Raw genomic sequence first — 60,488 nt, 5'->3', positions numbered from 1 at the left:
TCCCACCTCCCATGATCAAAATGGGGGAGAAAGGGGAGTCCCTCCACTTTACAGAAACATTGTTTTCCATTCTCCAGTCGTACTTTCGGATGAGAGGTTTCCCTGCAAAGTTTGCAAGGGAAGGAAAGGGGGAGGGGGAGGAACAGAGGAGGGGAAGGGGAAAGGGTGGAGTTGCACAGACAGACAGACAGACACTTGCAGAAATGCTCCATTTTCCATAGATGCGTGAATTTAGATGAAAGAGTTGCACTAAAGGGCTCCATAAGAGTTGAAGGGAGCTCCCTGAGGTTGGTGGTTGGTTGCTGCCTTGATGATGTTACCCAGTTGGGACAATGAGATGTCTCTGGAGAAACACCGAAGCTCAGAGGCCACCAAGGACCCCCCCATTCCCACCCTCAGTTCTTTTCTTGGACTGATTTTGGGGCTCCTGGAGTTTCTGCAGGAGGAGGAGGAGGAGGAGGGGGAGGAGGGGGGGGAGGAGGGGATCCTGATCCAAAGGAAGAGCAGCTCTGTCCTTGGAGGGGGCATTTAGATGCCAGAAGCCTCCCTGAAGTAGCCAATAGGAGTTGGGCAGATCCCAGCTTCTGAGCACATCAGCAACTATGACATAAAGGACATTTCTAGTGAAAACTTCCAACCTAAACCAGCTAGGTAAACATGCTGCATTGGTCTGGGGAGGGCATGCCAGTTTATAGAGGGCAGAGAAAATAATTAACCTAGCAAGGAGTTAAGGTACGTCTCCTTTAGTGCGGTCAATGAACCCCACCCAAGAATAGGATAGAATAAAATAGAAGAGAACAGAATAGAATAGCAGAGTTGGAAGGTACCTTGGAGGTCTTCTAGTCCAACCCCCTGCCTAGGCAGGAAACCCTACACCACTTCAGACAAATGGTTATCCAACATCTTCTTAAAAACTTCCAGTGCTGAAGCACTCACAACTTCTAGAGGCAGGTTGTTCCTCTGATTAATTGTCAGGAAATTTCGCCTCAATTCTAAGTTGCTTCTTTCCTTGATTAGTTTCCACCCATTGCTCCTTGTTCTAGTCTCAGGTCCTTTGTAGAATAGTTTGACTCCCTCTTCTTTGTGGCAGCCCCTGATATATTGGAACACTGCTATCATGTCTCCCCTAGTCCTTTCTAATAAAGTAGACATACCCAGTTCCTGCAACTGTTCTTCATGTTTTAGTCTCCAGTCCCCTAATCATCTTTGTTGCTCTTCTCTGCACTCTTTCTAGAGTCTCCACATCTTTTCTACATCGTGGTGACCAAAACTGAATGCAGTATTCCAAGTGTGGCCTTACCAAGGCATTATGAAGTGGTATTAACACTTCAGGTGATCTTGATTCTATCCCTCTGTTTATGCAGCCTAGAACTGTGTTGGCTTTTTTGGCAGCTGCTGCACACGGCTGGCTCATATTTCAATGGTTGTCCACTAGGACTCCAAGATCCCTTTCACAGTTACTACTGTTGAGCAAGGTACCACCTAGACTGTACCTGTGTATTTTGTTTTTCTTGCCTCAATGTAGAACCTTGCTCTTTTTACCATTTCATTTTATTAGATAGTGCCCAATATTCAAGTTGTCAAGATCTTTCTGTATCTTGAGCCTATCTTCTGGAGTGTTGGCTATTCCTGCCAGCTTTGTGTCATCTGCAAATTTGATGAGTTCCCCATTTATCCCTTCATCCAAATCATTGATGAAGATGTTGAAAAGTCCAAAACAGAGCCTTGGGATACTTCCTCCTACTTCCCTCAAGAATTGAGGGAATAAGAATTGTATTAACAAGAATTGTATTAAGTTTATATTATTTGAAGTGATAATCTATATGGAAAATAGGTTAATTGGGTTGGGAAAACGGCAAGAAAAATATTTGTAATATAACAAGATAATATGAACAGTAATTAAACCTCACTGTAACAAACAAGACTATACTTGAAAGAATTTAAATTTATGGTTAAAACCACAACTACACACACAGTGGCCTTTATTGCACACACAACAGCCTCAACCTGAACTGAATTTTGTGTCACACGAAACCCAGCCTGGTATCAATTTACACATTGAATATTGAACAATATTGTCTTCGCGTAGAGAGCTGAGTCTACTGAAAACGCCAAAGAGGCGAGAGAGATTGCGCTTCTTCAGTTGTCCAAGAAATCCGCTTGCTTTCTGGCTGGATTTTACAGAGGATGCTTGAAAAAGGAGATTAAATTGGGCACTTGCATTGTTCTTGTCGTGGGGAAAAAACCCAATGAAAGAAACAAAAGACAGCAACACAAATAATAATTCTTACTTTAAGATTCAGAGGTTTAGTTCATTAGGAATTTGGAACCTGAAGAGTCATCATAGTATCATTGCATCGTAACATCCCTTACATCAATAACCCTTTGCAATGAGGTACAACAAGGACAATTGATCTCGAGCTCCATCTTTTATACCTTTCTTCTAACGGACGCACACAGGTGGACACTTCCTTGCTACATTTCACAACCCACTTCCTTGTTCTTTCTTGCTGCCCGTCGGTTTCCACATGCACCCATGTGCATCTCTGGAACCTCCATCCGTCCGTTACTTCCAGTTCTTTATTTCGCACAGTTTCATTCTTCTAGTTCCAAATATACTCTCGAAACTATTCGCTTTGCAAAATTACACAAATGGCAACTGCTCAGCACATTACAAATAGTTTGTTGTCATTGTGAAGCCCTTCTAGCTGTAGGCCTTAGGTTCAGGTCTCTTTCCTGGGGTCTGCTACCACCCACTTAGGCCTCATTAAAGCTAATAGATCAATCGTGGCATGACAAAACCGCGCTCCACTAAAGCGCGCCCGATTAAACCGCGTCGCTGACGTCATCAGCAGGGCGACAACAGCAACCGCGGAGAAAAAAGGGCACTTTAAATAGCGCTTTGAAAGCAAGACGATTCAAGTTAAGGTAAGGGTTAGGTTTAGGGTTAGGGTTAGGTTAAGGGTTAGGTTTAGGTTTAGGGTTAGGTTAAGGGTTAGGGTTAGATTTAGCGTTAGGTTTAGGGTTAGGTTAAGGGTTAGGGTTAGGATTAGGTTTAGGGGTTAATTTTAGCTTTAGCATTTACAGCGTGCTTTTTTCTCCGTGCTGTTGTCACGCTGTGATGACGTCAGCTACGCGGTTTTGTCGAGCGCGCTTTAGTCGAGCACGGTTTTGTGCTGGAACCAGATCCATAGGCCGTATTTGCGTTTCCCACGTTCTCAATGGGGATCAAGCCAAAGGGGCAAGACAAGGATCTAGGATTGAAGAGACCTCAGCTCCAGAATAGAATACAGTATCTTTCAGAGTGTAAGACGCACCAAGATTTTGAAGAGGCAATTAAAAAAAAAAGAAAATATTTTTCACTTTGCAGACGTCCCAAAACAGCCTGTTTTTTGTAAAAACGGACCCGATTTCCCCCCCCCCAAAAAGGCCATAAACTCTAGGAGGTTTGTAGAGTGCTCCTGGAGGGGAAACAAGCAAAAACTGGCCCGTTTTTTGTGAAAATGGGCCCGCTTGTTGCTTTAAAAAAGGGCATGCATAGCCTTTAGAAGTGCTCCTGGGAGCTGGGGGGAGAACTGTGCAAAAAACGCCCTGTTTTTCGCTCATTTCCGCTCTCCCTAGCCCCCAGGAGCACTCTGTAAACCTCCTGAAGGCTACGCACAGCCATTTTGGTGAAGGGGGAGGGGTTTCGGGAGGCAAAAAATGCTGTATTCAGTGTATAAGACGCACCCAGATTTTCAGCCTCTTTTTTTTGAGGGAAAAGGGTGCATCTTATACTCTGAAAAATACGGTATTTGAAGCCTAAGGTTGAACTGGGAGGTCTTCAGTGCTTTCTTGAGCTTGATTGCTTTCTTGCAGATGTTTCATTACATTACTGGGGAACCTGTCACTGTTAATGATGTTACCCAGCACTGATGATGTTACGTACTTGGGTAATGAAACATCTAAGAGAGGAGAACCAAGTTCAGAGAACACCAAGGACCCCCACACCTGCTCTGGCCAAAGAGCCCCTGTTGTCTCAGTCCACTGGGTTTCCCATCCCACCATCAGTTGAGAGGGAACCTCACCCGTTCCTGGGCTGGTTGGTCAAAGCAGAGATCTCCTAGGAGCATTAAGCCTTTGGCTTTCTACAGCCTTCACCCACGACCTCCGTATCTAACCCCCAGGAGGGAGGGAGGTGGGAAAGGCCTTTGACTGTCTCTTAATAAAGGCAGCTTCTCCGGTGGACATCCTGCCTGTGTTTCATTTCTTACACAGTTGGAACCAACCTCTAAGCTGCACTTCAAAGTGCCGGTTGAGTCCCAGCGATCTACAGCTGGCTTTTTTGGCAACTGCTAGAAGACTTTGTTGGTGTTCTCTATTAAGTGGATAGTAAACATTTTATTTTAACAATTGGGATTTTTTTAAAATTCAGGTATCTTCAGATCTTAGACTGGTCTATAACAGCCACTAGTATGGGCCTTGTGTGACCCTCCATTATGAGCACCTGAAATTAACACACTAGCGTATCATTCACTGAATTTTGGGGTGCCTGAAATGCAACCTGTTATCAATGAACTATTCACACCAAACCGATTACATAATTCAAAGTCGTACTTCCGGTGACCTATATGTTCTAAGTAAGATGTGGTGCAAAATATGAGTGTGTCAGGCACATGTAGGTAGCCACCAGTGATCTGCCTTTAGGAGCAGGAGTCCATCCAAATCTCTGGGACATTTTCCCTAAAGTTCATTTGAAATCAACCTCTTTTAATTCAATCCTGGAAGTCAGCAGTGTCCATCTAGAGAAGATGGAGTCAAAAGAATCAAGATGGCGGCTGTTTTAAAGGGCATCACCTATAAAGCTAAAAAAGCAGCAGGACTTTGACTGCAAAGCATGGCACAATCTATCGGCCGTCTTGACTTTCTTTGAACTCCCAGCCTGTATCCTGAAAACAGTTCTCTTGATTATTTTGAACAATAATTTTATTAAGGATTGTATACAGAGATCAAACAAAGAAACTCATTAAAAACGTGTGTGTGAATATACGAATAAGACAGTATGAAAAAAGAATAAATCCCTCCTGAAAAGATAGGAAACTCCCTCTTCATTCTAAGCCAGCATATTCAGCATCAACACTTTCATCTCTAAATTAAAACAACCAGGTGCATCTTCATTCCATCCCTCACCCCATTTTCTCCTCTCTAAAGCTTCCGTTCTCCTTTTTGATCAACAAAGGGCTAGTAAGAATTAACAAAAAATACCCGGGTGCCTTGACTTAATGACTGTAACGATGTCCATTGGCAGTTATGGACATATAAAACCTGCAGCCTGAAAAACACATCTACTCCCCATATCTACTCTTTTGTATAATCATTCTCGTGAGTTACTAATGTGGCTGTGTGAGCAAAAGATCCTCACACTCCTTGTGCCCTTTTGCCTCATTGTGTACTCTCTGATGGGGTTTGAGGTAGTTTGGCTAGGAAAAGTGCATTCTTCGCACCAAAGAATTGTAGGATTTCCCTTCTGTGACTATCTGATGTTCCTGGTGAAAGATAAGGACTTTCTGAGGCATTTTTAGCTGTGATTTACAATGAAAATGTCCCTCATGCTCTGCACATTTGTAAGGCCACTCTCTGGTGTGATTTGGGGAGTGCATGCAAAGTTCTGGAGGTTGGGCAAAACATTTCCCACACTCCAGTCATGTGTTTTTTTTCCTGGTGTGGATTCGCTGATGCTTCGAAAGATTACTTTTCTGAGAAAAACATTTATTGCACTCTGAGCATTTATGGGGCTTCTCTCCTGTATGGATTCGGCTGTGTATTCTAAGGGAAGATGAATTAGCAAATGCTTTCCCACAGTCCAAACATTTGTTTTCCTCCATGTGAATTTTCACATGACTTCTAAGGTCTGATGAAGTACGATAAAATCTTCCACATTCACTGCACTGATATGGCTTCTCCCCTGTGTGGGTTTTACGGTGTCTCCAAAGTACTTGCTTATAAGCAAAAGATTTTCCACATTCTAGGCATCTGTAGGGCTTCTCTCCTGTGTGGACCCTCTGATGGGTTCCAAGGTGTTGTTTTTGGGAAAAGCATTTCCCACACTCCCCACATTTGAAGGGTTTCTCCCCAGTGTGGCTTCTCTGATGAATCTGAACTTCGGCTAGGTAAATGAAACTTTTCCCACACTCCCCACATTTGAAGAGCTTCTCCCGTGTGTGGTTTCTCTCATGCCTCTCAACATCACTTTGTGCAAGAAAGCCTTTCCCACACTTTCTACACTTATAGGGTTTTTCTCCTTTGTGTCTCGTCTGATGTTTCCGAACAACAGAAGAACGCACAAATCTTTTCCCACATTCTGGACATTCGTAGGGTTTCTCTCCAGTGTGAATTCTCTGATGTCGGATCAGGCACGACTTACTGCTAAAATATTTCCCGCATTCGAGGCATTTTTCATTTTTCTCCCCTGTGTGTGTTTTCCAATGACGCCGAAGACCTGAACTCTGGGTGAAACATTTTCCACACTCAAAGCACTTGTATGATTTTATTCCTGCATGGATCTTCTCATGGGAACAAAGACCTGAACTCTGGGTGAAACATTTTCCACACTCAAAGCACTTGTAAGATTTTATTCCTGCATGGATCTTCTCATGGGCCCAAAGATTTGAGCTCTGAGAAAAGCTCTTCCCACATTCCCAACACTTGTAAGGTTTCTCCCCTGTGTGGATTGTCTCGTGGTTTCTGAGATGGGCTTTTATACGGAAAAACTTCCCACATTCCAGACACTGATAAGGTTTCTCTCTGGTATGGATTTTCTGATGTGTAAGAAGGCTTGACTTTAGTCCAAAGCATAAGTCACATTCCTCACATTTATAGGGTTTTAGTGTTGGGGGGTTCCTGAGATCTTTGGAGTTTTTCCCAGAGAAGGATTTCTCACCCTCCAAACCTTGACTGGATCCACTTCCCACATGGACCTTCCTGTGGGTCAAAAGGAGGGACCTGCGAGCAAAGGATTTCCCACACTCGGAGCATTTGTGGGTTTTTTGGTGGTTTTTCGGAGTGCTTCTTGTGTCTGATGGGGGATGCAAGAGTTTCCCACGCTCCATGCCTTCTGGCAGGTTCTGCTTTGCGCTGAGCTTCTGTTGTCTGTTGACTCGGAGGTAAATCTTTGGTCACAATCTTCTATCCACTGTTAGAACGGAAAAGAAGTGGAGATTAATATTTATTTTTGCAAAAGGAAGAGAATCACAAAATCTTGCCTTGGGACGGGAGGTAAAGGTCTTCCAGTCTGACCCTCTTCCTTGCCCAGGGGTCTGCAGTGCACCCTAGACAAATATCTGGCCTGAGGAAGCCCCCACATCTCCTAAGAGGCAAACCCTTCTGTTATTTACTTAGTCCAGCCTTTCCTCCTTGGTTCTTATCCTACGGCAAGAACCATTTCTGGGTTGCAGTCATTAAGTGATCTCGAGGGATCTTAAGTGGATGGGCGCCAGACAAGGGCCGCTGGGTGGCCCCAGGGGTGGCTAAGGACCCAGGGACCTCCTGCCACAGGATTCTCATGGGTTGGGAAAATGCTCAAGTGGGATCCAAAGCTGGAAGCCTGAACTGAACCAGCCCAGCCGTACAAAGCAGCCTTGATTGACAGCAATGTTGGGGCCGGCCTTAAGTGGAGGCCTGGGGCTTCAGCGCTCTCAGCCAGCTGCCACTGACCTAGCCTGGCCTTCAGCCCAGTGTCACTGCTGCCATGGAGAAATGTGGCCTTAAACTCCAGATCGGTGGTTCTGCACCATTCTCCAAGCCGCATGTTCCACACCGTTTCCAAGCAACGTGTCCCAAAAGCCCCTGTAAGCTTCTCCAGGACCCCCTTAAGTCAAACGCGGCCTGTGCCAGAACTCACACGGCCTCCTCTGTAAGGAGATCCATGCGTCTTACCTGGCACTTCCTCCCCCCTAATGACCCCTGAGATCACTTAAGCACCACGCCAGAGAGAGCAGAATTGCAAGTCTTGAGGAAAGTGGTGAGGGCACGTCTCACGTAATGACCAGGCCGCTCAACAAGCGAGGTACCAATCCCAATGGCGGTCGTAAGTCGAGGACTACCTACAGGCAACGCAAAAGGTTACGGCATCACACAAGCCAAAGAGGAGGAAAGAGAGTTGAGGTTAATGCAAACAAACTCATTTCTTCTCCCCTTTTCTTGCTTTTTTCTGCACTTAGGAACTCTACCCCACCATGGCCTCCTTGATCCTGGCTTCCTCGTGACCCATTGCTTCTCCTTGCATGGACCCACAGCTGACTTTTGAACACCATTTGTCGGCTGTGAACAGGGGGGCATTTGCCCAGGTTCGCCTGGTGCACCCTACCTGAACCGGGAGGCACTCACAACAGTCACTCGTGCCCTTGTGACCTCTAGGCTGGAATACTGCAATGTGCTCTACATGGGGCTGCCCTTGAAGAGTATTTGGCGACTTCAGCTGGTCCAGAATGCGGCCACGCGAGCGATCGTGGTGCACCCCGTTTCACCCACGTAACACCTATCCTCCACAAGCTGCACTGGCTGCCTGTTGATCTCCGAGTGCGCTTCAAGGTGCTACTTGTCACCTACAAAGCCCTGCATGGTATTGGATCTGGGTACTTGAGAGACCGCCTACTGCCAATTACCTCCACTAGGCCGATACGATCCCATAGATTAGGCCTCCTCCGAATTCCATCAGCCGGCCAATGTCGGCTGGCAACTACCCGGAGGAGAGCCTTCTCGGTGGCTGCTCCGACCCTCTGGAATGAACTCCCCGTGGAGATTCGTACCCTCACCACCCTCCAGACCTTCCGCGTAGCCCTTAAGTCCTGGCTGTCCCAACAGGCCTGGGGCTAAAGATTTCAACCCCACTTGAATTGTATGACTCTTGTGTTTTTAATGATGTATCGTTTTTGTGTCTGTGACTTGTTTGTCCTCCCTCCCCTTGAGTTGTGAGCCGCCCTGAGTCCCCCCAGGGAAAAGGGCGGCATACAAATAAAGCATCTCAATCTCAATCTGTTTCACAGCTGAGCCTCTTGATAGGATTATACTTTCCTTTGGTCTGTTTATTTATTGGATGAATTTGCCACCCATTTTGGCAAGTGGATGCTTTACGTGGCTCCCTCTCCCCCCCGTGCGTTCTCTATCCGGATGGGGGAGAGGGAGGCCAACCAATTCCCTGGGCCACCTCAGGCCACTTAGGTGTGTGTGTTTGTGTGTTAAAAAGGAGAGCTTAGTCAGGCCATCCTGGAAAAGACTCAGGCCCTAACAAGGAGATGAACAATTTTACAAGGTTTGGGACTTGTTCGATCAATGGTTAGATAAAAAAATCTTGGTAATGGAAAATATTGGAGAACTTTTTATATTTTAAGAATAATAGAACGATATATGCGGTAACTTAAGGGTTTAGCACTGTTAAACAGATTAGAACGATGTAAAGGAATGATGTTGTATGATTTCAATATATAGAATATTCTGTTTAAAATGCAGAAATAATAATTGGAGTTGAACTATTGATGCAAAATGAGGTTGTATGTATGAATTCAATGCTTAGACCAGTAGACATGGGTTCTAAATTTGTTTCACAATTTAACAACTACTTTTAATCATACGTTTTGATTTGCATTCCACACAGTGCTTTTTTCCCTCCTCTTTTCCCTTTTATTACAAACACCAAAAACAATGCTGCATTAGGTGCCAATTTTTATTAAGTGTCACCATCAAAACAAAATTCCTTTTCCTGCCCTTCTTCTTCTTTACCTTTCTTATAGTATTTCACTATATCAAGGATCTCTTTTTCCCTTTTTTATTTTCTCCTTATTCTTCCTTTACTTATTTCTTCCTTTTATAAGATAAGAAAACTTAATTTATGAGCCAGACTAAACACTGCTTACTCGCCTCCTTTATTTTATCCCCTTTTCTCTATTTTTCTTCCCTTTTTTTTGTTAATTTTTTTTTATCTTTTCCTTTTTATCTCCTTTTTTTTACCTTCCTTAGGGCAATGTACAAAAGTAAGGCTGAGCTAGTTAGCCCACTTATTATTATTAGCCAATAACAATTCTCTCCTGCCTATAACTTTTCTTTCTCCTATTTTGCAACTGCTCTGCTCCGCTTTATTTTATAAGATAACAAAACTTATCTGCCTGTCCCTGCTATCAGTTTCCACTCCCCCCCCCTTCCTCTTCCCACGTGTTTGCTTGTTTGCGTGCCCACGCATGTTGGTTTATTGATGTGCACGCTTGCCCACTCACTCAAAAGGACCTCCAAAGTTCCTACTGCCCACCTGGAATCCCAAAACGCGGTAGGGACCAGGTTGACGACCCATGGCTTAGATTAACTTGTTTAAAATTAAGGCCTTGTGGGCACCAGCTTCTCCCAGCCAGTAGCTGCTTTCCAAGACCAGCCTCGAAACTCCCTTTGGGAAACCCCCACCAAGAAGCGGCTGCACCACCACGCCCCCTCCTGGCCAAATGGGGAAAATAATGAACTTAAACAAATTCTGCCTGGCTTTTAAAAACAGAAGCAAACATTAGCAGAAAAACAAAAGATTTCGTTGTTCGCCTTTTAAGCGGATCCCGAAGAAAAAAGGATCTTTCTTTGCAAGCAAGCCGAAGAGCGGGATCTGCAGCTCCCTTCCTCCTGGCGGGGATTGGGGGGGGGGGGGAAATCTTCTGGCTGGAAGCCGGAGGGAGAGCAGGCTCACCTGCACCGACTGTGATCCAGGAGCCTCTCCCGAGGGATCCAGCGCCGATCCTCCAAGGAAGAAGCGGGACACGCGGAGGGAAGCAGAGTTCCAGCAAAGATTGGATGGGGAGGGGGCGTGGCTCGTCCTCTCCTGTCGAGCTCCGCCCCCGCCCTGAAGCCCCGCCCCTTAACCGCCTCCTCTCCTTGCCTTTCACCCCCAATCTCCCCACCCAACCAGGACCACGTGCTCCGAAGCTTCCTCTGATCCTCGCGTGGGTGTCCGTGTCCAGCGTTCCTCTGACCATGGGCAGAGTGTCCCGTTCTGCACGCTGGAAGCGGGGCTGCCTCTCCTCCTTCGGTGTGTTTGTGTGTTGTTTTAATGAGCCCAAACACTTCCCTCCCCGCCCATTTTTTTCCCTTCGGGAACTCCGTTCAAAGTTCCAGTAACTTCTAGCAGCAACACAGAGTTGCCTTTTCCTGCCTGCCGAAAGACTTTATGGCTGTTTCCTCCTAAGTGGATAAGAAATCTTTCATTTTCCTCCCAGGAGCTTTTCGTTCAGTGACCGTCACACCTTACAGTCATCTGCAACAGCCGCTGGGGCAGAGGTTACGGGATGACCCTCCCTCCTGAGAACTTAAATGGGAGGAGGGGTCTTTGAGTGAGGGGGGGGTTTCTATAGAGACTCACATTCTTGGGTGGGTCAGCTGCCAATCACCAGAGCCCTGGGGGGGGGGCAGGAAAGAGGAGAGTTTGGGGGAGCAGCCAAGGTCTCAAGCTTCTTCCCAAGAAGGCAACACAACAGGGAAAGAAGCCTGAAAATATGCTCAGCCCCTGCAAAATGGGAATGGTTTTATTTATTTTTATTTATATCCGCCTTTTATTATTTTTACAAATAACTTGCTCAACTTTTGCAAGAAGCCACTGAAGAAAGGGAGACAAACCACTCTAAAAGTTATAATTAACCCAGATTGTGATGGTTACAATCTGCCAGGAAGTGGGACCCCGGAAGTGGGACTTGTCTGGAGCAGGCCCTGCCCTGCCCTGGGAAGACCCTTTCCCGCGTGGCACGACAAAACCGCGCTAGTCAAAAGAGCGCCAACAAATACGCGTCGACAAGTACGCGTCGTCATTAGCACGTCCACATTACCGCGTCGATATCAGCATGACAGCAGCGCGAAAAACTGAATGCTTTGAATTAACGTTTGTTTTAAGCGCAGTAAAAATTAACGTTTGTTTTAAATGTAAAATGCAGCTTTTGAATGTTTTGAAACAGTGAAATTTAAATAAAAGTTTATTTTGTTGCATCAAATCAGTTTTGTTGACTAGTTTTATTATTATTTATTTATTATTTATTATTAAGTTTATTATGTCACTAAATAAGTTAGGTTTAGGGGTTTTGTTTAGGGTTTAGGACTAGTTTTATTATTTATTTATTTATTTATTATTATTTATTATTAAGTTTATTATGTCACTAAATAAGTTAGGTTTAGGGGTTAGGTTTAGGGTTAGGATTAGGTTTAGGATTATGGTTAGGGTTAGATTTAGGGTTAGATTTAGTATTAGGTTTAGGGTTAGGTTTAGGATTAGTTGCAATGTGCGCGCGATTCTTTGACAGTTGACAGCTGCAAAATGTTAGCGCGATTGCGTCTGTGTGATGACGCCGCGCTAGCGTCGCATTTTGTTGATACATAGCTTGGAAAGGCGCAGATTTGCCCTCCGCCCTTATGTCAGCGCGGTAAGGTCGATTTCCTCCAGCGATTCGGATGGCGCTGATTAGCCCTTCGCGCTTATGTCTCCGCGGAGAAGGGCTTTGCGATATTGTGGTGGAACCCTTTCCCGGGGGATCCTGCAGGCCCCCTCCCTTCTGGCCTTCCGGGAAAGATGCAGGACAGTGATGGCTAACTTTTTTTGGCTCGGGTATCGAAAGGGTTCAATGCCCCCTGTGCCCCTCACGCATGGCAACCCCCGTGAATGCGTGCATGACATACTGCTCAGCCCTGCAAAATGGGAATGGTTATATATATATATGTTGTATTTGTGCTGATAAATAAATAAAGGGAGACTAGTATAGATCTATTTCAAGCTATTTAGCTCTCATCAGCTAGCCATACCCTTACTGGGAATCGAACCTGTGCTGTATTCCATCTTAGGCAGATGTGTTAACCACTGAGCCACAGAGCTCGACTCCTTATCAGCCAAGCCAGGGTGAAAGGTATCTGTTTTAGATTTACAACCCCCGGTATGCCCAAATATGGGAGGAAGATCACTACTTCCATTCTCTGTCCTTCGGCTCGTCACAAGAGACCATCCAGACAGAAACCCAATATTTTTATTATATCCGCCTTTCTTATTTTTACAAATAACTCAAAGAAGGGAACATATCTCACACGTCTTCTCTTCCTCTTGTTTTCCTCGCAACCACCCTGTGAGGTGGGCTAGGCTGAGAGAGCAACTGGCCCAAAGTGGCCCAAGCTGGCTTTCATGGCTAATGCAGGGCCCTAACCATTAGGCAATACTGGTTGGGAATGGTGATTTTTAAAGATGGGGGGACTTCAGTTCCCAGAATTCATATTGACTGGGGGATTCTGGAAGTGGAAATCCACACCTCTTAAAAAGTTGTCAAGATTGAGAAACACAGATATTGACGTAGACATGCATGTACCAGTATCCGTGTAGACACACATGCATTTTTAAGGATAATGAATCTTTATGAAAATTATCCAACTGATGGTTTTATTTTTGTTGTGAGCCCCCCCCCCCCCCCCCGGGCTGTGTTTCACAAGAGAGGCGGCCATAGAATGAAATGACTGTCTTCCCACCAAGGCAAATCATTCACTCTGCTGGGTGATATTGGTGGTTCCTAAATTCGATAATAAAAATCAATATGTACAGGTGATCCTCAACTTATGGTTGTCTGCCCATTATGGACCTCCGTCATAAAGGACCTTTTGTGGATGGGCTCTCTTGTACCTTTCAAAGGGTTGCAGCTGGATGGCTGCCTCTGCCCTCCAGCTGTGCCTGATGGGCTCTGGGCTGAAAGGGGGGACGACCCAAACTCAGCTTCTCCCACTTGAGCTCAGAAGGGAAGAAAGGACAGAGAATCCCACACAGGAGGGGCCACAAATAATGAAACCCCCTTTTTGGCAGGAGGAGCTGAAGGCTCGTAAATGCACGAGGGGTCTATGCGAAGGAATTAGCAGCATAAAATGGCAGAAGGACCCCATTTTCCTACGTTCAGTTGGCCTTCTTCCTAGAGAACCTGAAATCCATAAGGAGAAAGAGCCTCCATCAGATGTGAGGAGCATCCGGGTACCAGGCGCTTGTGGGGAACCAGGTGTCCGGATCAAGGGGCTCACAGGGGCCTCGTCATGTGCTTGGAGGGAGCGGGAAGATGCCAGAAGCCCCACTGAAGTAGCCAATAGGAGTCTGGCAGATCCAACATTCGGAGGACATCAACAACTACAGTGCATGGACTGCACAGCACGGCACCATCTGACGGCCATCTTGACTCAGTCCATGCTCTAAAAAGACTCTTCTTCATTATTTTGAACAATACTTTTTATTAAGGGTTACCATGTTTTTCGGACTATAAGACGCAACAGAGTATAAGATGCATCAAGGTTTTGAAGAAGTAAATTAAAAAAAAATGTTTTTGCCCTCCCCGGCCCCCAGGAGAAACATGCAGGCCTTCCAAACCCTGTGCATGCCCCATTTTTTAATGAAAAACAGGGAACGCAGAGTTTGAGAGTCCTGCAAACTGCCCCTGGGCGCTCAGGAGGGCAAAAAGGCCCGTTTTTGTGAAAACAGGCCCGTTTTCACTTGTTTTTGCCCTAGATGAGTTCTCGGATGCCATGTGGAGAGTTGAGTAATATCCCTTTCCCCATTGGGGCCATGCAGGGGCAACTTTCTAGGCTGTTTTGAGTCCAGGTTTGGTTGAGCACTGCTTCTTTCCAGGGGCCCTGTGGTGAGATGGATAAAGGACAGATACTCTCATGCCTTAATCCCATCACCCTGGTGCTGAAAGGGGAAGATCTTTGTTATGTTGAATAGACTGGCCCAGTCATTTTAATAGCCCATTAAAAGGTGCGGGCTATTAAGAGTGAGTCAGCTTCCTGCATAAAAACGTTTTTCCCCATTTCTGATTTAGGGAAATATAATATTCTGCCATTTCAATATTTCCCAGGATATTTCATTTTTCAGGGTTTTTTTCCCCAAAACTTCCTACATTTCCCTCTTGCATTGCGTTTCCTCTATGGAAACAAGCGCGAGATCTGAGCTGCTCTCTCAAGCTCTTCTTTCCTGTCTCGGGATCTTGTGATTAGCAAACCAAAGAATGTGAGAAGACCCACCTACGCTCAGAGGACCCCCTCCCAATTTTAATTCTGGTGATGGAGGGTCATCATGTAACCCTTGCACCAGTGACTATTAAGAGATCAATTTAAGACCTGATTGCACCTGAATTAAAAATAAACAACAATAAATATTATTCTGTTAGGAAGGAACACCCAAAAAGTAAAAGTACCAACAAAAAGTACCTGAAGATCACTGCTGAATACTGGCACTTTAAAAAAAAATTTTTTTATTGATGTTCTATTTATTACATTTCTTAGTGCTTAATAAACATCGTGTTCTTTGGATACTTAAGTTGCAAAGCAATACAAAGTCTGCACCCCTTTTCCCCAACCTTTGGTAAGATAAGTTCCACCTTTGATAATATCCTGTGTCTTCTTTATGTTTGATTTTCAGTGTAAGTCTATCCATTTCTGCACAATCTAATATCTTCTTAAATATCTCTCCCTCTTGTGGTATTTCTTCATTTTTCCAATATTGTGCGAAAATAATCCTCGCTGCTGTTAAGGTCTCTGTAATATTAAATGCACGCTTTTCCTATAATTTTTTTCTGATCTCTCATCCCTAATAAAAACATTTCAGGTTTAAAATCTACCTGTTCCCCTATTATCTTTTCTATCCGTCTTTATATCTTGGCCCAAACTTTTTTAGCTTCAACTCAAGTCCACACATAGGATAAAATGTGCCCGTTTTTCAAATTACATTCCCAACATTTCTAGACAAATTTTTATGCCCTTTGAACGGAGTTCCTGAAGGGAAAAACCTAAAAGGGGCTTCTGTGTCTGGCCTCATACAAGCACAAACACACAAACTGGAGCAGGGGAGGAAGCCCCGCTTGCAGCCTGCAGGGAGGGACACTCTTCCCATGGGCAGAGGAAGCCTCGACACCCACGCCCACCGGAGGCACAGAAGAACTTTCCCAGCAGGTGAGGCTGGCTGGGAGTGGGAGGGGCTGAGGCTGCAACGGGGGGCGGGGCTTCTGCTCTCAATTACCACCCTCCCACCCTCCTCCTCGCTGCATCTCAGTTTCCCTCCGCCTCTTCCGCTTCTTCCTCGGAGGGTCGGCGCTGAATCCCCCGGGAGAGGCTCTTGGATCCCGCTCGATACAGGTGAGGCTGCTCCCCCTTCGGCTTCCAGGCCTCCCCTCCTCCCAGGACATCTCCCCCCACCCCGACAGGAGGGATGGGGGGGGGCGGATCCCGCTGTTCGGCTCGCAGGGTTTCCCTCGTGGAGATCCGGCACTGGCGTTGCCTGCAGAGAGCGGATCATTCCCTTCCCTCCAGGGGGCCAAAGGGGTCCCCGTCCCTCGGCTGGATCTGTCCCCTCCTCGCCCGGCCAAGGCTCTCCGGGTGGATCCGGGAAGGAGTTTTGGGGTAAGTTGCTTCAGAAGGTCCCTGTGTGGTCCGTCAGAGCACGAGATCTCTGAGCCTGGATGTCCCGCACGTGCAATTGCAAAAATGAAGCTTTAAAACCTTTGTTGAGGTTTGTAATATGCTCTTAACACAGATTGGCCTCATTGCAATGGGGAGGGGGAGAGTTGGGGGGAAAGAAAAAAGGCTTTAAATGAATTGAATGGAGTTCATGTTGTCCTAACCCACAAAAGATCCTTTTTCTTTGAGCTCCACCTTGTAGGAAATTATCACCCAGCCCTCTCCCAGAAAAATGAAATATCCTAGGAAATATTGAAAAGGCAGAATATTTCTCTGGATGTGAAAAGGGAAGAAACATGTTTTAAAAGACAGAATAGCCCCCTGTAGCTTCCTGCCCATCCCCACTTTATCAACCAGCCATTAAGAAGGCCAAGCTAGTCCCTTTACATAATAAAGACTTCTCCATTGCAACCCCAGGGGGATGAGATTAAAAGCATGATAATATTGGCCCTTTACTCAACTGATCACATGGCATCTGAGAACTCAACCAAACCTGGATTCAAAACGCAGCCTAGAGAGTTGCCCCTGCATGGCCCCATGGGAGTCTGACAACCAATCAGAATACATTTCTGACACAGGAACAGGAAACCGAGAGGTGGGACTGAACAGGTTATAAGAAGCCTAGCAAGCCCCTCCCTCAGCCCTTCTCTTCTCCACCAACATTGAAACATGTGATCACCTTTTCTGTTCACGGCTCAAGCCTTGTGGCCCTGTCCACCAAAAAACCATCTTTCCAAGCAGCCTCCGTGTCTTCAGTGTCTTTCCCCCCACTTGGAGCCGAACATTTCTTTCATCAACCTAAAAGGCCAACAATTAAATCCTTTGTTTTAATTTCTAAGCTTTGTATTTTCCTTCTTTTGCCCAGAAGAGGCTGGGATGGGGCAGCTCCTCCTGGGTGGATATTTTGGAACCCACCAATACTATGGAAGTTTTGAGGCTGGTCTTGTGAGCAGCTCCTAGGAGAAGCTGATGGCCAGAAGGCTCACTTCAATAACTCTTTTGAACCGCCTACCCGGAATCCTTCAACTTCCAAAGAGAGCAGCCCTTTTCACACATGCTCTTTTGCCCATCTGATCTCTCTCTTCTTCCCGTGAGTCTTCCTACTCACAACTATGCAATGGACCCGGCTGGACTCCATCTTAGTAGTTTCTCTCCATTTTGGCTCATCAAGATCTTCTTGAATCACGATTCTCTCTCCATTATTACTACCATTAACACATAATTCCACCTTTTGCTTCCTCTTCCAGGTCATTTAGAGAGTAAGTGGAGGATTACTGTCGGCATCTGAGCCTTTTTCCTTTCTCCTTGCAGGGGACCAGTGAGGATCTGGCCGTGAACCCCACAGAGGAGAAAGGGGAGTTCTTGGATCAGGATCCACAGGGCGACTTCCAGGAGGTTCTGAAGGCCTGGCAAGGTTGTCTCGGGTTCTTAATGACTGAACTGAGCTGGTTCTCCCAACCCAAAAAAGGATAAGAGAGACCGCCTCCTGCCAATTACCTCCTTGCGACCTATTAGATCACACAGATTAGGCCTCCTCCGAGTTCCATCTGCCAGTCAGTGTCGACTGGCAACTACGCGGAGGAGAGCCTTTTCAGTAGTAGCTCCGACCCTTTGGAACGAGCTCCCCGTGGAGATTCGTACACTCACCACCCTCCAGACCTTCCGCACAGCCCTCAAGATCTGGCTATCCCACCAGGCCTGTGGTTAAAGATTATAATCCGTCCCCTCCCGAATGATGAATGTTGCTTTCACTTTTAATTACGTACTGTTTTTATATGTCATTGTGTGTACTCCCTTCCCTATACGTTGTAAGCCGCCCTGAGTCCCCTCAGGGAAAAGGGCGGCCTATAAATAAATTTATCTAAATCTATCTAAATAAGAGAATAACAAAATAATAGAGTTGGAAGGGACCTTGGAGGACTTCCAGCCCAACTCTGTGCTCAGGCAGGAAAACCCCTAACATTTCAGGCAAGCCCTTCTCCAATTTCTTCTTCTTCACTATTCTAAACCTCCAGTGATGAAGCACCCAGATCTTCTGGAGGCAACCTCTTCCCCTGGTTAATTGTTTTCGCTTTCAGGCAATTTCTCCCTAATTTCCATTCACGGCTTCTTGTCCTGCCTTCAGCTGCTTTGAAGAATAAGTTGAGTCCCTCTTTTCTTTGTGGCAGCCCCTCCAATATTGGAACAGCGATATCACGTCAGATCCTTTTTCCTTCCCATTAATCCGAAAATGATAGGCCTGAATAATCTTTTTTCTTATGCTAGTGTTTAGTTTGGTTCTTCTTGAAAAGTTGGGCAGAATCTTTAAAAATCCATATTTTCCTCGTTTTCCCTGATGGGATTGTGATGTGGCAGTCCTTTGTTGTTGGATGTTTTACAATGGACAGGTTTTATGGATGTTTTGAGGCTGGTCTTGTTATCAGGTATCAGAAAAAGCTGATGGCCAGGAGGCCGCCTTCCATAAATGCCTAAACCAGACGGCCCTTCCAAAGCTAAGATAACCCTCCATCAATCTGAATCTCTCTTCTTTTCTCTTCCACCAGCAGGAAAGCAACTGTCTCCAAAGATTTATCTGCAAACCAACTATCAACAGAGAGTAGAAAATCAGCCCAAGGCAGCAGCTGCCAGAAGTGATGGATCCCCCATCAGACACAATCAGCACTCCGAAAAACCACAAAAAACCTCATGAATGTTCAGAGTGTGGGAAATCTTTTGGTCGCAGGTCCCTCCTTCTGACCCACAGGAAGGTCCATGTGGGAAGTGGATCCAGTCAAGGTTTGGAGGGTGAGAAATCTTTCTCTGGAACCGAGGTCAAAGACATCAGAAGCCCCCCAACACCAAAACCCCATAAATGTGAGGAATGTGACTTATGCTTTGGTCAAAAGTCATACCTCCTTAGACATCAGAAAATCCACACTGGAGAGAAACCTTATCAATGTCTGGAATGTGGGAAATGTTTCCGTGAAAAATCCTCTCTCAGAATCCACGAGAGAATCCACACAGGGGAGAAGCCTTACAAGTGTTGGGAATGTGGGAAGAGCTATTCTCATAAGCAAAATCTTTTGATCCATGAGAAGATCCATGCAGGAGTAAAGCCTTACAAATGCTTTGAGTGTGGAAAATGTTTCACCCAGAGTTCAGGTCTTCGGAATCATTGGAAAAAACACACAGGGGAGAAAAATGAAAAGTGCCTCGAATGTGGGAAATGTTTTACCTTGAAAGGAAGCCTGGTGCAACATCAAAGACGTCACAGGGGAGAGAAACCCTATGAATGCCCAGAATGTGAGAAACGATTTGTGCATTCTTACAATCTTCAGAAACACCAGGAATGGCACAAAGAAAAGTTACCTTACACATGTGGGGAGTGTGGGAAAGGCTTTCGTGCACAACGTGAGGTTCAAATTCATCAGAGAAACCACACAGGGGAGAAACCCTACAAATGTGCAGAATGTGGGCAATGCTTCTCCCGAAAACACCACCTTGGAAAGCATCAGAGGGTCCACACAGGAGAGACGCCATACAGCTGTGTAGAATGTGGAAAATGCTTTGCTCATAAGGAAGGACTTTGGATACATCATAAAATCCACACAGGGGAGAAACCGCATCAATGCAATGAATGTGGACAATCCTATCGTACCGCATCAATCCTTAGTCGTCATGTGAAAACTCACACGGGGGAAAAAAACTACAAATGTTTAGACTGTGGGAAAGTATATGCTCACTCATCTTCCCTTAGAAGTCACAGCCGAATCCATACAGGAGAGAAGCCGTATAAATGCTTACAGTGTGGTCGGTGTTTTGCTCGGAGAGATACTCTTGTGAAGCATCAGCGACTCCATACTGGTGAAAAACCATTTAAATGTTTGGAGTGTGGGAAATGTTTTACCCAACTTTCATTACTTCGCATGCACACCAGACATCACACAGGAGTGTGGCCTTACAAGTGTGCCGAGTGTGAGAAACCATTCCATTGCAAATCAAAGTTAAGCCTCCATCAGAAAATCCATAGCCGAGATAAACCTACTGTATTTTTTGGAGTATAAGACGCTCCAAAGTATAAGCTTTTCGGAAGGAAAACGGGGGGCGGGGGATCTGCCTCTCCTTCCCAGCAATTTTCCTCCTTGCACCAAACTTAAACAGTACAGAAGATATACACTCTTTGTGATGTTACATTTCAGACTATACTTGTTCACAAAGCAGCATTAGTGACTTATCCGATTTATTACTCAAAAGATGTGTGTGTGTGGGATTATATATAATATTTTGCAGATACAGGAAGTCTTTGATTTATGACCACAAGTGGGAATGGATTTCTGGTCATAAGTTCTTACAGTCAAGGCACCCTGTTATTTGGGGTATTTTGGTTCATCCTTACAGGGCCTTTGTTAATCTGAAGATTAATCTGAAGAACTGAAGATTTAAAGAGCAGAAAATGCGGTGAGGGATGGAATGAAGATGTTTCTTTCTTTTACTATCTTTTTGGGATGGATTTTTTTTTGCTTTTCTCACATTGTCTTTTTCATACGTTCAAACACACATATGCATACACATACATACAGTATATTCACAGACATTAGGTACTTGTATTGAGTTTCTTTGTTTGTTCTGCGAATATACTCTATTTTTCAGAGTAAAAGACGCATCTTTTTCCCTTAAAAAAAGTGGGGTGAACACCTGGGTGCATGTTATACATTGAATACAGCACTTTTGGCCTCCTGAAACCCCACCCTGTGGATCCCGTTTTTAGCAAAACTGGACGCGCAGAGTGTTTGGGAGAACTGCAAAATACTGGGGGGCTGGGGCAACTCTTTGAATGTCCTAGAATGGCCCAAGCAGAGCCCTGACTTGACCCCTATTGAGCACATCTGGAAGGACATCAAAATGCCTCTCCACCAATGGTTGCCATCTGTCCTGACTGAGCTGGAGAGGATTTGCAAGGAAGAAGGGCAGAAAATCCCCCGACCCAGATGTGCAAAGCTTGTTGCGACATACACCAAAAGATTCGAGGCTGTAACTGCCACCAAAGTTCCTTCAACAAAGAAACTGACTGAACGGTATGGTCTGGATACTTATGCCAATGTCTTATTTCAGTTTTTTATACATTTGAGGACATTTCTAAAATTCTGTTTTCGTTTCTCATTACACAGGTCTGCAACTAAAAAGCTGTTTGATTATTTTCATCTAATTTCCATGTATTTTGGTGTGCTGAAAACAAATAAAATATTGAAAAAACTCCTAGATGTCATGATTTGCCACAACATGTAAAATTGTCTTCAAATTTATCTTTTTTTTTTAATTGTTGGGCTTTTTTATATTATGGGTTTTTAACCAAATTTAAAGTCCAAATTACTATTAATTAATTCACATAAGTGCATTTAAGATATACAATGCCAAAAAAATCCTTAAAGGGTTTGTCCGAGTTCTGTAAAAAAAACAAACAGCACTATAAATCTGATGGTCAGCAATATATAAGTTTTAAGTCTGTGCTTCTAATGGTAGAAGGGATTAATCTTTCCTGAAGAATCCAGTGGGAGGGAGACACAGGGCAGATAGCAGCATCTCCGGTCAGTGCAGGGGGGGGTGTACAGACACAGCTGCTCTCTCCTGCATGCCACACTTGTGCACGAATCATCATCAGGTACTTGGTTCTAGGCTGTTCACACTTTTTCATCGCAATTCATGTTAGCTCGTCATTCTTCAACCGTTATGTTATGGCTCCGCGAAAGTGTATTAATTCACCAGACAGTTTCTGTTTCATCTGTGGTGAATATACAGTGTTGAAGCAACAGCAGAATATTACAGACTTTGTGAAAAAAGTATACTTTGCATTCTTTGGACTAAAAATTGGAGACCAAGATAAAGTTTGGGCGCCTCATAAAGTGTGCAAACGGTGTGTTGAGAACCTCCAAAACTGGTTCAAGGGTAAGAAAAAATCTTTCCGTTATGGCAAGAGCAAAAGAACCATAGTGATGACTGTTACTTTTGTTCATGCGATGTGAAAGGGTTTAATTCCAAATGGAAGCATTCCATTTCATACCACAATCTTCACTCAGCAATTTGTCCCATCCCCCATGGCACAGATACACCAGTACCCAAGCCCCCTGCTACCTTGGAAGAGATACCTAGCTCCGATGAAGGTGAAGTCATACCTGAACCAGATGACGAATCAAGTTCTGACTTTGAAGATGATACAAGACCAAAATTGTTTTCTCAGGAGGAGATGAATGATTTGGTAAGAGACTTGAATCTTCCCAAAGATGCCACTGAGTTACTCGGATCAAGGCTGAAAAGCAGGAATTTATTGTTGCCAGGAGTATCATCTTCATGGTTCAGACATCGTGAAAAGGAGTTAGTTCCTTACTTCGCCCCGGAAGACAAGTTCGTTTATTGCATCGATGTCGAAGGTCTGATGGGTCAATTTAAAATCCAATATGATTCAGAGCAATGGTGTCTTTTTATAGATTCTTCAAAAAGAAGTCTCAAAGCAGTTTTACTCCACAACGGTTTTTACGCTTCCATACCTGTAGGTCATTCCATACACTTGAAGGAAACCTACGAGAACTTGGAATTGGTTCTTTGTAAACTTAAATATGAAGACCATGGTTGGCAAGTGTGTGGGGACTTGAAGGTCTTGTGCATGCTGCTCGGGCAACAAGCTGGGTATACCAAATACCCTTGTTTTCTGTGTCTATGGGACAGTTGAGACCAACAAAATCACTGGACCAAGAAGAGTTGGCAGCTAACAGTCAAGTGAAAAAAATGTCCTCCGAGAAACTTTGGTACCTTCCCATAAAGTTCTTCTACCACCTCTCCACATAAAATTGGGATTGATGAAGCAATTCGTAAAATCACTTCCAAGAGATGGAGAATGCTTCAAATACTTGGTCACCAAGTTTCCATGCCTGTCGGAGGCAAAATTGAAGGAAGGTGTGTTCGTCGGACCAGACATTAGAAGGCTTATAGTTGATCAAGAGTTTGTCAATACCATGACGGATCCTCAAAAAGAAGGGTGGATTGCATTTAAAGAAGTCGTGCAGAAATGTTTAGGCAATAACAAAGATCCTCACGACAAAAAGATCGTCGGAAAAATGCTGAAAGCATTTCAAGCTCTAGGTTGCCTGATGAGTTTGAAAGTGCATTTCCTCCAGTCCCACCTTGACTACTTTCCTGAAAATTTGGTACCTGTGAGTGAGGAACAAGGTGAACGATTCCACCAAGACATAAAAGAGATGGAAAGGAGATACCAGGGAAAATGAAGCATTACAATGATGGCAGACTACTGTTGGATGCTTCAGAGAGACATTCCAGATGCTACTCGCAAGCGTAAATGCACCAAGGGGAGCCTCACAAGGAAGAAGAATCGAGTTTAGTGTGTTTAGGTGAGCTCATTTCAGTTCAAAAAAGGATTTTCATGAAAATATTGTAATAAAACTTTAATTTTATAAGTCTATTTCCATTTATTTTGAGGTATTGCCCTATTTAACATAGTTACCTAAATTGTCAGGAAACGTGATGTCCTATGACAAAATGGAGGTCATTTTCGGATTCAGCACACCAAAAAACATAAAGATTATGTGGTATAACCAAAACAGCTCTCGAAAAAATTTCTTTTTGCAGACCTGTGTTATGAGTTTAGATTAATGAGGAAAAATGAATTTCATTTTTATTAAGGATTTACCTTTATTGAGCATTATATTCATAGATCAAACAAAGAAACTCAATACAATACAATAGCAGAGTTGGAAGGGACCTTGGAGGTCTTCTAATCCAACCCCCTGCCTAGGCAGGAAACCCTACACCGCTTCAGACAAATGGCTATCCAGCATCTTAAAGACTTCCAGTGTTGTGGCATTCACAACTTCTGGAGGCAAGCTGTTCCACTGATTAATTGTTCTGCCAGGAAATTTCTCCTCAGTTCTAAGTTGCTTTTCTCCTTGATTAGTTTCCACCCATTGCTTCTTGTTCTACCCTCAGGTGCCTTGAAGAATAGCTTGATTCCCTCTTCTTTGTGGCAACCCCTGAGATATTGGAACACTGCTATCATGTCTCCCCTACTCCTTCTTTTCATTAAACTAGAGATACCCAGTTCCTGCAACTTTTCATATGTTTTAGCCTCCAGTCCCCTAATCATCTTTGTTGCTCTTCTCTGCATTCTTTCTAGAGTCTCCACATCTTTTCTACATCGTGGTGACCAAAACTGAATGCAGTATTCCAAGTGTGGCCTTACCAAGGCATTATAAACTGGTATTAACACTTCACTTGATCTTGATTCTATCCCTCTGTTTATGCAGCCTAGAACTGTGTTGGCTTTTTTGGCAGCTGCTGCACACTGCTGGCTCATATTTAAATGATTGTCCACTAGGACTCCAAGATCCCTCTCTCAGTTACTATAGTACTATTGAGCAAGGTACTACCAGTACCTGTGCATTCCGTTTTTCTTGCCTAAAGGTAGAACCTTACTCTTTTCATCATTGAATTTCATTTTTCACCATTGAATTTCATTTTCAACCTATGTTTCAGCCTATGGAGGACAATGTGAAAAAAGCAAAAAACATCATTCCAAAAAAGATAGTAAGAAAAATAAACTTTCCCTCTTCACCCTCAGCTACATCAACACTTTATCTCTAAATAACCTACCAGATGCATCTTCATTCCATCCCTCACCACCTTTTATCCTTTCTAAATCTTTAGTTCTCTTCTTAATTCTGGTCATAAGTCAAAAATTTGAGTTTCCTTCAGTAGAAAAAAAGATTTTCCCCACATCAAAACTTTTTAGGATTTGCCTTCTGTCATTGTGTGAGGCTTCTGGTGAATTAAAAAAACAAACAAGTTTTCACATTTTCCACAACTAAATACCATATTTTTCAGAGTATAAGACGTACCCCCTCCCCCCTAAAAGAGGGTGAAAAATTGTGTGCTTCTTATACACCAAATGTAGCCCCCCTCTCCTAACGGCCTCCAAATGTAGCCCCCACCCAACAGCCTCTGCCTCCCAGCAATTTACCTCCTTACAGCAAACGGAGAAAATGGGGCTTGCGGAGGTCACCAAAGGCTATGGCAATCCCTGCAGCCTGAAACAGCTGATGAATGGGAGCATGCTTAAACTGAAATTGAAACTTGCTGTTTGCTGCAAGGAGGCAAATTGCTGAGAGGCAGAGGCAGATTTTTTCCCCTCCTAATCAGGCTAAACTGAAACAGGCTGTAACAGCAGAGAATAATGTATACTTCCAGAAAGCCACATCAATTTTAACAGCATCTGTATAAGTATAGTCTATAATGTAACACCAGGGTCGACAGGAAGTTCTTCAGCTGGACAGACGTAGGGGATGTGAGCTCTGAAGAGGTTCACATGAACCCTGTCTGACAAAGCTTCTCCGGTGTCCCTTTTTTAGGGGCAGACCCCCCTGAAGGGAGGGACGAAGAAGGGCAGCGTCTCATCAGACCCTGGGGGAAGCAACTGATCCCCCGTGGGTTAGAGATTTTCCTATGAATTGGCAGTCATAAATATGTCTGACAAGATGCTGTCTTTTTGTCAAGCTAATTGAGCAGGCGAGACCGGGAGAGATGAAAGACCTGGTAAGAGAATTTTATCTAACCCACAAGTATAAATTAAATCTGGAAAAGGCAAAGAAATCTTGGAACATAAATAATAGTGATGGTCAGATTGGGACTTTGATTTTTCCTAAAGAAAGGAAGAAAAGAAGGTGGAGGATTGTAACACCAGCCCCCACCCCGGAAGTTTTTTGTTTGAAACGCTTTTGAATAGAAGAATAAAAAGCAGAGAAGTGACAAACGTAACTCAATTACGCTTTTGAATATCAATATAGACTTAATATCGATTTTTATTAAGTTGCAACAAACTTTACTGGAACAGTGTGGCAAGACTCTGTAAAGGAGGGGCACAGGAAGCCAGGCGTGGGTGTAAGACAGAACAGAGGTGAAACGGACGATAGCTTAAGACATTATAGGAACTTCTCTTTTTGTATTTTTCCTATGTCCTCTGTTTGTAACATTCCAGAATGAACTTCTCCTTTTTGAACTGTCATGTTTGTCTCGTGTATGGAAACGCTGTGAGAAAGCTGAGTTTGTAGCACGGTATAAAATTAACGTCCTGGGCAGAGCCCAGGCAGTTCAGATCTTGGTGTGTTAACACTCTGTACTCGATGCATCAATAAACCTGTATCTCTTTTACCTTTGTAGTCTCATGTCCCGTTCTTATAATTGATATGTGGTAAAAGCTATTGGCTGCTGCAACACTTCCAGCTAATATATATATATGGTGACCAGATTTTCAGATTGGTAAAAAGGGACACCTTTGACCCGAGGGGGGGGGAAGGGCTTGATAAAAAATTTTATACGGAGCAACAAAAATTTTCATACAACGCAAAAATAGTATTGTAATACTTTTTTTATTTCAACATAACTACAATTTACAAATATAAATTGTAACTGTTGCCAAACATCAAAATTTTGATCGCGTGACCATGAGGATGCTGCAACGGTCGCTAAGTGTGAAAAATGGTCATCAGTCACTTTTTTCAATACCATTGTAACTTTAGTCACTAAGCCCATTATACCACCTGTCAGCATTGATTTCATTTAGTAATCAGGAAAGAAACCATTCAACTCCATTTGAATGGAAATCAAGTGTACTTTTACTAATTATAAACGAACAGTTGCAAAGCTAAGCTGAGTCTGGTTAATTAGGCGCGAAAGCTAATAATATCATGCATAATTCATTCCCCTCCCCTTGGCACCCCCGTGCATAGTCTAATCATGTTGCACCCAAGTGTCAGGTGTGAGATAACTTCAAAAGGCATCACCAGGATGGAATGCTGGACAGTTGGCCTTGGCGGGAAACTCCCTTCCTCCACATGTGCAGTAAGGTGATCAGATCAGCATCTAGAAACTTCCTCCAGCACATAACAATTCCCCTCCCAAATACCATGCCCCCCTCCCCGTTTCAATGGCAGCCGAAGCAGCAGCAAAGCAGAGGCTGACACCACCTTTCTTGCCACAGTTCTTAAGTGAATAACTGCAGCTGATAAGTTAGTAACATAAGTGAATCTGGTTTCCCCATTTGACTTTGTCAAAAGGTGATTATATGACCCCAGGACACTGAAACCATCATAAATACGAATCTGTTGCCAAACATCAAAATTTTGATCGCGTAACCATCAGGATGCTGCAATGGTTGCTAAGTCCCCTTCGGGGAAAAGGGCAGCATATAAATACAATAAATTCAATTCAATTAAGTGTGAAAATGGTCGCTGTGTGAAAAATGGTCATCAGTCACTTTTTAAAATGCCATTGTACCTTTGGTCACTAAGCCCATTATACCACCTTTCTTGCCACAGTTCTTAAGTGAATAACTGCAGCTTGTATAACCAACTGCAATCTTGGAATTGGATATCAAGGAAGAACAAAAGACTAAGTGGGCCCTCATTGCTTTTTTCCATAGCAATTGAAGTAGATAAATCTAAGGTGAAGTAGAACTCTGAAACAAGGATTGTATAACAAACTATAGCTTTGAACATCATGGAAAACTGGGAATTAGAAGAACTACGTGAAATTATAAAAAATATACATAAATCAATAAAATCAAGCTTAAATGGAATTCTGAACCCAGTGAAGCAGATATCTAAAGAAGAATTCAGAAGAAGGGGGAGAAATAGAGGGAAATAAAAAGCAGATAATAAACCCACATCAGCTTTGGTATTGGTATAGGGAAAATGGTAAAGAGAGGAGGGGTGACAGATAAAAGTACTCATAGCAATAGCAATAGCAGTTAAACTTATATACCGCTTCATAGGGCTTTCAGCCCTCTCTAAGCAGTTTACAGAGTCAGCATATTGCCCCCAACAACAATCCGGGTCTTCATTTTACCCACCAGGATGGAAGGCTGAGTCAACCCTGAGCCGGTGAGATTTGAACAGCGAACTGCAGAACTGCAGTCAGCTGAAGTAGCCTGCAGTGCTGCATTTAACCACTGCTCCACCTCCGCTCTTGAAGGTTGTTAGTGATATAAAGAAAATTGAAGTAGGAGGCTACACCTCAACAAAGAGAAATATAAAAATACTTGAGTGAGGATGGTTTGGGGAAAACTGTTGGGAGTGGAGGTGTTAAAACAAAGAAAAGGGGGAAGACAGGAACAGAGAAATGGGACAAAACACTTACTAGGAAAAAATCAGATACCTAGATAGGTGAAAATATAAGGTAAGATAAGGGTTTTATTTTTAAATATGAAAATAAAATGGAGTTGCTAACTGGTTGAACATAATAATGGAAAGATAACTAAAAAAGCCAAAAAACATTGACTGTGGATAAATATGAAACTGATATGGGGAGGTTGTAAAGCAGAGGATTCTGTTTCACTTTTACATATGATAATTAAACCGAGTTGCGAATTGACTGAAAATGACAACAGTAGGATAGATAACTAAACATGGGTTCAATTTTAAGATGGTGAAAAAAGCGAGATGTTTACTGCTTGTTTTCCTTTACATAATAGATTAAGGGAATCGTAATAAACATTGAACAGTGTGCTGTGTCATTTATAGACAATTTAAGGATTATTTAATCCAAGTTATAGAAAAATAGAGAGGGAACACGGAATATACTGTATCTACAATGGGAAATTATTATGATTTTAAGATAGAATCACAAGTTGGGAGCGCATAAGGATGTATAATTATATAAAGATAATGATGAGAATAGCTAGGAATTGTAACCAGGTCTACATCTCGACCAAAATTAGATTGGGGGGGAGGGGCTTAAAAGCACAATAACTATATATGTATACTTTTTTCTATTTTTTTCCAAGAAAGAATGTTAAAATGAAATATGTATATTGATAAATACCTTCAACATGAAACGGAGCTTGCTAAGAAGCCGAAATACACCAAGTAAATGATAAGAGTGGGAAGAAAAGAGGGGAGGCAGGGGAAGGAGAAAGGAATAGGAGAGAGGGCAAGGAGGGGGGAAGAGGAGGAGAGAAAGGAGGAGGGGAGAGAGGAGAAGAAGAGAGGAAGGGGGAGTAGGGAAGGATGACAGAGGGAAGAAAGGAGGCAGGGAGTGGGAGGAGAGAGGGAGAAGAAAGTGATGGATTAGGATAAATACGGTGTATGGAAGCAGAAGAGCTGAACAATTGTGTTTTGGGAGCTGATGGTAAGATGAATTGATGTAAACAATAATGCAAAATGATGTTGGTTATGTAGTAGAATACATGTGATTATATGTTGTGAAAATGGAAAAATAAAAAAAATTACAAAAGAGAAAGAAATGTAACACCACAAACAGTGTAAATCTTCTGTACTTTGGAGCATCTTATACTCCGACAAATACAGTAGGTTAATCTCTGCTATGGATTTTCTGATGGAGGCTTAACTTTGATTTGCAAAGGAATGGTTTCCCACACTCGGCACACTTGTAAGGCCACACTCCTGTGTGATATCTGGTGTGCGTGTGAAGTGTTGAAGGATGGGCAAAACATTTCCCACACTCCAGACACTTATATGGTTTTCCTCCAGTGTGCGTTCTTTGATGGGTCACAAGACAAACTTTGTGGGAAAAACACCGACCACACTCTGAGCACTTGTGAGGTTTCTCACCTGTGTGGATTCGGCTATGACGTCTAAGGGAATCTGAATGAGCAAATTGTCTCCCACAGTCTAAACATTTGTAGTTTTTTTCCCCTGTGTGAGTTTTCACATGATTTCTAAGGGCTGATGAGGTACGATAAAATCTTCCACATTCGTTGCACTGATGTGGCTTCTCCCCTGTGTGGGTTTTATGGTGGCTGCAAAGGGCTCCACTTTGAGCAAAAGATTTCCCACATTCTACGCATCTGTGTGGCTTCTCTCCTGTGTGGACCCTCTGATGAATTCCAAGGTTATATTTTCGAGAGAAGCACATCCCACACTCCCCACATTTGAATGGCTTCTCCCCTGTGTGGATTCTCTGATGAACCTGAAGCACTGTTCGTGTAACAAAACCTTTCCCACACTCCCCACATTCAAAGGGTTTCTCCTCCTTGTGCCCCTTCTGGTGTCTCTTGAGTTCAGAAGGATCCACAAATGTTTTCTCACATTCTGGGCATTCATAGGGTCTCTCTCCAGTGTGACGTCTCTGATGTAGCACCAGGCTTCCTTTCGAGGTAAAACATTTCCCACATTCGAGGCACTTTTCATTTTTCTCCCCTCTGTGTGTTTTCCAATGTCTCCGAAGATTTGAACTCTGGGTGAAACATTTTCCACACTCAAAGCACTTGTATGATTTGATTCCTGCATGAGTCTTCTCATGGGACTGAAGATCTGACTTCTGAGAAAAGCTCTTCCCGCATTCCCAACACTTGTGAGGTTTCTCCCCTGTGTGGATTCGGCTGTGACGTCTAAGGGAATCTGAATGAGCAAATTGTCTCCCACAGTCTAAACATTTGTAGTTTTTTTCCCCTGTGTGAGTTTTCACATGATTTCTAAGGGCTGATGAGGTACGATAAAATCTTCCACATTCGTTGCACTGATGTGGCTTCTCCCCTGTGTGGGTTTTATGGTGGCTGCAAAGGGCTCCACTTTGAGCAAAAGATTTCCCACATTCTACGCATCTGTGTGGCTTCTCTCCTGTGTGGACCCTCTGATGAATTCCAAGGTTATATTTTCGAGAGAAGCACATCCCACACTCCCCACATTTGAATGGCTTCTCCCCTGTGTGGATTCTCTGATGAACCTGGAGCTCTGTTCGTGTAACAAAACCTTTCCCACACTCCCCACATTCAAAGGGTTTCTCCTCCTTGTGCCCCTTCTGGTGTCTCTTGAGTTCAGAAGGATCCACAAATGTTTTCTCACATTCTGGGCATTCATAGGGTCTCTCTCCAGTGTGACGTCTCTGATGTAGCACCAGGCTTCCTTTCGAGGTAAAACATTTCCCACATTCGAGGCACTTTTCATTTTTCTCCCCTCTGTGTGTTTTCCAATGTCTCCGAAGATTTGAACTCTGGGTGAAACATTTTCCACACTCAAAGCACTTGTATGGTTTGATTCCTGCATGAGTCTTCTCATGGGACTGAAGATCTGACTTCTGAGAAAAGCTCTTCCCGCATTCCCAACACTTGTGAGGTTTCTCCCCTGTGTGGATTCGGCTGTGACGTCTAAGGGAATCTGAATGAGCAAATTGTCTCCCACAGTCTAAACATTTGTAGTGTTTTTCCCCTGTGTGAGTTTTCACATGATTTCTAAGGGCTGATGAGGTACGATAAAATCTTCCACATTCGTTGCACTGATGTGGCTTCTCCCCTGTGTGGGTTTTATGGTGGCTGCAAAGGGCTCCACTTTGAGCAAAAGATTTCCCACATTCTACGCATCTGTGTGGCTTCTCTCCTGTGTGGACCGTCTGATGACTTCCAAGGAGGCCTTTGCTGGAGAAGCATTTCCCACACTCTCCACACTTATACGGCTTCTCCCCTGTGTGGATTCTCTGATGAACCTGAAGCACTGTTCGTGTAACAAAACCTTTCCCACACTCCCCACATTCAAAGGGTTTCTCCTCCTTGTGCCTCTTCTGGTGCCTCCGAAGTTCAGAAGGACCCACAAATGTTTTCTCACATTCTGTGCATTCATAGGGTCTCTCTCCACTGTGAATTCTCTGATGTCGCACCAGGCTTGATTTCGAGGAAAAATATTTCCCACATTCGAGGCACTTTTCATTTTTCTCCCCTGTGTGTGTTTTCCAATGTCTCCGAAGACTTGAACTATGGGTGAAACATTTCCCACACTCAAAGCACTTGTATGGTTTGATTCCTGCATGAGTCTTCTCATGGGACCGAAGACTTGAGCTCTGAGAAAAGCTCTTCCCGCATTCCCAACACTTGTAAGGTTTCTCCCCTGTGTGAATTCTCTCTTTGGTGTCTTTTCCAGAGAAGGATTTCTCGCCCTCCAAATCTTCATTGGATCCACTTCCCACATGGACCTTCCTGTGGGTCAAAAGGAGGGAGTGGAGAGCAAAGGATTCCCCACACTCTGAGCATTCATGGGTTCTTTTGGCTGTTTTTGAAGTGCTTCTTGTGTCTGATGGGGGATCCAAGAGATTCCCACCCTCCATGCTTTCCTGGCGGTGGCTGCCGTGTGCTTGTTTTCTACTATCTGTTGACAGTTGTCTTGCAGGTGAAGCTTTGGTCACAGTTGTTTTCCTGCCAGTGGAACAAAAAAGAAGATGAGAACATTATTTCCTTTCGAGAAACATGGAAAAATCACAAAATTGTTGAGTCTGACATTTGTAAACTGCTCAGAGACTGCTGTAAAGCACTATGTACAGTATCTAAGTCGAAGTGCCATTGCTAATAACAACCACAACATTGAGTTTAGAATTGCAGTTCTTGAGCAAACAGTGATGTGACCTGTCAAGTAATTACAGCTTTGCTCAACCAGTGGGATTGCAATCCAGTTGTAGCCGTGAGTAGCTGCCTATAGGAAAGACAAATAATTAAGGCGAAAAACGTCACAGCCTTGTTGTTTTGTCCAATAAAAATAAAGCACAAATGAAGGTAAATATTCGCATCCCAGGATGAAGTTGCAGGATGCAATCTCAGTCAGTCATCGGGACCAGAGGTTTTGTCTTCCGAGCTTTCGGACTCGTGCTAGTGCCCATCCTCAGGGAACCTCCCTCCAGCAGTGTGTGTGCTGTGTGGTGTGGCATAGTTCTTTGTGTGGACCATGACAGAGAAATGCACACACTCTGCTAGAGAGAAGTTGCCTGAAGAAGAGCTCCAGCACAAGTGTGAAACCTTGGAAGACAAAACCTCTGATCCTGATAACCCACCCAAATTGGATCCATAAAAAACGAATGTTTATCTTCCAAACCGAGATTTAACCAAGACTTTGATGGGCCAAAACCGAAGAAACCAGCAAGATGAAATCCAACAGGGATCAATGCATGTCAGCAGGACAACTCAAAGGAAGGTAAGAGAGTCCAGTTGGGGCAGATCCAGTGGTGGGTTCTTACCAGTTCAGACCTGCTCGGCCAAACCGGTAGAGGTTTGGCGGCATGGATTGTTGGCAGGCCTGCCACGCGCTCGAACCTGCCACGCACTCGAACCTGTTCTCTGGTTGGCGCCATAGGCACTGCGATCTTCTTTTTTGCTTCTGTGCATGCGCAGAGCAGTTTTTATAGTAGAGACTGCTGGATATCTGAGAGACTGCCTCCTGCCACATACCTCCCAACGGCTGATAAGAACTCACAGACTGGGCCTTCTCTGGGTGCCGTCGACCGGACAATGCCGGCTGACGGCTCCTCGGAGGAGGGCCTTCTCTGTAGCTGCTCCGACCCTGTGAAACGACCTACCCGTAGAGATCAGAACCCTCCCCACTCTCTCGGCCTTCCGAAAAGCCACTAAAAGCTGGCTATTCCAGCAGGCCTGGGGCTGTTGACTTCAGGAACGAGATCCAGCCCCACCCAGATTGAGTGTATGGTGTGTTGTTTTTAAATTGTTTCTTTTTAAATTGTTTCTTTATTTTTAACTCCTTATATTAACTTTATCTGTAAGCCACCCGGAGTCCTACAGGATTGGGCGACATATAAATTTATTAAAAGTTAAAGTTAAAGTTAACACACCCCTGGGCAGAGCATGAGTGAAATAGGTTGCTCTTTCCCGCTCTTTTTGAAAGGTGAAAGAACAAAGATTTAAGGCTTTCTGGGGCTGAGTTGTCTCAGTCAGGCGTTTTGGAAAATAGTGACAATTGCGAAAGGCCGCCTTCTGGCCATCAGCTCGTCCTGGTACCCGCTCACAAGGCCAGTGTCAAACTCTTAAATTGAAACAGTCATTGGCTCCACTTTGTTAGGGAAGCTCCCCGTTGGGAGAACGAGTGCGTTCAGAGAAGTGTTGTGAGAGTGTTGTTGGAGAACACACAAACCAGCATACAGAGACACTGCAGTTTAATAGGCTTTTACGTTCGTGGAAATAGAGGTATCAGAGTCCATCAAACAGTCCAAGTCATACACGGATAAGACAGTCAGTCATCAATGTCTTTCAGTTAAGGGATAATCCAAATAACATAGTCCAGTATCATATAATCAGTTCAGAACCAAAAGTTTGCTAGCAGTTGCAAAACTTACAATAGCTCACGGCACTTTTTAACAGCCAGCTTCCAAAACACTCAGATCAGATCAGCCCAGCACCTAACAAAGAGCTAACAGTCGTTCTGGCTCCCTCTTATGGCCAATTGAGGAAAACAGCAACCAATCACATTTTACAGCATGATTTAAAGGAACAGGTACAACGTTGTTACTTGATTTATATATTGCCAACCCAACTGTTAGATTATATTCCTAACGCACTTGTTGAGTAAGATATAGTTTTATTAGAAGTCAAGTGTATCAGAGCCATGGTGGTGCAGTGGTTAGAGTATAGCACTGTAGGCTTCTTCTGCTGACTGCCATCTGCTTGCAATTTGGCAGATCGAATCTCACCAGGCTCAAGGTTGACTCAGCCTTCCAACCTTCCGAGGTCGGTAAAATGAGGACCCAGATTGTTGGGGGGAAGAGGCTGACTCTAAACTGCTTAGAGAGGGCTGTAAAGCACTGTAAAGCGGTATATAAGTCTAAGTGCTATTGCTAGTTCTTGACTTTACAACAGTTTGTTTAGTGACAGTTCGACGTTACAACAGAACTGAAAAAAGTGACTTGTGACTATTTTTCACATTTACAGTTGCCGCTTGGCAACTGACTCATATTTAGGATGGTTGCAGTGTCCCTGGGTCACGTGATCCCCTTTTTGCAACTCTCTGACAAGCAAAGGCAATGGTGGAAGCCAGATTCACTTAACAACCATGCTACTAACTTAACAACTGCAGTTGTTGCTCAACAATAGTGGCAAAAATATTGTAAAATGGGATAATGAGCCCAGGTGGCTCAGTGGTTAGAGTACTGCAGGCTATTTCTGCTGACTGCTGGCTGCCTGCAATGTGGCAGATCAAATCTCACCAGGCTCAAGGATGACTCAGCCTTGCAACCTTCCGAGGTCGGTAAAATGAGGACGCAGATTGTTGCGGGCAAGAGGCTGGCTCCGTAAAACTGCTTAGAGAGGGCTGTAAAAGCACTGTAAATCGGTATATAAGTCTAAGTGCTATTTCTATTGCAATAGTGCAAAAGGAGACATTTAACTCCCCCCTAGCAACACACACACACACACACACACACACACACACAGACAGACAGACAGACAGTACAGATTAGGTTCAGACCAGATATTTTCATAACAGAGAAGCACAGTTTGGGATGTAGCATGGATGCTTGCTGACTTTGAAGTAGCCCATGGAGGAGACACCACCCTTACTCCCCCCCCCCACACACACTTCAAGCATTCTGCCTCCCTTTGGTTCATAGCAATCCCTCAGCAAATAATAGCGAAGCACAACCTGCCTCAAAACCTCGCTTTGCAAAACATCCACCATGAAGGGCCACATCACATCCCTTTCAGGGCAAAAGAGGGAAAATACTGATTTCTCCTGATTCTACCGAGCAGATTCAACATTAGCATAAGGACAAAGGATTTCATCTGTTCCCCTTTTAAATTGAGCTCAAAGAAAAGGGATCCCTTGTAGGTTAAGACAAGTTAATTTAAAACTTTCCTTTCTCCCAAACTTCTCCCAAACTCTCCCCTCTCCATAGCAATGAGGCCGGTCTGTGTTAAGAGCACATTACAAACCTCAACCAAGTTTTTAAAGCTCCGTTTTTCCACCTGCACGTGCGGGATATGGATGCTCAGAGACCTCTGACGGACCACAGAGAGACCTTCAGAAGCAACTTACCCAAAGGTCCTTCACGGATTCCACCCGGGAAGCCTTCGCCCACCCTGGAGGGAAGGGAGGGATCAGCCCTCTGCAGGCAAAGCCAGAGACGGATCTCCCCGAGGAGATCTTTTCTATCTCTTCCTCCCGGCGGGGAGCAGATCTCCAGGCTGGAGGGGAGGCCCGGAGGCCGGAGGGAGAGCAGCCCCACCTGCCCCGAGCGGGACCCAGAAGCCTCTCCCGAGGGATCCTGCGCCGATCCTCCGAGGAAGAAGCGGGACCGGTGGACGGAAGCGGAGAAGCAAAACTTCTGCTTTCCTCTCGGGCTCCGCTTCCTCCTTTGCAACCCCACCTCTTAATAGCTCCACTTCCCTCTTAATAGCTCCACTTCCCCAAATCTCCCCTCCGTTCAAAGTGCCAGGAAGGAGAAGTCAGGACTTTCCGTTTTTTTGGTACCTTTACTTTTGGGTTTTCCTTCCTAATTGGATAATAAATATCTATTTTTACTCCTTTTAATTCAGCTGCCATCGGGTCTCACGCTGATCTGCAAGAGCCACTGGGGAGGGGATTACATGATGACCCCCCTCTCCATCTGTGAGAGTTCAAATTGGGTCTGGGGTCTCTGGGGAGGGGCTTTCTGCAGCCTCAGACCCTTTGGGGGGGGGAGGGCATCAGCCAACCCCCAGAGCTCCTGGGACAGGAAAGGAGAGAATTTGGGGGAGCAGCCCCTCTCTCACCATGATTCCCAGAGGCAACACAATAGGGAAGCCACTGCAAAATAGAAATGATTTTTTAAAAACTTATTAACATTCGCCTTCATTGTTTTTACAAATGACTCAATCTTCCTTCCGCTATTTTCCCCACAACAACCCTGTGAGGTGGGTTGGGCTGAGAGAGTGACTGGTCCAAAGATGGCCCATCAACCTTTCATAGCCAAGGCAGGGCTGAAACACACACACACACAAACACACACACACAGAGACTGACACAGGGAGAGAGAGAGAGAGAAAGAAAGGACGAAATAAATAAAGAAAAAAGAAAGAAAAAGATGAGAGATGAAAGAAAAAAAGAAAAAAGGGACAGAGAGACAAAAGAAAGGAGAGAGAGAGAGAGAGAGAGAGAGGGCAAGCCACTCCCACAAAGGAGGCCACACCCACAGAGTAGATTACAAAAATTGTTGAAACCCACCACTGGCCGAAACCCATGGCCCCAGGCTTTCTAACACAGGGCCTTAACCACTGGGCCATCCTGGATGTCCTGAGTGTTGATTGGGAATTTTAATATGGGTGGACTTCAGCTCCCAGGATTCATGCCGGCTGGGGAATACAACACGTACCATCGTCCATGTAGACAACACCTGTGTGTTTGAGGAGTGTGAACGCTTATGAAAACGATCCCCTGTTTAAGGAGGGGAAATGAAAGGATCCAAAATCCATGTTCAAGGCCAGAACTTGTTTGAGGCGAGTGTGGCTGGCAGAGCCCTTGCTCTGTTTCAACCAGCAGCTGAAGAAGGGGAGACAAACCGTTATAAAACTGATAAATCAACCCTGATCCTGACCATTGGGATTTGCAATCTAGTGGGAGCCAGGAAGGGTGGATTTTCTGTTGCAGCCCCCTGCCCTGGGGAAGATCCTTTCCTGGGGGATCCAGCTATCTAGCCTTTTGAAAAACTTTAGGGACCTCAATATTTGGGACAGAGTTAGGCTGCAGGATCGGAGGGGTGTGTGTGTGTGTGTGTGTGGTGCCAGATTCTTTTGTTTCTCTTGGTTTTAGTTTTATTATTGTGAAACCCTCCCCTCTCCCCCAGCTGTCTTTCACAAGAGAGGTGGCCATGGAATCCAATGGGTTTCCGCAAGAAGGGAAATCATCCACTCTGTTAGGTGGTTGCTAAACTTGGTAATAAATCAAAATAAAAACGTGCAGCTGATCCTCAATTTATGGTCGTCTGCCCATTATGGATCGCAGTCATGAAGGACCTTTTTCGGCTGGGCTCCTTCATTACTTCAAATGGTCGTAAGGTGATGGCTGCCTGTGGTGAACCCCCATGGCTGCCTCTGCCCTCCAGCTGTGCCTGGTGAGCTCTGGGCTGAAAGGGGGGACCGACCCAAACTCAGCCTCTCCCACTTGAGCTCAGAAGGGAAGATGGCAGAGTCCCCCCCCCCCCAGAAAGGGCCGCAAGTAATAAAACTCTGGCTTCTTTTCCCAAAGGTGAATTTTCCCCGCTGTTGTAATATAGTTCCTTGTGTAGGCGTAGCGGTCACCCATGGCCCAGTGGATAACGGGGCATGCAGAGCCACGCTGAACCACACAGGAGAAAACAAACTCCTAAAACTCCATAACATCCTGATAGTTCATAACATAACATCCTGAGATGTGCCCTACCAATGACATCCAGGATTTGACCATATATAGACAGAACTTCCCTGAGCAGTAGATTAGAAATTGTAGTTTTATAGGCTGTTTTTAACCACATGCTATTGCTCCTCCTGCCTTTGTCCTATCTCAATAAAAGGGGCTCTCAGACCCCCAATCTGGATCGTCGCTCCATCCCGAGAAAGATTGTGTCCTGTCTTTTCTCCAATTGGCCTCATGGACGAACCACGGGAACATTACACCCCGCAAAAGGCAAACTGGACTTTCTTGGTTATTTTTTCCCTTGAAAATGTTTCGCTTTTCATCCAAGAAGCTTCTTCAGTTCTGACTGACTGGGAGGGGGAGAAAGGAAGGATTTGTATAGCGTCTCAAAGGAGAAGCCCATCAGGAGGAGAGGTCCATCTGCACCTGAAATGACCAAGGGTGGCTCTTTCGGGGACAGCCACGTCCACCTTCTGGACAGAGAGGAGCCCTGGATGGAGAGAGGGGCCAAAGCGACCATCTTTGCCAAAATGAGCAGCCTTCCAATAACAGGGGGGGAGGAAGGACCATTTGAAAAATGGGCCGTTTTTGGGCCTCCTGTGTGGTCTGATTTTCACCTCCCCCCTCTCCTGAGGTATTCTGCAGGCCAAAAACGGGCTATTTTTGCCTGTTTTTTGGCCTCTTGGGACTCTATGTGCCCTCTTTTTTGCACACACCTCCAGAAGCATTCTGCAGACCAAAATGGTTGGCCTTACCTTTCAGTTCCACCCCATGGGGGTACTGGAGTTAAGTTCTGCGATTGGGGGAAGGGGGGGGCGTGATGTGGGCGGGGCCACCTTGTGGTCCAGCGCAGGCCAGATTAATGACTTCAGCGGCCACAGGTGGCCCGTAGTTTGAGGAGCCATGATTTTCCGCAATACTTTTATTAAGGATTATATGCACAGAAAGAAAATTAATACAAATATTTGTCTGTGAATATATGAAAAAGGAAAAAAAAACCCTCCGAAAAAGATAATAGGAAAAAGAAAAGTTTCTCTCTTCATCCTCAGGCAGCAGATTCAACATCAAAACTTTTATCACTAAATAAACAGCCAGATTCATTTCACTCTTCACCCCATTTTCCCCTCCCTAAATTTTTAGTTCTCCCCATTGATCAACAAAGTCTAGTAAAAATTAACAGAAAAACCTGGTTCCTTGACATACGACTGTAGCAACGTATGACCAGAAATCCATTCCAACTTGTGGTCATACGTCAAGGACATCCTGTACTCTGCAAAACATTAAATCTACTCCCCACATACTTATAACTCTTTTGTGTAATCACTCCGGTAAATTACTAATGCCACTTTGCGAGCAAAATATTCTCACACTCCCAACATTTACACCCTTTTGCCTCATTGTGAATTCTCTGAGGTTCCTTTGCTTCTGTAGGAAAAATATTTACTCACACCAAATAATGGTAGGATTTCCCTTCTGTCACTGTGGGAAGTCCCTGGTAAACATTAAGATGTATTGGAAAAAAGTGTTTCCAGCATTCCAAGTAAACAGATTTACCTCTGCTATGGACTTTTTGATGCTTTTTCAGGTTTGATTTATTATGAAAAGGTTTCCCACACTCTGCACACTTGTGTGGCTACTCTCCTGTGTGATTTCTGGTGTGCGCGCGAAGTGTTGAAGGATGGACAAAACATTTCCCACACTCCAGACATTTATATGGTTTCTCTCCAGAGTGGATTCGTTGATGCATCACAAGAGAACCTTTCCGTGAAAAACATTTATCACATTCTGAGCATTTATGGGGCTTTTCTCCTGTATGGATTCGGCTGTGACTTCTAAGGGAACCTGAATGAGCAAATGCTCTCCCGCAGTCTAAACATTTGTAGTTTTTTTCCCCCGTGTGAGTTTTCTGATGACTTTTAAGAGCTGATGAGGTACTATAAAATCTTCCACAGTCGTTGCATTGATGTGGCTTCTCCCCTGTGTGGGTTTTATGATGACCCAAAAGGCCTCGCTTGTCTACAAAGCATTTCCCACATTCTACGCATCTGTATGGCTTCTCTCCTGCGTGGAACTGTTGATGGCGTCCAAGGTGTTGTTTTTGAGAAAAGCATTTCCCACACTCCCCACATTTGAAGGGTTTCTCCCCAGTGTGGATTCGCTGGTGAATCTGAACTTGGGCTGGTGAAATAAAACTTTTCCCACACTCCCCACATCTATGGGGAAGGTCCCCTTTATGCCTCTTCTGGTGTGTCTGAAGTTCATGAGAATACACAAATCGTTTCTCACATTCTGGGCATTCATAGGGTCTCTCTCCGGTGTGACGTCTCTGATGTTGCAACAGGGTTGATTTCAAGGTAAAACTTTTCCCACATTCGAGGCACTTTTCGTTTTTCTCCCCTCGGTGTATTTTTACATGTCTCCGAAGAGATGAACTCTGGGTAAAACATTTCCCACATTCAAGACACTTTTCCTTTTTCTCCCCTGTGTGTGTTTTCCAATGACTCCGAAGAGTTGAACTGTTGGTGAAACAATTTCCACACTCAAAGCATTTGTAAGATTTTATTCCTGCATGGATCTTCTCATGGATCCAAAGACCCGAGTTCTGAGAAAATCTCTTCCCACATTCCCAACACTTGTAAGGTTTCTCCCCTGTGTGGATCATCTCGTGGTTTCTGAGAGTGGCTTTTCTACAGAAACAATTCCCACATTCCAGACATTGATAAGGTTTCTCTCCAGTGTGGATTTTCTGATGTCTAAGAAGGCGTGACTTTCGTCCAAAGCACAAGTCACATTCCTCACATTTATAGGGTTTTAGTCTTGGGGGGCTCCTGAGATCTTTGGAGTTTTTTGCCCTTGGAGGGCTTCTTGTGTCTGATGGGGGATCCAAAAGATTCCCACCCTCCATGTTTTCTGGTGGCTGATGCCTTGGGCTGAATTTCTACTATCTGTTGATAGTTGCCTTTCAGGTAAATCTTTGATCACACTTGTTTTCCTGTCCGTGGAAAAAAGAAGATGAGAACATTATTTCCTTTCGAGAAACACAGAAAATAACAAAATCGCTGAGGGACAGATGCTGACATTTGTAAACTGCTCAGAGAGGGCTGCAAAGCACTATGTATCTAAATCAAAGTGCTATTGCTAATAACAACCACAAAATCAAGGGCAGAATTGCAGTTCTTGAAGAAAGGGATCATGTGATGTCTCATTCAATGCCCACTTTTCTCCAGAAATGAGTTGTAGTCATAACTCGAGGACTGCCTATAGGAAACACAAAAACTTTCATTTATTGCCGTTTTGTGAAATAAAGATAAAAAATAAATAAAGATGAAGTGGCAGGATGCAATCTTTTTTTTTTAATATTTATAAATTTTTATTTTAAACACATAAGCACATCAACAAAAACAAACACATAACTTAAAAACAACATAGGAACAATAATTTCCATCGTATATCATACCGCAATTCCGAATCGGTTTCTTTGCAGTTAGTGTTTTCCCTACTATACATTTCTATCTTTCATTCATAATCTCCTTATCCGTTATCCATTTTTATGTACATTTCTTAATTTATTTAAACTTAGCTACTTATGACCAAATATTATTTACCTATATTGTGCTTTATATTTTCACTGTCATTTATTCTCTTACATACAGTTCTAGATATACATTCACATAATTATTCTTTTTCTTTGCCATTCTTATATTATTATTATTCCATTTGAAAGGTTATAAGGTATAGGTTAAAATGCTTTGTTTACCACCCTTCGCACCTGCTAAGACACCACCTTGTTTTCTCTTTCTTTTCTTTTCTCCTTCCCTTCCTTCTCTACTTCCTTCCTTCCCTACTTCCTTCCTTCCTCCTCTCCATCCCCTTCTTCCTTCAATCTTAGTCAGTCACCGGGATCAGAAGTTTTGTCTTCCGAGCTTTCGGACTGGTGGTGGAGCCCATCCTCGGGAAACTTCCCTCCAGCAGAGTATGTGCTGTACTGAGTGTGATGTGGACTACACATAGAAAACTCGGAAGACAAAACCTATGATCCTGATAACTGACCCAAATTGGACCCATAAAAAATAAATGCTTATGTTCCAAACCAAGATTTAACCAAGATTTTGATGGAGCTAAAACGGAAGAAACCAGCATGAAAGCATCAAGTGGCAACCAGCCTCCAAACTCCCTTAAAACCTTTGCTTTGTAAAACAGCCACCATGAAGGGCCACATCACAGTCCCTTCAGGGCGAAAGAAGGAAAAGACGGATTATTCCCCCCCCCATTCCACCAAGCGTTTAGGATCAGAGGCAGATTCTAGATTACCATAAGAACAAAGGATTTCATCTGTTCCCCTTTGAAATTGAGCTCAGGGAAAAGGATCTTTTGTGGGTTAAGGCAACATGAACTCAATTCATTTAAAACTTTCTCCCAAACTCTCCCCTCCCCAATTGCAATGAGGCCAATCTGTGTTAAGAGCACATTGCAAACCTCGACGAAGGTTTTAAAGCTCTATTTTTGCAACTGCAGGTGAGGGATTTGGATGCTCAGAGACCTCGGACGGACCACAGGGAGACCTTCTGAAGCACGTTACCCAAAAAGTCGCTTCCCTGATCCGCCCGGAGCCCCCCTGTAGTGAAGGGAGGGATCCGCTCCCTGCAGGCAACGCCAGAGCCGGATCTCCCGGAGGAAAACCCCGAGAAGCCGAAGATCGGGATCCGCAGCTCCCTTCCTTCTGGCGGTGGGGCGGCCGGAGGGAGACCAGCCCCACCTGCCCCCAGCGGGATCCAGGAGCCACTCCCGAGGGATCCAGCGCCGATCCTCCAAGGAAGAAACGGGAATCCAGTCAGGCGGAGTGGAGGGGCGTGTCCTTCCCCCTCCGCCCCTCCCCTCTAATCTCCCCTCCCTGCCGGGACCACGTGCTCCGCAATCGCCTCTGTTCCTCCGGTGGGCGTGGAGGGTGCCTCTGCCCATGTGAAGAGTGTCCCTCCCTGCAGGCTGGAAGCGGGGCTTCCTAATCCCCAGAGACCCCAAGACAGGAAAGAGGAATGTTTGGGGGAAGAACCCAGATCTCCTCCTTCTTCCCATGGAGGCAACGCCCTGCAAGGGGGAAACAATCAGCCAAGCCCCTGCAGAATGGAAATGCTTTTTAAAATTTATATCCACCTTTATTATTTTTCCAAATAAGTCAAAGACAGTGAAGATATCCCACGGATCTTCCTTCACCTAGTTGCCTCACAACAACCCTGTGTTAGGTTGAGAGAGAGACTGGACCAAGGTTGCCCATCAGCCTTTCATGGCTAAGGTAGGACTGGAACCCAGAGCCTCAGGCTTTCTAATGCAGGGTCTTAACCTCTAGGCCATACTGGATGTCTTGGGTGTTGGTTGGGAATGGTCATCTCTGAAGATGGGAGGACTTCAGCTCCCATAATTCATGTTGGCTGGGGGATTCTGGGAGTGTAAATCCAGAGTTTAAAATTGTGAAGGTTGAGAAACATGGATATAGACATATGTAAACACGGGTAAGTGTCCTTGTGGACACAAATGCGTGTTTGAGGAGTGTGTTTATGAAAACCTTTCCCCCATTCAAGGAGAAATGTAAGAATTCAAATCCACAAATAACCAATGAAGTAAATTGCTTATTATATCAAAATTGAATTTGAGGATATATGCCATCTATAGAAATGAAAATAACAAAACGGAAAATGAAATTTGGTATATTTTCTGAAAGGCAAAAAAATGTATTGTTTACGTGAATGCATGTTTATGTAAATATGCATCAGTGTCCATGTGAACTCACATGTGTGTTTGAGGAGTGTGTTCCTGAAAACCTTTTCCCCATTCAAGGAGACATGTTAAGAATTCAAATCCAGGATCAAGACCAGAACTTGTCTGAGATGAGGGTGGCTGGCAGGGCCCTTGCTCACTTGCAACAAGCAGCTGCAGAAGGGGAGACAAACCATGATAAAACCGATAATTATCCCAAATTGTGATGGTAACAATCTGACATCTAGCGGGACCCTGGAAGTGTGACTTTTCTGTAGCAGCCCCTGCCCCGTGGAAGGCCCTTTCCTGAAACCCCCTTAAGTGGCAGGAGGAGCTGAATGCTGGCAAATGGACATGGATGGGATGGAGGCATTAAGAGCATGAAATGGCAGAAGGACCTCATTTTCCTACTTCCAGTTGACCTTCCGTGTCTCCCAGGACTGGACCTTCTTCCCAGAGAGCCCGAAATCCATAAGGAGAAAGAGCCTCCATCAGACCTGAGGAGCATCCAGGTACCAGGCGCCTCGGGGGAACCAGGTGTCTGGATCAAGGGGCTCACGGGGGCAGGAAAATGCTAGAAGCTCCACTGAAGTAGCCAATAGGGGTGTGTGGGGAGCACGATATAGAAAAATGAAGATACAGAGTATTTTAGAATATAATTCTTTATTGGCCAAGTGTGATTGGACACAGAAGAAATCTGTCTTTTATCCATATGCTCTCAGTGTACATAAAGAAAAATAAAACAAATTCATTAAGAATCATAAGATACAACACTTAGTGATAGTCATAGGTTACTAATAAGCAATCAAAGTATACTAGGAAACAAAACAATATAAATTTTAAAGATACAAGCAACATGATTATAGTCATAAGTGGAAAAAAGAGACAGGTACTAGGAAGGGAGAGAAGAAGAATAGTAATAGTGTCTTAGTAGATAATTTGATAGTGTTGTGGGAATTAGTTGTTTAGCAGAGTGACGGCATTGGGGGGAAAACTGCCCTTGTGTCTAGTGGTTCTGGTGTGCAGTGCCCAATTGTCTCGTTTTGAGGGTAGAAGTTTAAACAATTTCTGTCCAGGATGTGAGGGGTCTGTAGATATTTTCGCGGCCCTCCTTTTGACTCGTGCAGTTTACGGGTCCTCCATGGAAGGCAGGTTGGCAGCCATTGTTTTTTCTGCAGTTCTGATTCTCCTCTGGTCTGTGTCTCTCTTGTTGGGCTGCAGAGCCAAACCAGGCAGTTATGGAGGTGCACATGAGAGACTCAATGATTCCTCTGAAGAACAGAATCAGCAGCTCTTTGGGCAGTTTAAGCTTCCTGAGTTGGCGCAGAAAGAACATTCTTTCTTCTGCTTTTTTGATGACGTTTTTGATGTTAGGTGTCCATTTTAGGTCTTGAGATATGATAGAATCTAGAAACTTGAAGGGTCTACTGTTGATACTGTGTTGTCTAGTACTGTTAAGAGGTGGTAGTATAGGAGGGTTTCTCTTAAAATCTACCACCATTTCTACGGTTTTGAGTGTATTTAGTTCAAGATTGTTCTAAGGCTAATTGTACAACCTCCCGTCTGTATGCAGATTCATCATCGTTGTCTCGAATGAGACCAATCACTGTTGCGTTATCTGCAAACGTCAGTATTTTAACAGAAGGATCTCTTGAGAGGCAGTCATTGGTGTATAAAGAGAGGTGGAGAGAGCACACAGCCTTGGGGAGGGGGGGCTTCTCTGCTAATTGTACAGGTATCTGATGTGATTTTGCCTAGTTTCGCCTGTTGCTTTCTGTCTGTTAGGAAGCTTATGACCCATTTACAAGTGTGAACAGCTACCGCTAGCTGATTTAGTTTAGTTAGAAGAACATCTGGAATGATGGTACTGAATGCTCAACTGAACAAAAGCTGAGTCACAAAAAAAGAAGCTTTCTTGTGGGAACCAAGGTCAGATGAACAGGTGGCTGTGGCAGGGAGGAGCAACCAAACAACCTGCCAGCACTTTTACTGGACAATGGGACCGGTGACATCTGGGAGGGGTAACTTTCACTTTTTAATTAGGTGAATTCCGCAGGAACTTTTAGAGTTGGTTTTCACCGGCTGTGCCGATATGATATATCCAATAAACATGTCCTTTGAGGAATCTACCTGCCTTGGAGTTCTGCTTTCCATGGGCGCCATTACTCATTGCGCTGACATGTTGTTCTCTATAGGAATCATGCCAAAGATGCTGGACAAGGATTTAGGATCCAAGGGACCACAGCTCCAGAAGAGATTATTGGTAGCTCAGATTTGAACTGCAGGCTCTCTGAGCTTGGTTTGCTTGCAGATGTTTCAATACCCAGCTAGGTAAAAGCATCGATGTTAATGATGTCATCCAGCATTGATAATGTTATTTAGTTGGGTGATGAAACGTCTGCATAGAAACAAAGAAGCTGAGAGGACACCAAGGTCCCCACATCACATTGGCCAGAGAGCCCCTGTTGGGTCAGTGCGTGGAGCTTATCCTCCCACTGTGAGTTGAGAATCACAAGTGTGTCAGGCACATATAAATAGCTACCAATGATCTGCCTTAACGGCAGGGGTCCATCCAAATCCCCAGGACATTTTCCCTAAAGTTCATCCAAAATCTGCAACCTTGGATTACCAGTTCACTGCAAAACATTATGATATACTCCCCTACATACTTATAATCCTTTTGTGTAATGACTCTGCTAAGTCACTAATGCTGCTTTATGAGCAAAACATCCTCACATTCCCAAAATTTACGGCCTTTTCCCTCTTTGTGTACTTCTCAGAGAATTTGAGATTGCTACACTAGCAAAAACATTTTCCCCAGGCCAAACATTGGTAGAATTTCCCTTCTGTCACTGTCCAACGTTCCAGGTGAATTGTAAGATGTGACCTTTTTTTAAAAAAAAAAAGTCCAACGTTGTTCACAGCTAAATAGGTTTACATCTAGTACGCACTTTCTGATGCGTTTTGAACTTTGATTTGCAATGAAGAGGTTTCTCACTCTCTGCACCCTTGTGAGGCTGCTCTCTTGTGTGATTTCGGGTGTGTATTCGAAGCGCTGAAGTTTGGGCAAAACATTTCCCACACTCCAGGCATTTATATGGTTTCTCTCCAGTGTGGATTCGCTGATGCCTCACAAGGCCACTTTTTGCAGAAAAACATTTATCGCACTCTGAGCATTTATGGGGCTTCTCTCCTGTATGGATTCGGCTGTGACGTCTAAGGGTAGATGACTGACCAAACGATTTCCCACAGTCTAAACATTTGTAGTTTTTTATCCCCGTGTGAATTTTTATGTGTGCTCTAAGGGTTTCTTGGCTACTATAAAGTTGTCCACATTCATTGCATTGATGTGGCTTCTCCCTAGTGTGGGTTTCATGATGTCTCCATAGCACTGTCGTATAAGCAAAAGTTTTTCCACATTCTAGGCAGCTGTATGGCTTCTCTCCCGTGTGGACTCTCTGATGCTTTCCAAGGTTTGATTTATGGGAGAAGTATTTCCCACACTCCTCACACTTGTACGGCTTCTCCCCTGTGTGGATTCTCTCATGACTCTGGACCTCAGTACGTGTAACAAAACATTTCCCACACTCCTCACATTCATAGGGTTTCTCTCCTTTGTGACTCATCTGGTGTCTCTTAAGGTTAGCAGAAAGCATAAACCGTTTCCCACATTCTGGGCATTCAAAGGGTTTCTCTCCAGTGTGAATTCTCTGATGTCGCACCAGGTTTCCTTTCAGGGTAAAGCACTTCCCACATTCGAGGCACTTTTCGTTTTTCTCCCCTCTGTGTATTTTCACATGACTCCGAAGACCTGCACTCTGGTTGAAACATTTTCCACACTCAAAGCATTTGTAAGACTTTTTCCCATGAGTCTTCTTATGGGACCAAAGACCTGCGTTCTGAGAAAAACTCTTCCCACATTCCCAACACTTGTAAGTTTTCTCTGCTGTGTGGATTCCCTGGTGGATTCTGAGTTGGGCTTTTCCACGGAAAATTTTCCCACATTCGAGACATTGATAAGGTTTGTCTGCACTGTGGGTTTTCTGATGTTTAAGAAGGTTTGACATCTGACCAAAGCATAAGTCACATTCCTCACATTTATAGGGTTTTAGTGTTGGGCGACTCCTGAGATCTTTGGAGTTTTTCCCAGTGCAAGATTTCTCATCCTCCAATCCTTGACTTGATCCACTTCCCACATGGGCCTTCCTGTGGGTCTCCCCAGTGTGGATTCTCTGATGAACCTGAAGCACTGTTTGTGTAACAAAACCTTTCCCACATTCCCCACATTCAAAGGGTTTCTCCTCCTTGTGCCCCTTCTGGTGCCTCCGAAGTTCAGAAGGATCCACAAATGTTTTCTCACATTTTGGGCATTTATAGGGTGTCTCTCCAGTGTGACGTCTCTGGTGTCGCACCAGGCTTGATTTCCAGGTAAAACATTTTCCACATTCGAGGCACTTTTCGTTTTTCTCCCCTCTGTGTGTTCTCACATGATTCCGAAGACCTGAACTCTGGGTGAAAAATTTTCCACACTCAGAGCATTTGTAAGACTTTATTCCTGCATGGGTCTTCTCATGGGACGAAAGAGTTGACTTATGAGAAAAGCTCTTCCCACATTCCCAACACTTGTAAGGCTTCTCCCCTGTGTGGATTATCTCGTGGATTCTGAGAACGTCTTTTCTACGGAAACATTTCCCACATTCCAGGCATTGATAAGGTTTCTCTCCAGTGTGGATTTCTTGATGCATCACAAGAGAATTTTTCTGTGAAAAACTTTTATCACACTCTGAGCATTTGTAAGGTTTCTCCCCTGTGTGGATTCTCTCTTTGATGTCTCTTCCAGAGAAGGATTTATCACCCTCCAATCCTTGACTGGATCCACTTTCCACATGGACCTTTCTGTGGGTCAAAAGGAGGGACCTGCGAGCAAAGGATTCCCCACACTCTGAGCATTCATGGTGTCTTTTGGCCGTTCTTGGAGGGCTGTTTGAGTCTGGTGGGGGATCCAAGAGTTTCCCACGCTTCATGCTGGCCCTTTGGCTGCTTCCTGGGGCGGAATTTCTACTATCTCTTGTTTGTTGCCTTGCAGGTAAACTTTTGGTCACAGCTGTTTTCCTGCTGGTGGAACAAAAAAGAAGATGAGAACATTATTTCCTTTCGAGAAACAGGGAAAAAATCACAAAATTGTTGAGGGCCAGATGCTGTCATTTGTAAAGTGCTCAGAGAATGCTGTAAAGCATTATGTATCTAAGTGCTATTGCTAATAACAAGGGTCCTCAAACTATGGGCCGTGGGCTGCATATGGCCCGCCAAAGCCATTAATTCGGCCCGCACAGGACCACGAGGCTGCCCCGCCCACATCGGCCCACTCACCCTTTCGCCGAGTGCAGAACTGCAGAGACATTCTGGAGGCAGGGTAGGTGAAAAATGGAGAGCACAGATGCCCCTGGAGGCAAAGAAACTGGGCCTTCTTCACCCATTTTTGATCTGCAGAATGCTTCTGGAGGTTGGGGAGATGAAAAACGGAGTGCAGAGATGCCCCAGGAGGCAAAAAAATCGGCTATTTTAGCCCATTTCTGGCCTGCAGAGATGTTCTGGAGGCGGGGGAAATAAAAAAGGGGGTGCATGGATGCCTGGGAGGCGGGGAAAGTAAAAAAAGGGGGGAGGTCAAAAATGGGTTGTCAGCCTCTGCTTTGCTATCGCTTCGGCTGCCATGAAACGGGGAGGGAGGGCATGGTATTTGGGAGGGGTTACTCATTGTGCTGGAGGAAGGTTCTGGAGTTCACCGACTGATTGGACTACGCATGCGTGGGTGTTTCCCGCCAGGACTAACGGCACCGACATTCCATCTTTGTGATGCCTTTTGAAGTTATCTCACACCTGACACTTGGAAGAATTATGATTGGACTGGAACTGTGATGCCAAGGGGTGGGGAATGGGCTATTCTATATATCAATTGCTTTCGCGCCTAAATAATCAGACTTCGCTTCGCTATGGCCTTTAATCATTCTTAATTAGTAAAAGTACACTTGATTTCCACAAGAGAGGGAGAGAGAGAGAGAGAGAGAGAGAAAACAAGAGAGAGATTTCGCAAGGTACTTGGGGCTGAGAAGAATTGCTGCAAATGTGGAAGTGGGCCACTAGACTCCTAGGGAACTGAAAAAAATGGACTAGTAAAAATAAAAGTCAATCAAAAGAGCAACATGCAAACAAAAGCAAATAAAACACCCCGAGGTGCAAAAAAATAAAATAAAGTTTATTTTGTGTGCATTAATCTCTTAAATTGGCCACACCCACTCAGTCGCATACCCAGTTCCTGCAACCGTTCTTCATATGTTTTACTCTACAATCCCCTCATCATCTTTGTTGCTCTTCTCTGCAATTTTTCTAGAATCTCCACATCCTTTTTACATTGTGGTGACCAAAACTGGATGCAGTATTCCAAGTGTGGCCTTACCAAGGCCTCATAAAGTGGTATTAACTCTTCACGTGATCTTGATTCTATCCCTCTGTTTATGCAGCCTAGAACTGTGTTGGCTTTTTTGGCAGCTGCTGCACACGGATGGCTCATATTTAAATGGTTGTCCACTAGGACTCCAAGATCCCTTTCACAGTTACTACTGTTGAGCAAGGTACCACCTATACTGTACCTGTGCATTTCGTTTTTCTTGCCTAAATATAGAACCTTACTCCTTTCACCATTGAATTTCATTTTATTAGATAGTGCCCAATGTTCAAGTTTGGCAAGATCCTTCTGTGTCTTAAGTCTATCTTCTGGAGTGTTGGCTAGTCCTGCCAGCTTGGAGCCATCTGCAAATTTGATGTTCCTCATTGATCCCCTCACTCGTCCAAATCATTGTTGAAGATGTTGAAGAGTACCGGGCCTAAAACAGAGCCTTGGGGTACCGCACTGCATACTTCCCTCCATATAGATGCAGTTCCATTGAGGACTACACGTTGAGTGCGGTTGGTCGGCCAGTTACCAATCCATCTGGTGGTGATGCTGTCTAACCCACATTCTTCTACTTTATCTACTAGTAAGTTATGGTCTACATTATCAAATGCCTTACTGAAGTCCAAGTAAACTATATCGATGGCATTCCTCTGGTCCACTAATTTTGGCAATTTGTCAAAGAATGCAATAAGATTAGTCTGGCATGATCTGTTTTTGAGAAACCCTTTTTGGCTTTTGGTTATTACTCTGTTTACTTCTAGGTGTTTGTTGATTCATTGCTTATCTTTTCTAGAATCTTCCCTGGTATTATGGTCAGGCTGAAAGGTCTGTAGTTTCCTTGATCTATTTTTTCCCATTTTTGAAGATGGGAACCACATCAGCGCTTTTCCAGTCCTCTGGCAGTTTCCTGGTGCTCCAGGATCTCTGAAAGATATAGTTCAGTGGTTCTGTGATCTCATCTGGCAATTCCTTCAGAACCCTGGGGTGTAATCCATCCAGTCCTGGTGATTTGAACTTGTCTAAGGTAGACAGGTGCTCACTTAACATTTTCTTCCCTATTTCAACTTGTGTTCCTAATCTGTTTTTTTGTGGTGCTGTTTTTAATAGGATGAATGTAAGAATTCAAATCCACAATCAGGACCAGAATTTGTTCAAGGTAAGTATCCTCAACTTAAGAGCATAGATGTTTGTTGGCAGGAGGAGCTGAAGGCTGGTAAATGGACATGGTGTGTGTGTGTGTGTGTGTGTGTGTGTGTGTGTGTGTGTAGGAATTAGCAGCATTAAACGGCAGAATGGGCCCCTTTCTCCTACTTTCAGTTGACCTTCTGTAGGGGCTCACAGTGGGCGGGAAGATGCCAGAAGGTCCACTGAAGTAGCCAATAGGAGTCCATCAGATCCCAGATTTTGAGCCCATCAACCACTAAAGGAGCATTTCTGGGGCATCAAGAGGGAAGAGACCACTTTCAAAGCAAAACAGCTAGGAAAACGTTGTGCTGGGTAGGGCTGGGGAGGAGATGTCATTTCATGGGGGACGGAGGAGAAGAAGGAGAGAATTAACCATAGTTAGAGTAAAGTGACAAATTTAAGGGAGTCTCCTTTACTGAAGCTACAAAAACAACACAATAAATTTAGACTATTTGAAGTGATATCTCTATGGAATATAAGGTAATTGCTTCCAGATCGATAGAAATAGGCAAGAAAAATATTTAATGTCACAAGGTATATGGATAATAATAAAATACCACAGTAAGAGACTTAACAAGAATATTTCAATGTCCCATATTTTTCAGAATATAAGACGCACCGGAGTATAAGACGCACCAAGGTTTTGAAGAGGCAATTTTTTAAAAAAAGTAGGTAGGTACATAGAGAGATAGAGAAAGAGAAATACAATAGGGAAAGAGAGTGTGTGGTAGATATGTAGAGGGATAGAGAGAGAAAAATAGAAAGATATAGAGAAAAATACAGTAGATAGGTAGGGAGAGAGAGTAGGTAGGTAGGTATATAGAGGGATAGAGAGAGAGGGAGGGAGAGAGAGAGAGAGAGAGAGAAATATAGTAGGGAGGGAGGGAGGGAGGGAGAGAGAATAGGTAGGTAGGGAGATGTTTCCAAGTGTGTTTATCCATGTGCTGGAGAAGGAAATCGCTGACAATCTGTAGCACCTAAGACTTTGTTTCAGCAGATTCTCATCAATCAGATAAAGAGCTTTCCAAAAGGGGGGGGGAGTTTTTGCAGTCTGCAAACCTCCCAAAAACGGGCCCGTTTATTATTATTTTTAATGGTATGAATAGCGCGGGGGGGGGGTCTTGTAGAGTGCTCCTGTGGGGTGGGGGGCAAAAACGAGCAAAAAACAGCCCATTTTCCCCTCTTTCTGCCTTCCCCAGCCCCCAGGAGCTCTCTGAAAGCCTCCATAAGGGTATGCACGGCCATTTTGGTGAAGGGGTCGGGGTTTCGGGAGGCAAAAAATGCTGTATTTGGTGTATAAGATGCACCCAGATTTTCAGCCTCTTTTTTTGAGGAAAAAAAGGTGCGTCTTATACTCAGAAAAAATACAGTAATCTAAAGAGTTGAGAAGCTTTATTTAATAGCACCCAGCCCAGGGAGCATTTTTCTTTATCATGATTTTGACCCGCTTTTGTGTTTTTTGAAAAGATTTCAGGATCAAACCCTTTTCGATGCTAAAAAGATTTCTAAGGGCCCCCTCTGAGGGGACTCACAAATGCAGGACCACCATTGTCTCATTTCAAGCAACGGATTTTCCATACACCAAGCTCTGATGTGGTTTGTCACCCGGAAAGAGGGTCCGACCATCACAGCACCTGGAGGTTTTCTGGAGGGCATTTTTACCTCCAGACCCAGGTAGACAGTCCAGAAAAATATTTCCCACATAATAATTGCCTTAAAAGGGGGGGATGGGGCCTTCAGCAGTTTCAGGCAGCTGCCATTGTCCCCAGACCTGGACTTCTCCCCAGGGTCACCACTGTCACTGAGAGATGCGCCCTTAATCCCCAGACTGGAGGCCTTTGCAACCTAGCTCCATTTTCTAAGCTGCATGTTCCGCACTGTTTCCAAGCAACGTGTCCCAAAGCATCTCTTAGGTTCTCCAGGAGCCCTGAAGTCGAATGCGGCCTGTGCCTGGGAGGCCTCTCCTGCTCCCTTCAGACAACCCCACATTCCTTACCTGGGACTTTGTTTAGCGACACGTGAAATCGCTTCACAACCACAATCAGGAGTACAGCGTTGCAGTCATTGAGCCAAGCTCTCCTGTGACATCTTACTTAATGACCACTTTGCTCAACGACCAAGACTCCAATTGTGGTGGCAAGTCCAGGACAAACTACAGAAATTACCAAAAACTAAGTGACCTTCTACCGCTGCACCACAAAGAGTATTTTAACTTACTGCACCTGTGTTTGGTTTGCCAATTGCAAGGAGGCATAGAATGCGAAGGGTGTGTGTTTTTGTTTTATTTTTTGATAGTTATAATATACACTGAAGATGGCGTTTAATTTTGTTGTATGAGGTGCAATGACAATAAAGTAAACTAAGGCATCACATCAGCAAAAGAGAAGGAAAAAGAGTTCAGGCTGATGTAAACAACCCATTTCTGATTCTTATCCCTTTTTCCTGCTTCTTCTCACTTTGGCTCATATGAGCCTCATCCCACCATGACTTCTCAATCCGGACTTCCTCGTGACACTGTACATTTTATAAAATAAAGATTAAAAAAAGGGGAATTGGATCAAGGAAATTAAAAGCCAAACATTATGGCATCATTCCCTGGAAAAGATAATCAAGCATTGGATCTGCCAAAGCCTAGAAACAAACAAAGCTATTATTACAAGCCAACATGGGTTTGTCAAAAAGAGACCACGGCAGAAAACCTTATTGCATTCTTTGACAAAACAATAACAATTCTGTCTACCCAGAATACGTGGACTTCAGTGAGGCATGTGACAAAGTAGACCCCAGCCTAGTTCTTGCCGGGATAAACAAAATGTGGAATAGGATCACCACCTGGTGGATTTGTAACTGGCTGACCAATCGCATTCAAGGTATAGTCCTCAATGGAACTACATTATACCCTCACCTTGGGAGCAAAACCCATTTTTTCTGGATTGCCCATTTGTCAAATATAGATTTAAAAAATGGACGCTTGTTCTCCAAACCAAGATTTTACTCAAGATTTGTTTACTCACTTTTAAAGTTACCATGAAGAGGTCTCTGGGCCAAGGCCAGGTATGACCCTCACTGCTGACCGGTTTGGTTTCTCCTTAATCTATTGGCCCTTTTTGTGCGGGAAGCCGCTTCTCCACCCAGGCCACAATTTCCAAATTCTCTAGAACGGAGTCCTGGTCAAAGGTTGGTGGATCGCAATCCAGGAACTTTCTCCTTTGTGGGGTTCACAGCCTCACAGACTCACTGGTCTCCTGCAAAGAGAAATGAAAAAAAGGCTCAGATGCCAACAGTGATATTGAACATAATCCGGAAGTGATCTGGATTCTGGAGGCAAAAATAGGAGTATTGGATCAGGATACAAAATAATGGAGATAGATTCAAGAAGATCCGAATAAGACAAAATGAAAGAAAGGCTGAAGTCCAATAGGGGCCAAAGCATAATTGTGCCTAGGAAATCTCAGTGGAAGAGGAGAGAGATCAGATGGGGCAGAGCATGTGTGAAAAGGGCTGATCTTTCCTGGTCTTTTTAGAGGCTGCAAAGCAATCAAGATTCCAGTTAGGAATTCATGGAGGGTATAGGAATCTATGTACAATTGGGAAAGGCAGCCTCCTGCCCATCCGCTTGTTATCTAGCAGCTGCTCACAAGACCCCACTGTTCCCTCTAAGGTGCGCGCGTGCGCAGCCGCGCACATGGAAAGAAATCCCCGCGCAGAAGTTTCTAACTTCCGCGCAGAGATTTCTACCAAAGCAAACGTGGGGAAGTCCTTTGCAGGTGGCTAGAACTGGCGGCCTACAAAGGACCTCCCCAGACTTGTTTTGATGAGCAGAGCATGGAGCGACTGACGGTAGTTTGTGCCGGCCGCAACCCCTCCTGTTCCTCGGGCGGCGCTGATGCCTCTCTTGTGGGGCGGGGAGGTGGGAGGAAAGATAGCCAGGGTCCATGTTTGGGTCTTTCTCCCTGCCTCCAGCTCTGAAGATAAACAAACAGCTGCGGCTTCCCAGTTTCCACCCTTCCTTGCGCCTTTTATTACCGTGCGAAAAAAACCTATTACAGTTTTACAAACCGCAATCTGTGGGCTGGAGGAGAATTTCCGCTTAGCTCGGAGGGGGCGGGATAGGGGTCGAAGGGGCAGGGCGAGGGTGAAGACTGGGCGCTATCATTGGCGGAGCGAAGGTACCATCCGTTGCAGGTGCAAATGCTCGTTTTGCCCGGCGCCGCTTTTGCTCCAGGAGCACCGCCTTCGTGTCCTTTGTCCTTTGGGACTGCGGGGGTGAGAAGCACCCCGGGAAAAGGGCGCGAGTCCCTCGTGAGTCTTGCTGGGGCCCTTGGCGGAAAGGGAGTGGGGTCCGAGCCTGTCGCTGCCCAAACACGCAGCGATCCCCTTCAGATCTTCCCCCAAAGCTCTATGGGGCGAAGATGGAAACGATCAGTAGCCTCGCAAGCAAAATTAGCGAGGAAGGCATCACGGTGGCTGCATTCACACAACCGGGGTAACCAGGACGTTTGAGCACTACCGTTGCCAGGTTGTGGGCAACTTCTCCCTAGGAGCCCTCCCTCCCTCCAGGGCCCCCGGAAGACAACAAGGAAACAGCACTCTTTTCTCTCTTCTTCACGACCCGAACCTGGTGGATCTTGTAACTTGACAGCTTTAACACTTGCATGCTTCAATGCCAGAGTTTCTGAGCCAACATGACTGGAGGAGGAATTCTGGGAGTTGAAGTCCACAAGTCTTAAAGCTGTCAGGTTTGAAGACCCCTGGGGTTTTTTCCCTAAAGGGTTAGGGGTGCGAGGGTCTTGTAACTTGACAGCTTTAAGACTTGCACGCTTCAATGCCAGAGTTTCTGAGCCAACATTTTGGTTGCTAAGCAGGACCGTTGTTAAGTGATACTGATATTATATAACACTTTTAATTAAGCGGGTACCTTGAATAAACATAACTTTGAGTTTCAAATAATACTGATTTCGTTGTTGTCTTAGGTGTCATCTGTGAAAAAAATTCAGGTGCTCAGGCATGAAAATGTGCCGCTCAAACACTATGCTTTTCTGCTCACACTGAAAAAAAATTAGAGGGAACATTGCAAGACCCCCCTCAAAACTTCCTTTGTGCTTAGGAAAACACCCACCAAGGAGGGGCTCCTACATCCCAGCCTCTTCTGGGCAACAGAAGGAAAATACAAAGTTTAGAAATTCTGCCCATCTTTTTAAAGCAGGAGCAAACTAGAGATTAGCATAAAAACAAAGGGTTTTTCGCCTTTCAGAGGAAAGAGCTCAAAGAAAGAGGATCTCTTTTTGTGGCTCAAGAAAACACCAGCTCAAGTCAACTAATTTAAACTTCTTTCCTTTCCCCTCCCCGTTGCAAAGAGGTCAGAAGGTGTTAATAACACATTACAAATCCCAGTAAATGTTTTAAAGCGCAATTTACACTTTTTTTTCCCAAATGCACTTGCGGGATACGCATGCTCAGAGACCTCGTGATCTGACGGATCAGAGTGACCTTCTGAATCAACTTACTCAAAGCTCCTCCCCGGATTCCCCCAGGGAGCCTTGGCCGGGCGAGGAGGGGGCAGATCCAGCGGATCCCCTTTGCCCCCCTGGAGGGAAGGGAGGGATCCGCTCCTTGCAGGCAAAGCCAGAGCCGGATCTCCCCGGGAAAATCCCCGAGAAGCCGAAGAGCGGAATCCGCAGCTCCCTCCTTCCTGGCGGGGGGAAAGATCTCCTGGGAGGAGGGGCAGCCTGGAGGCCGGAGGGAGAGCAACCTTACCTGCTCCGAACGGGATCCAGGAGCCTCTCCCGAGGGATCCAGCGCCGAGCCAAGGGAAGCAGCGATCCAGCCGATGGGAAGCGGGGGGGGCGGGGTTTCTGGCTCCCTCTCGGGTCCGCCTATTCTTTGAAGCTCCGCCCTTTCACCGCCTCTTCTCCTTCCCCCCTCCCTTTCAACTAGGACCACGTGCTCCGAAACGCTTTTGTGTGTTTTGTGTGATTATTTCTTTCTCTGTGTGCGTTTGTGTGTCTGTCTGTCTGTCTGTCTGAGCGCTCTGGAAGCTGAAGCTCTGCAGATTCCCCTGAAAGAGTTGTGCAAAAAGGCCCCGTAAGAGCTGAAGTCCCTGAGGTTGGTGGTTGGTTGCTGCTCTGATGATGTTACCCACTTGGGGCAATGAGACGTCTCCAGGGACCCCCCCATTCGCACCCTCAGCTCTTCCCCTTGACTGATTTAGGGGCCTCTGGAGTTTCTGCAGCTGGAGGAGGAGGAGGAGAAGATGAAGATGATGAAGAAGATGATGATGATGAAGAAGAATCCTGACCCAGTGGGAGAGCAGCCTTGAGGGGAACTCCGTCTCCCCTCCAGTTGGGGGGGGGCTTCCCTTGTACTACAGTGGGATGGACTTCTGGGGAACCAGGTGTCCAGATCCAGATGTTCACAGAGGGCGAGGAGATGCCTGAAGCCCCACTGAAGTAGCCAATAGGAGTCAATGGCAGATCCCGGTTTCTGAACACATCAACAACTATGTCGCAAAGGATATTTCTATGGGATCAAGAGGGAAGAGACCACTCCCCAAGTAAAACAGCCAGGATAACATTGTGCTGGGGGGGGGAGGGGGGCTGGGGAGAAGATGCCATTTCATGGACAAGGAGAGAAGTAAACCCCGGTTAGAGGCAAGTGAGTTTAAGTGAGTCTCCTTTACTGAAGCTACAAACACATCACATTAAATTTAGACTATTTGAAGTGATATCTCTATGGAATATAAGACTAACAGAAATAATATTGAATGTAACATGGTATATGGATAATGATGAAATATCACAGTAAAACAAATACCAAGAATATCCACAAAGGAATTTAAATACTGTTGGAAGAAATGTCCTTCTGGGTTCAGCTCCAAGTGGGGGAAAAGACACTGGAGACATGGAGGCTGTTTGGAAAGATGGTTTAATGGTGGACAGGACCACATGGCTTGAGCTCCTGAGCAGAAAAGGGGGATCACGTGTTCCAGATGTTGGGTGAAGAAGAAAAGAGAACAAGATGCTGAAAGTCCCTGGCTTTATACTGTCTGTTTGACCCTACCTCTTTGTTTCCTGTTCCTGTGTAAGAAATGTATTCTGATTGGTTGTCAGACTCCCATTGGGCCATGCAGGGGCAACTCATTAGGTTGTGTTTGATTCCAAGTTTGGTTGAGCATTGCTTCTTCCCAGGTGTCCTGTGGTGAGGTGGAATACAATCATGCCTTAATCCCATCACCCTGGAGCTGAAGGGGCGAGATCTTTGTTATATTGAATAGACTGGCTCAGTCATTTTAATAGCAGATTTTTTTATTATTTTTTCCCTTCTACAACACCTTACAGTCATTACATCAACATTGTTGTGTCATCATACCTGTACATTTTATATAATATTTCACTTCTATATTTACACACTTTATACACAGTTCTATATATATTTATATATATAATTTTTTGGCTTAATTAATTTTATTCCTGTTTTGCAGCCATTTGTACCAATTGTTCCAAATTTCATAATATTCCGACTCTTCTTTATCTTTTAATTTCAGTGTTAATTTGCCCATCTATGCACATTAAAGAATTAGCCCATTAAAAGGTTGGAGCTATTAAGAGAGAGCCTATTTCCTGCTTAAAAACATGTTTCCCCATTTCCTATCCAGGGAAATATAATATTCTGCCTTTTCAATATTTCTCAGGAAATTTCATTTTTCTAGGAGAGGGGTGGGTGCTAACTTCTTACAATACAATCTAAATTAACAGGTTAACAGAGTTGGAAGGGACCTTGTAGGTCATCTAGTCCACCACCCCCCAAAAAAGCTGGAGACACTACATCATTTCTGACAGATCAAATTAAAAAGATGAGAAGCTTTATTTAATAACACCCAGGCCAGGGAGCTTTTACCTCACTTTACCACAATTATGACCTGCTTTTATATTTTTTTAAAAAAAGATTAGCAATAGCAATAGCAGTAGACTTATATACCGCTTCATAGGCCTTTCAGGCCTCTCTAAGCGGTTTACAGAGAGTCAGCATATTGCCCCCAACAATCTGGGTCCTCATTTTACCCACCTCGGAAGGATGGAAGGCTGAGTCAACCCTGAGCCGGTGAGATTTGAACCGCTGAACTGCTGATCTAGCAGTAGCCTGCAGTGCTGCATTTAACCACTGCGCCACCTTGGCTCTTAGATTTCAGGATAAAACCTTTTTCGATGCTAGACAGATTTCTAGGGGGCCCCTCTGAGGGGACTCACAAATGCAGGACCACCATTGTCTCCTTTCAAGCAACGGGTTTTCCACCCACCAAGCTCTGATGTGGTTTGTCACCCGGAAAAAGTGTCCAGGAGTCTTAAGCACCTGTAATGTTCCTGAAGGGCATTTTTACCTGCAGTCCCAGGTAGACAGTCCAGAAAAATATTTCCCACACACCAAAAGCCCAATTTCTTTTTCTTATGCATCCTTTGGGGTCTCCAAAGGTCTTGGTGAAGTCAGTATTTTTGAAATATTCCAAGTAT

General features: G+C 44.6%; 3 protein-coding genes across 3 annotated transcripts; 1 reads left to right on the top strand and 2 right to left on the bottom strand.

Moving 5' to 3' along the window:
- Positions 1–5,051: 5,051 nt before the first annotated feature.
- Positions 5,052–55,080, bottom strand: LOC106553938 (uncharacterized). Its single transcript, XM_087711777.1, has 3 exons — positions 54,996–55,080; positions 29,823–32,644; positions 5,052–7,024 (listed from the first exon to the last, which is right to left on the bottom strand). Exons 2-3 carry the CDS (start codon positions 32,554–32,556, stop codon positions 5,682–5,684), a joined length of 4,077 nt encoding a protein of 1,358 aa, XP_087567903.1. The 5' UTR covers positions 32,557–32,644; positions 54,996–55,080; the 3' UTR covers positions 5,052–5,681.
- LOC106553937 (uncharacterized) lies at positions 17,776–22,989 on the top strand. The gene is made up of 2 exons (XM_087711198.1): positions 17,776–17,875; positions 19,005–22,989. The coding sequence occupies exon 2, from the start codon at positions 19,095–19,097 to the stop codon at positions 20,502–20,504; it is 1,410 nt and encodes a 469-aa protein (XP_087567324.1). The 5' UTR covers positions 17,776–17,875; positions 19,005–19,094; the 3' UTR covers positions 20,505–22,989.
- On the bottom strand, positions 39,388–55,135 carry LOC106554451 (uncharacterized). The gene is given in 3 exon segments (XM_087711776.1): positions 39,388–41,524; positions 47,271–49,460; positions 54,996–55,135. Coding segments are annotated over 2 exon segments (3,585 nt in total). The 5' UTR covers positions 49,370–49,460; positions 54,996–55,135; the 3' UTR covers positions 39,388–40,038.
- Between the last annotated feature and the right edge of the window lie 5,353 nt (positions 55,136–60,488).

This window comes from Thamnophis sirtalis, unplaced genomic scaffold, assembly GCF_051295495.1.
Source record: "Thamnophis sirtalis isolate CommonGarterSnake01/CBP01778 unplaced genomic scaffold, rThaSir2_p1.2 scaffold_3, whole genome shotgun sequence".
Classification (NCBI taxonomy): domain Eukaryota; kingdom Metazoa; phylum Chordata; class Lepidosauria; order Squamata; family Natricidae; genus Thamnophis; species Thamnophis sirtalis.
The sequence above is the reverse complement of the archived record's forward strand: the minus strand, read 5'-3'. Positions and strand labels throughout refer to the sequence as shown.

What these genes read in the sequence shown, in the direction of transcription:
- LOC106553937 (XM_087711198.1), top strand. Translation starts at nt 19,095, where the DNA reads ATGGATCCCCCATCAGACACAATCAGCACTCCGAAAAACCACAAAAAA.
- LOC106553938 (XM_087711777.1), bottom strand. Translation starts at nt 32,556, where the DNA reads ATGGAGGGTGGGAATCTCTTGGATCCCCCATCAGACACAAGAAGCACT. An exon ending in CCTCCATCAGAAAATCCATA is followed by an intron (nt 7,025 to 29,822) that starts GCAGAGATTAAC and finishes AAAACCACCAAA; the next exon opens with AAACCCACAAATGCTCCGAG.